The sequence below is a fragment of the Tasmannia lanceolata genome, unplaced genomic scaffold (genome assembly GCF_043159265.1).
Source record: "Tasmannia lanceolata isolate RefF3 unplaced genomic scaffold, GAP_Taslan_0.1 ptg000013l, whole genome shotgun sequence".
NCBI lineage: Eukaryota > Viridiplantae > Streptophyta > Magnoliopsida > Canellales > Winteraceae > Tasmannia > Tasmannia lanceolata.
In genome coordinates this window covers 49,925,589-49,997,677 of record NW_027518690.1, presented here as the reverse complement: position 1 = coordinate 49,997,677, position 72,089 = coordinate 49,925,589, and the positions used below count along the sequence as shown (strand labels likewise).

General features: G+C 38.7%; 3 protein-coding genes across 5 annotated transcripts in view; 2 read left to right on the top strand and 1 right to left on the bottom strand.

Annotated features, from left to right (window-relative positions):
• LOC143890473 (uncharacterized) overlaps positions 1–15,038 on the bottom strand; it is an 18,101-nt gene extending 3,063 nt beyond the window's left edge. Inside the window, exons 1-4 of the mRNA XM_077395172.1 lie at positions 13,957–15,038; positions 4,343–5,087; positions 205–1,618; positions 20–100 (exon numbers count right to left, since the gene is read on the bottom strand). Of these exons, the coding sequence (XP_077251287.1) occupies positions 20–100; positions 205–1,618; positions 4,343–5,087; positions 13,957–14,653 (2,937 nt within the window). The 5' untranslated portion in view covers positions 14,654–15,038. The remainder of the gene's footprint in view (positions 1–19; positions 101–204; positions 1,619–4,342; positions 5,088–13,956) is intronic.
• A 3,175-nt stretch (positions 15,039–18,213) lies between these two features.
• Positions 18,214–30,404, top strand: SAD1 (Small nuclear ribonucleoprotein family protein). Its single transcript, XM_077395171.1, has 5 exons — positions 18,214–18,367; positions 21,239–21,317; positions 21,914–22,037; positions 29,185–29,257; positions 30,193–30,404. The coding sequence occupies exons 2-5, from the start codon at positions 21,284–21,286 to the stop codon at positions 30,223–30,225; spliced, it is 264 nt and encodes an 87-aa protein (XP_077251286.1). The 5' UTR covers positions 18,214–18,367; positions 21,239–21,283; the 3' UTR covers positions 30,226–30,404.
• An 18,869-nt stretch (positions 30,405–49,273) lies between these two features.
• LOC143890471 (glutamate synthase [NADH], amyloplastic-like) lies at positions 49,274–67,080 on the top strand. Of its 3 annotated transcripts, none has more exons than XM_077395169.1 (22): positions 49,274–50,247; positions 50,388–50,507; positions 50,692–50,805; positions 51,431–51,583; positions 51,735–51,835; positions 51,952–52,048; positions 52,441–52,550; positions 52,655–52,758; positions 56,580–56,759; positions 56,854–57,197; positions 57,279–57,349; positions 57,429–57,898; positions 58,294–59,163; positions 60,242–60,396; positions 60,706–60,867; positions 61,094–62,671; positions 63,237–63,455; positions 63,618–63,886; positions 64,096–64,401; positions 64,964–65,231; positions 65,354–65,611; positions 66,470–67,080. In XM_077395169.1, exons 1-22 carry the CDS (start codon positions 49,867–49,869, stop codon positions 66,734–66,736), a joined length of 6,597 nt encoding a protein of 2,198 aa, XP_077251284.1. In that variant the 5' UTR covers positions 49,274–49,866; the 3' UTR covers positions 66,737–67,080. The 3 variants fall into 3 exon arrangements, with proteins under 3 accessions (XP_077251284.1, XP_077251283.1, XP_077251285.1); XM_077395168.1 differs by having other exon boundaries at positions 61,094–62,686; XM_077395170.1 differs by lacking the exons at positions 49,274–50,247; positions 50,388–50,507; positions 50,692–50,805; positions 51,431–51,583 and having other exon boundaries at positions 52,452–52,550; positions 61,094–62,686.
• The last annotated feature ends 5,009 nt before the right edge of the window (positions 67,081–72,089 follow it).

The window sequence follows — 72,089 nt, the reverse complement described above, 5'->3', positions numbered from 1 at the left end:
AAACCCGGAATAAATGTACCTGAAAAACAGCTTCTGTTGTTGCAGGGAAGAGTGAAGCCGCAAGCCTGTCATTGGAGCTCTTCCTGTCTACTTCTATCTCCTGACACACACAATGGTAGAACAAGCGGATGAATTGAAACAATCAGGAAATCTACAAACAAAAGCCCTCAAGATTCACACAAGAAATTAATGTTTTTTTTATACCTTTATATGTATGGATTTGGTAGCATGGCAATCACCAGTTGTATCTCCATCCATTTCCAATAAGCTCGTGCACTGTTTATACAACTCTGGATGGGCAAGATCTACCGAAATGTCAAGCTTAGATAGATAAAACTGACAAAACCGAGCAGTATTATCATGAGTAGGTAATTTAGACGGCTCAGGGGTCTTTTCGTGGACAATTTTTAGAGGAGCCTCAGAAGTGATTTTTTCTGTAGGGGTGATAGCATCAAATATTTTGTTTTCAATGCTTTCAGCTGGTAAAAGTTCAAGCTGGGGTCGATGGCTTGACTGTCCAGCCCAAGTTTCATCTGCTGCGGCACGTGTCAAATAGTCGTGCTTCTGTGGTGCTGGGAAATCCATATTCATGGTTCTATTTTGCCCCTTACATAAATCATTCATCTCCCACCCCCGGCTGCTCATCAAGTGTCTATTCTGATCCCAATCTGGCCTCCCAAAAACATGAGATTCATCTCCAAAGACACCACTGCTTCCATCCCATCCATGCAACTGAAATGGACGGCCATGATCAGAAAATCTGTCAGCATCATGCATGTGATAAACCCCAGAGTGATTCAATTCCATGGATGGCCTGACACCAAAAAACGGCGACGGAAACTGCTGCATGACCGAATGAAATCCACTGGGAGGTGGCCCATGTTGAAAAGGGATGAACCCATTTGCTACTGGTGGAGGCCAGTTTGGAATGCCCTTCCAAGCATTCCCCTGCCCTCTCCCCATGATGGAATCACCATTCCCTTTGTAACGATTGTTATACTTGCGGTCACCCACCTGAGCTCTGCTGTCTTCTTCTGATGAACCCAAGACTGAAGGGCTGTCAACCCCAAGCCTAAGAGGAGGTGGTGGTGGAAGAAGACTTGGTGAACTGCTGGAAAAGAGACCGGTTCTGTTAAAATTTGAAATGATGGGAGTTGATTCACCATTGAATGGTAGGGTTTGAGAAGAGTCATCTATCACAGTCTTCTCAAAAGGGAAATCCTGGCCTCTACTATCACTACTATTGTAGCCTCTAGCATCCTTACAGCCACCACTCTGTCGTCCCATTTCTTCACCATCAAAACTCCGCCTCACACCAGCTCTGTTTGAATATCTCTTGTCACCACTGGTTGATGAAGGGGATTTTTCAATTAAATGAATGGGTGACACCATGAGACGTGATTTTGGGGACCTTTCATATTGGGAAGCAGGAACAGTTTCCGCTGATAACTCCCCCACATGGGTATCATCCTTTTGTTTAGGCTTCTCCATGGAACGGGACTCGGAGACTCTCTCTGGAATGCCAAAAGCACTAGTGAGCTCTCTGGTAGATGTATTAGGCCGAAGTCTCTCCTCAGATATATCATTATATGGAGTTTCTGCTCGCTTTGACCCATGCCTGGAGACAAACAGCACAAATCATATGAATACAATGGTTACTTACAGATGTGTTCAATTTTTTGTGGTTATTGACTTAGTTACACCCAAAACTATTCATGAATGGACATTATGCCCAACTTGGACATTCTAATATCTGTAGAAAGTTTAGGGAAAATCTGTATCTTCAGGTCTCTCAAAACTTCACAATGTGAATAGTAAATACACATGCAGATGATTTCATTATTGCAACATAGGCAGCAAGTGCAGAAAACCAAAATTTGGTTAAAATATCTTCAATGCTTTGAACTCTAACAAGTAGTCTCTGCATGAAGTGGTAATAAAATATCCATACCAGATTCCCATCAAACATCAAATTTTAATGTCCATTATCTTCATGGAAATTGGGATTGACATGAAATTGTCAAACCTTGGAAAAAAAAAGTCCGTAAATAGTGTAGAGGTCAAGTGGCAGAAAATGCTGCATTTTTCTGCTACAATGATTCTATCTTATTCAATGTTTAAAAACACGGATGTGGCACGGAACGCGGCCGAAGAAAATCCTAGTCGACCAGGCACGGCGCGGTCGAGTACTCGATTGCCGCAGCTAAGAACTTGGTTGACGGGGTCATAACACGGGAGTCAAAGGAGTTTCTATTGACTCTGTAGGGCGAGACTCGGAACGCAGCGGCAAAATGCGGAATGTGGACAAGGTAAAAAGGAGTCGACTCGGGGGAGTCCACGATGATGTGGGGGAGTTTTAAAAATTAAAACTATGCTCTTATTCACTAACACTTGGTTACCAATGTTTGAAAACTCCATATCAATCCCAATTTCACTTGTGTAAAGTATTCTCGAGCCTCTAGGATAAATAGACACAAGTATGTCAAAATTTGTGAATGCTGCAAGAGAGAATGGTGGCGACCGAAACTGAAATTTAAAACCCTGCTATCTCCAAACATGTTGGAACTTCACTAGGTGTCCCTCAACACAATCCAATATCTTAACAATAGCTTCGTCAAATGTCCACAGTATGATTCCAGGTTTGGCAAAATAGAACAATATCAAAATAAAGCTTATTTTTTATGGTTGATCCTTGGGGAATTAGAGGATTGCTGGAGCCTTTAGAGATAATCAAGGTGACATTCTTTTATCGTATTCGGGCCTGACTGCCATAGCAGAATATAATGAAGTCGAGATTATAGCATGCCTTATCAGCATTCATTTATTCAAGAAGAATCTTGACAGTCAGCTATCGATGCAGGAGACTCAAAGAATGCAGATGGTTGGGAAAGAGGGGAGTACAGAAATCCGTGGAGATTTGATAATATCATTAAAGAGATTATTGATTTTGTTAGAGGCCTGGGAGTTTCCTTCAGCTATAATCCAATAGCTTCAAATGACTTGGCTGGCACCGTTGCAGAAATAGGGGCCAAAATCCTAGAGTTTCTAATGAATTAGCAAGCACTGTTGCAGAAAAGGGCCCTGCAGTCATGTAATGTATACCGCTGTAAATGGACAAGCTCCATCCTGGTTTTTGTTTTCTTTTATCAATAAATTCAGTTACTGTTTCAAAAAATTGTTACAGAAAATGGACTTGACCCAGAACTCCCTTTACATGCCCTGGGAAGTTGATTTGGCCAACTTGGAAAAGAAATTAAGAGCATAAAACAAGTCAGTGGATTTGCTTAAAAAGGAACTGTGTAAAAAAACAGGAAAATGGCTGAGCAGAGAATTGAATTTAAATGAAGCGCAGAATTAGTAGAAGAAAATCAAGGACAAATAGCCATGAGAGAGCTCTTGACAATAAAATAAAATCATATTATATTTGTTGTCTTGTGGATGACATGAACCCCCCCCCCCCCCCCCAACACCTGCGGTTCTTCTCCTGCCTCTCTTCTCTCCCCATGCCTCTAGGTTTAGCTTATAAAATCCAGGTTTTAGCCTGTAAAAATCATGATTTTACAAAATCCTGGATGATGAAATCCATGTATCCAAGCGGCCCCCCAAAGTCTTAATGGTTGACCGAGAACAATTTCTAATAAGTAATGATAGAATTTTCTGGAAATCAAAAGGAAGCCAAATCCAAATCTGACTAACCACATAGTTCTAAAAAACAAGTGCTCTACTCAAGGACAGATACCGTAAATAAATATGCCAGAAAGGAATTAAATTTCACCCCATCAAAGCAACTCTACATAAAGTCAAGAACGTTATGGGGACATGGAACCTATGAAAGTGTGCTTTCCATATGAAAATGAATATAAAAGGGAAAAAAAGGTGAGTCAACCATCAAAAATAAAATGACCATGTACTTAAAGAGGCCAAGATAATATTCCTATTGTAATCTGTTAACTTACCAACTTCTCCAAAAGCTTAAGCTTTTGGAGAAAGGCGTTATTTATCTTTTATACTTTAACACTCCCCGCACGTGTGGCCCACTTGGCAAACACGTGGCACATGTGGTCCCACTTTGGGCCGACCATCGCATGTGGATTTTTGCTATCCGGGAGGTTTGAACTTGAGACCTTTAGCTCTGATACCATGTTAACTTACCAACTTCTCCAATAGCTTAAGCTTTTGGAGAAAGGCGTTATTATCTTTTATACTTTACATAATCCATTATGAATGAAGACAGTGGGATATGATCATTAAAAATTGAATTGTGGAAATAACTGTTGGAACAATGATTTCCTACATAATAAGTTTACTTAGCATCAATTGAAAATAAAGAATAAGAAAATACCTGTAATGATCTTTGACAGCATGAGCACTGCAGCTGGAGGATCTCTTCAATCGGCTACTGCTTGGCGTAGAATCAACAGCATCTGAATGGTGATAATGTGACTCAGATCTTCCTTTGTCAGAGGCGGAATCTACTTTACTGTTGCTCACTGCATTTTTCTCCACATCAGATCGTTGTTCCTTGGTACTTCGAGACCTAATATCACTGTGACTGTCATTATCATCACATGACCTTTTCTTTCCCCTGTTATCTTTTAATCTGGCGCCCTTTTCATCGGCATAGGGACTACCATCATGATCACTATCCTGAACCTTAGTTTTCTTATGACGGCTTTCTGAAGTCTTACTTTCATCCCTAAAATTCTTATTTTCAGACCTCGTGCTGGCTCGATCTCTTGAGGGTTTTTCATCTCTGTGCTTATCATCTTCGTATCTATGATCCCTGTCAAGATCTTTTCGGTACTTACGCCTTTCATCTTTATACCTTCCATCTACTTGCCTTTCATCTTTATATCTTCCATCTACTTGCCTTTCATCTTTATATCTTCCATCTATTTGCCTTCCATCTTTATATCTTCCATTTTTCAGGCGATCATCATCAGTGGAAGATAATCGCCTATTATCACCATCTCGAACATCCTCCTTCCATTTCTCCTTATCACCAGAGTCATCTCTTCTCCTCTTAATCCGTTTATCAAGTTCTTTCTCTAATTCGTGATTACGTAAGTCGTCTTGTATTTTGCAGTCTGTACACAAGGCAGTAATTGATGAAAATTGGAAGAGATACTCGGATGAGGAAAGCAAATGGCAAAGAAAGAATTCTTTCAACGTTATTATTGAACCAAATTCATAGCAAATAATGGTAATGGATCACATGACGTATTCCTGTAGCTTGAAATAGGAGGAGTTAATACGTTAAGTTTCATGAATATTTATAGGTTTGTCACACAAAGAGAAGTCACATAGCGCACCAGGCATCGTAACCACAAGAAAAAATAGCAGAAAAGCACATAAACATATATCAACGGATGAGTATATCTCAGACCCACATTGCTGCATGCTGTGAAACAACCAGTTACTCCAAAAGCTTAAGCTGTTGGAGAAGGTGTTATTAAATCTTTTATACTTTAACTCTCCCCCTCATGTGTGGCCCCTCTTTTTAGGTTTGGCCTATAATTTAAACTTGGAATTCACAAGTTACAATTGCCTTGAAGTGACCCTTTGTTTTATAGGACAGAAATTTTGATTGATGCTCATTTGCCTAGATAAATATCATTGTATCATCTGTAAATAGGAAATGGTACATGACAGGATTTCACATTCCAAGTCAATTCTTATAATGAATACCTCCTTATGTATATCCCCTCCTGAAAGTCAATAACATCCATAACAAGAACAAAAAGAAATGAAACGAGTGTCCCCTTTTCCAATGACTCGAGGAGCAGAATGAATCCTTCCTGATCCCTATTAATGAGATTTGACAACAAGATGTACCACCATATTCACCTTCTCCATTTAAAACTTAAAATCCAACATATCAGTAACCACTCAAAATAACCCTTTTTTTAATGGTAACCTTCTCCACTCACGATAACCTTTTCTGACCATCGCTTACCTTCAACCCTTATAGCAGTGTCAAAGTACCAAGTTGGCAGTCATTGATCCATCAAGGATATACACACCATTTACAAAGATGTTATTTGTTTGCGGCCGGCCACCAAAAAAGCCCACCACTGCTAATTAGGACAAGAACTCGGCCAATGTAAAAGGAAGTCGACTCAAGTGAGCCAATGATTGATACGGCCAACTTTTCATTAACTCGGGCAAGTCAAAGGAATTTTGATAGACTTGATAGTGAAAAACTCACACATGACACATACAAGGAGTCGGCCAGTTGGCCAACGTAAAAGGGAGTTGACTCGGATGAGTCACTGATTGACTTAGAGAGTTTTTCAACGAGGTTCTCATCCCATGATGCAAATTATGTGGTATAATATCAGGCTATAACCCTTCACAAGCCACACCGCTAATGATTTGCAACTGCTCTGAACATATCCTATTAAAGCACGAACATGGCAATTTTGAGTTTGATCCAATCCTTCTACATTGCTCTATTTGATGTAGAATCAAAGAGGCGAGTTGCTTTCTATATACAATTGTTCTTCGATTTATGGTCCCAGAGATCTTAACTCACTCGTTAAATATTACAATTTTGCAAAAAAAAAAACAGGTACCTTAATGAAGGAAAACATGATCAAGATGGTCGTAAAAAGGTACAAGGAAAAAAAAAAGAAACAAGATATACAAATATTCAAGGATATTAAGGCCCTTATTCAACTATAACAAAGTCAGCCTGTTTACACCACTTCAAGCTAGAAAGTTAGCCCACAAATTAGCATCTCTACCAATACCGCAAAATTACAATTGCAAGTTATAAATGAGGTCCAAAGATCTTACCTACAATCAAGGTTTTAAGTTTCTGTTTTGGTATGCGTTTCGGTCGCGATGGAATGGAAGCATGTTAGTTTCGGATGAAAATTTCAGTGGAAATCTTGTAAAATTGCAGAAACATATGTAAACATATGCAAATGATGAACACTTAACGATGAAAGTTTAGGAAGTGCCAGATCAAGAACAAATGCACACTCAAAAAGCATCACATAAAAATCACCCATAATCGTTTAAAAATAGCGAACACCTAGTGACATGCGTTGTCATGCATGTCTGGTAATTAAGTACATACCAGATTTCGCATGTAATTCATATAAATACATATGCATTATTTTATTTTATTTGTAAATTGTAGGCAATTTTATTGAAAAAAGACGGAGATGGTTAATACAGAAAGAAAAATAAACATAAAGAAAGAAGGAAAAGATGGAAGAAAGACGAAAGCGGGAAGGGAATCGAACAACGCCAAGGCTTCTTTCGAAACTCCTTCCCGAGCTAGGCGATCGGCCACCTTATTAGCGGATCTATGAACATGCTTGAAAACCATAGAAGAAAAACCCTTTATGCCGTTTATCTCATCAAAGAAATTGTCAAATCTCCAAAGGTTTTTGAGGGGGGCCTTAAGTCAACAGATGACATTAAGAGAGTCCCCTTCCACCAACACCGAGGCTAAGATATTTTTATCCAACAACTTAAATCATCGGTGAACCGCACGCACTTCCTCTTCTGTTGCATCAACAATACCAATGGGCCCGCAAAAGCCCAAATCACCTCTCTTCTTTCATCCCTTAGAACGCCTGCCAATACCCGAGGGACTAGGATTGCCAAGGGTTGACCCAACGAAGTTAAGGCACCCCATACTTGAGAAATCTTGAGTTTCACCTCAGAGCTCGAGCACACCTCCTTCCACCCATGCCGTAAGTCATAGGAAGAGATGAATCTAAAGGGAGGCAAGAGCCTCACCCAAGAGATAGTCAAGACCACTACTTTAACGTAAAGATAAAGGGGACTTTTGGCCATGGTTTTAAATTTCGACCGAAATCCGAAATAATTTTGGTCAACATTCCGAAACCGAAATCGCCGAAATGTAACAATTTCGGTCGAAATTCCGGAAGTTTCGGCCGAAATTTAAAACTATGCTTTTGGCTACCCCATCGAAGACTAAGAGTGCATTTGGTAACGATTCTGATTCTGTTTCTTGATTTTGATATTGATTCTTGATTCTGTTTTATATTCTGATTCTGTTTCTAAAAATCAGAATCACGTTTGGAATGACATAAAAAAATCAATTCACTGAAGGTAACAGTGGATAGTGATGAGAATCAACAAACATTTGGAAGCCTCATTCTCTTAACTGGGCAGAGTAGCTAAAAACCACAGCTAATTGGTATCATAAGCATCAAGAGTTGTCAGGTTGTGCAATGTGTTGAAAAAAACTGGATGGCAGTATCCCAAATGGCTATTAAACTAAATTTTCTTAGACAAGACTTGGCAATTAAAAGGCCTCAATTATCAACAGAGAAGTCACTTCTCATGTTTAATAAGCTTTGGATGACAAGTGCCATTTTGTATGCAACTGCCTGCTTAATAGCATATATAAGTTTCAAGAGCTAAGACGCATTGATGTAACTAGAAGCAAAATGTCTTGCTAGATGAGCTTGTTTTGTTGAAGCAAAACATCATTAGCTGGAACTTGTGTCCGTTCTTAAACAAGGAGACAAATCCAAGTTGGAAGGATTCGGATGGCTGGAGTAGGGTTCAGAACCATCATAACACAAGCAAAGCACCGTACAAAACCCTATAGCAGTGAAGGCCGATTCCAACACGAATCTCGGTTATCTCCAAATCGTCTAACATTCGGAAACTCACAGGTTCAATTACTCAAGTTCAATCAAAAGAAATTACACTTCATTTCAAACCTTCGAGGTCATCAAATGCTCATTAAACACAGAGATTGGAAGGAAAAACTCGCAATCAGATGAATTTTGCAAAGGGGAAGATTTTCCCTTCTATAAAACCCCAACCTTTCTTCCCCCTTTTCAAACAATTCTCTAGTTTTCTTTTTCTTTTTTTTTATGGGTAAGCTGGGATTTGGCGGGGACCCCTACAAGTTTATGATTCTCTAGTTTTCGAGGAAGAGAAAATAGGGATTTCTTAAGGAGGAAGAAGGGTTGGTTATGGGTGTGGCTTTCAGCCCACCAAGCCTCGTTTAGGGTTCAGCGGTTCGCATCGGCCTGCTAGATAAATCCCAAGAGAGAGGAGGACTGCCCTGGAAGCTTCAGCCGTCGGGCTTTTTGGAGAAGACTGGTGGAGAAGACGATGGGTTTGGGAGAAAACATTGGCTTGATGTAGATGAAGAGAGTCTAAGAGACGGTTCTCAATATTAGAAACCCGATGCCCGAGTTTTCGATTCGTTTCATTCGGGCAACGTAAAATATTTGCTCCAATTTTATCGATTCTCGATCGAAATAGAAACCCAAAAAAACGGTTACCCTAAAATGCGCCAAACTCAATCTTTTGTTTTTTTTGTTTTAAAAATTCCAAAAAAACAGCAAAAACGTTTTTTAGAAACGTTGCCAAACACACCCTAACATTCCTTTCTTTCCAAAGGGCCCAAAATGGTAGCCAAAAATGCCATATTCCACAACATTTTCCCTTTTCTCTTCTAAGGAATCTTAGGCCAACCGAGAAATAAATCCAATACCCTTGCTGGGAACACCCAAGCAATGCCAAATCTGCATAATAATTTGCCCCCATATCTCACAGGTCATTTTACAATGGATGGAGATATGCTCCCCTGCCTCCCCTGCCTCTTAAGCATAAAGCATAGTGGTCAATGATCAAGATCTCGTGCTTTCTTAAGAAGTCAACAATCTAAATCCTCTCAAGAAGAGCTGCCCAACCAAAAGTACACACTCGCGGCGGCACTTGGATTGACCAAACTCTGGCTACTTTGGAAGATCCAGGATATATATATATATATATATATATAAAAAGGAAACTGTTGGTGAGCTAGCTTGCCCAATCACATGGGTCCCACATTTTGGGGAGTGATCAAAACCATTCATTTGCAAGGCCTTATCATAGATAGGGGGTGTGCCAAAAATCAGCTCCATAGGATCATCCTAACCCCTCCATTTGTGGAGGACAAAGATGGGGCAGATTTGTGTTTGTCCATTTTTGTCCTCCACAAATGGAGGGGTTAGGATGATCCTATGGAGCTGATTTTTGGTACACCCCCCATCTATGTAAGGGACTTTCAAATGAATGCTTTGGATCATCCTAACAAAGTGGGCCCCCATGTGATTGGGCAAGCTAGCTCACCATAAGTTTGGTAGTTTCCTCATATATATATGTGAGTTAAGTGAAGCTACACATACATGTAGCTAACTTAGCTACACCGACGGCTTAAAATACAGTGGGCCCACATTGTTTGGGTGATCCAAACCATTCATTTAATAGGCCCTCACATTGATAGGGTGTGCTCAAAAAATCAGCTCCATTGGATGATCCCAACCCTTCAAACTGTGGAGGCAAAAATGGACAGATTTGTGAAGGTTTTTACACGTCCATTTTTGCCTCCACAAATCGTAGGGTTGAGATGATCCTATGGAGCTGATTTTTTGGGCACACCCTATCTATGTGAGGGCCCATCAAATGAATGGTTTGCATCACCCAAACAATGTGGGGCCCACTGTATTTTAAGCCGTCGGTGTAGCTAAGTTAGCTACACATATGTGTAGCTACACTTTTCTCTCTCTCTCTCTCTCTCTCTCTCTCTCTCTCTCTCTCTCTCTCTCTCTCTCTCTCTCTCTCTATATATATATATATATATATATATATATATATATATATATAGGATTTGTTGGCGTCCATCACAGAAGGCATTTCGCGGATGGCATGTTGCATGTGAGGCAGCTACCTCATGAAAGAAGACAAAATCTGGGGAAAAGAAAATCTCCCACACTAATGGATTCGGGTCCATAACCATGGGTTCCAATGCACGAGATCTTGTAGCACTTACCAATAAGGCAAAGGACTTTATCTCCTGTGTTGTGGAAAGCTTTACAAAATGGATTGTGCGCTTCTAAGCAAGAACGGATCTTAGCCAGACGTTGACCGGCCGCGCGGGACTATCGTTCCTTGAATGCTTGGCACTCTGGGCATTGGTTTCTCGATCGTATATCACACTTGAAGTGACGCAATCAATTACGCCTCCTCGAAGTCTGGCATCTTTAGAACAGGGGCAGAGTCAAACAGCTCCTCGAAGCACCACTTTTGCATTGGAGCTAAAAAGCCCTTCTCACATGTAACAAGCAACAGGTCATCCACGAAATGCCTTCTGCGATGGATGCCAGCAAATCCCATATATATATATAAGAAAACGGTTTCTGCACACAAGTGTAGATGAGTTATCTACACACTAGCTTAAAACACAGTGGAGGGCATATTGTTTGGGTGATCCAAACCATTCATTTGATTGGCCCTCACATAGATAGGGTGTCCACAAAAATCAGCTCCATAGGATCATCCCAACCCTACGATTTGTGGAGGTAAAATGGACATGCATAAACCTTCATAAATCTGTCCATTTTTTGCCTCCACGGTTCGAAGGGTTAGGATGATCCTATGAAGCTGATTTTTTGGGCACATCCTATCTATGTGAGGGCCCATCAAATGAATGCTTTAGATCACCCAAACAATGTGGGCCCCCACTGTATTTTAAGCTAGCGTGTAGATAACTTATCTACACTAGTGTGTAGAAACCGCTCTCTCTCTCTCTCTCTCTCTCTCTCTCTCTCTCTCTATATATATATATATATATATATATATATATATATATATATATATACATACTAGTAAAAATCCCCGTGCGATGCACGGGCCGACAAAGAACTGTACGGACCACATCCTAGGTTGATCCAAACCGTCCATGTGATGGAACACAACATCAATAGGTTGTGCCCGTAAAATCATTTCCATTGGCTGATCCTTGCCCTCCAATCTATAGAGGTTTCCATAATTAAGAAAGCATAAAGGAGGGGGGTAGGATTGAAATTATGTGCCTTTAATGGGTGCCTTTGTTAAAAAGCATAAAGGAGGGGGTAGGATTGAAAATATGTGGGTTGAATGGGTTTAAAAAAGTCAAAAAAAGTGACGTGTAATTCTCATAGAATTTTAGGAGAAATTCAAATAATTCTCTCCTTTTCTCTTCTGCTATATATATATAAACCCGTGCGATGCACGGGCCAACAAAGAACTGTACGGACCACATCACAAGTTGATCCAAACCGTCCATGTGATGGAACACAACATAAATAGGTTGTGCCCCAAAAATCATTTCCATAGCCTGATCCTAGCCTTCCAATCTTATAGAGGTTTCCATAATATGTTGTTCCTCTTAAATCGGATGGTTAAGATCACCCCATAGATTTTTTTATTAAAAAAGCATAAAGGAGGGGGGTAGGATTGAAATTATGTGGCTTTAATGGGTGCCTTTGTTAAAAAGCATAAAGGAGGGGGTAGGATTGAAAATATGTGTGTTGAATGGGTGACTTTGTTAAAAAAAAGTAAAAAAAAGTGATGTGTAATTCCACAAAAAATTCTCTTATTTTCTCTTCTACTATATAGTATTAGATATATATAAATCACATGTCACATATAATGCATAGAAGACCCCAACTAGTTTGGGACAAAGGCTTAGTTGAGTTGAGTTGAGTTGAGTTGAGTATTAACATATAACGCATGTGTAATATAATTATGTAAGTATACAACACATACTGGTGTAGTCTACCACTAATAAGGTTTTGGTTTCGACATGTGTTTTGGCTTCAGTATGTGTTTCGGTGGGGATGAAAATGAAAACATTCAAGTCATTTCGTGTTGGATTCGATAGAAATTTAAAGTAATGCCTACAATCACACTTGCTAGTCTTTGGGTGTCTCTTGCCTAAGTTTCATCCTCATTATAGCATTCGAAGTCTCCCGCTACCATGGATCGACCAACAAACGATGATACGCGCAACTTAAACCCTTTACTTAATGCAATCACATCTGCTTCAATAGTCCTTCACACTGCTAGTCCAAATAAAATCCAACCTAACAAAACCTGATGATCCCTTACAATACCTCCAATGCATACCATTACTAGGCCCCCAATGTTTGAACCATCAAATTTCAGTTTGACGACCTAGAGAAGAGTCACGAGGAATCATTGTACTAGGAATCTCAAAGCTAGACAAATGGAAACTAAACGGCCTTTGCAAGTCGGAAATCAAAACCCAGTGGAACGACTCAACAAAAGCAGACGACAAGCTAACACTATTAAAGATTATAACTCTCAATGAGGCAAGGATTTTATTTTTTCCTTCGAAAATTCTTTTCATGTATTCTTTCCATATTGTTCGCAAAGTTGCAAGAACGCTCAATTTCCTGAGAGTTGCGCCCTTGCACTCTTCTTGTGTGGGAAATACCTTACTGTCTCAACACATGAGATGAGCCACAAATCTAATTTGCAATAATCCACAGATGGCACAACTTCAACGTCACAATAGGGTCTCAAAAATAACAATTCCAAGAAGAGCAACCAGGCTTTGTGTTCTAACTATTCCTTCAATCCATCCTTTATTGTCAACAAAACAACTACAATATTTGATAATTCTTGGATTACACGCAAATCATTTAGGGCCTGTTTTGATACCTCATGTATTGTATTTGGATTTGGAATTGAGTTTTGAATACAAATAAATAGATCCGGCAGCTCATGTTGAGGGAGAGAGAGAGGGGAGGGGGTACTTCCTATTGGCGGGGAGAGGTTGAGGAGCAAAGAGGGTGAAGGAAACTGCCAAATCTGTGGATTTCCAATTTCTTATTTGCACAGCTTATTTAGAAATCTGTTTTTTTTCACTGTCAGTTGCTGAATTGGAAATCCAAGAATTTGATCGGATCCAAATTACAATGCAAAAAGGGCTGCAAATGTGAGAAATCCAAATCAAAATCTTCTCTGGATCCAAACGGGCCCTTAATTGTATAAGATTACCAATTAGAAGGTTCATGAAAGTTATTTTGGACCACAAATAAAACATCCATAATAATTCAAAATAAACAACATGTCGATGACAAAAAGAAAACAAAAGCAAATAATTGAAGCAATCAGTTACCTTACCAGTAATTTCTACTTCCCGCTTCGCAACATGCTCTTCTTCAAGATCACCCATTTGGGTTTCTTTCTTCATATTCGATTCTCTAACTCCAGTCGCTACTGTCACAGCATCAACAGACCTTTCGCGCACGGCTTCTGGAACCTTCTTATCCCTCCCAATTTCTCTCTCCTTGTCCTTCGCATCCTTATTTTGATGTGTCGCTTTCCTACTTAAGTCCTTGACACTCCCCTTCTTAGGCTCCAAGTCCTCATCTTTCCTTTCACTCAAACTCTCATTTCTTCTACTAGACCAGCTCTTCGTTTCAACAGATGTCGAATCATTTGGCCTCGGCCCTCTCTCCGAATCAGATCCCAAAACCTCTCCTTTCGGCTCCTTTCCACCCTCAATTAGTCCATCACTACCGCCATTCCAACGATTATTAACAGATGAATCAGCGCGATCTTTCCCCTTTTTCGAAGAACCATACTCCCCAGACAAATCACCATTACACGGATCAAAAAGATCCTTCCCCTGTTGCGGATCAGACGGAGATTTCTTTTTCTCCATAGAAACCCTAATTCCTGAACTAACCACGCGTTCTTCACGAACCTTCTTATCTTTCAAGCTATGCTCTTCGTCAGAGTCCGTGTAGTCTTTCACATCCTTAGTGTTGTTCTTGTGCTGCTTGTGATAAGATTTGCGCCGAGAATTCCGCGGCATAACGAAGAATACAACGAAAGAGGGGAAAAAAAGGTTTCGAAACCCTAAATTCGAAGTTTCCAATCAGAAAATTAACAGAGCAGATCTTGATTCTAACCTTGGGGAGAGTACGAATCTAGCACGCCGGGATGATGCCGGAACGGCGATCGACCGGATTCCGATGGGATTTCCGGCGGAAATCTGATGCAGAAGCTACCGGAGAAAAAAAAGTGAAGGGATAGATCGCCCAAGAGAGAAAGAGAGAGAGAGACGAATATTGGGAATTTATAGAGAGCGAGAGAGAGATTGAATATTGAGAATTTGGAAGAGAGGGAGTTTGGGGGGGATTTGGAGGAGAAAACTTGTACGGTGTTTTTGTTTATCGAAATAAATGAGACCCGACGGCGTCCGTCGGTGAATCAGGATAATACATGACAAATTGACGAAACTACCCCTTTCATTTTTATATGCACCTGGGGTATTATGAATTATTCTGTGGCCCAAAAAACAGTTGAAAATATTTTTTCAGAGTTAGGAAGAAACCAAATTAGGGAGTAGCTCGGGAGGGCACGTAGGCTCTGTTCACTTGTTTTCCCGGGAAAGGAAAAGAAATTATTTCCCGGGATTCTGACGTGGCATTAGGAAAAGAAATCCAGGGAAACTGTGTAAGAAAAGGTTTCCCGCGCCTGTTCACGTGCGCAGGATCTATGCAGGAAAAAATTTCCCGAGAAACTGCTTGCCCACCTTTTATCACTAGTTTTCCCGGGAAAGCAAATCCGACCAAAATAATGGGATTTGGTTTCCCACACTAGTGAGAAAAGAGACATTTCCACGTCATTTTTGGCAATTCCATGTCATTATTTGACATATTCCACCCAGGCTTGTTATTTTATCAGGAAAGCAAGTGAACACCAGAATTATGTCTTGTCAAGGTCTTGTCAAGAAAAAATGAGTCTGTTTCCAGGGATTTGCTTTCCCGGGAACGCAAGTGAACAGAGCCGTAAGGAATTGTGGCCACATCTGTTATGCATTTTTTCAGCGGCTGATGTCTGCACTACCGAGTTTTGATAATAGAACTAGTAGCTTTGTTTCACACATATTTTTATTGGATGATGATATTATCTCAAATATTAAGAGATGATTAAAAGGTATTTGAAAAGTACAAAACAAAGTGAGTAGTGCCCTATTTTGATTGAAAGAATTTTGGTAAGAAAAAGAAAAACTTTTCCAAAATGTAAAGCTTCTCCATTGTTTGATTACAGGTGGAAAATGTGGCTTGAACCAATAAAGTTGAAGTTTTATTTGAAGGGACCTTTGATTTATAATGATATCCCAACAATTTGTCATTACCCTCTAAATTGTGGAAATACAAGATTTTCCTATGAAATTTTTTTCTTCTAAGTTTTTCTTGCAGTCCAAACAAGTTCTAGTTGGATTGCAAGAAAAACAATTCCCATGGGAAAAAAATTCTTGGCAAATTTTTTCCACTCTACAATTTAGAGGGAAATGATATGATTATGGTTAATTTGGAGGAATATTATCATTAATTGGATGTCCCTTTGAGTAAAAAATGATTAGGGTTGGTTCAAGTTCTTTTTTTTCGTAAGTATAAGAAAGTAAGAATAAATATTTTCCTTTCGAAGCTCTTCTATGAAATTTTTGCAATCCAAACATGACCTAAGATAAATAAAAATAAATAAGTAAATAGGGCGGTGATAAATCCCCAATACGATAAATTTTCCCTTCTACCGGTTGTGAAGCCACAAACCAATCTCTCTCCCCCTCTCCAACATGAACCATTGGCAGGCCCAACCTGTGGTTTCTTGGTCACAACTAGCTAAAGCTAAAGTTCCATTAAAGAATGTTTCCACGGGGTAAAACCTCCTCAGAGAATATAAGGTTTTCATGAGGCTGATCCTGAGCTACCATCCAAGCACGAATACCTTCATTTAAGAGAAGATTTTTGGTGTAGAAAGTCTCAAATCCAAGATCTTCCGCTGCACGGATTTCCTGGGAAACGAAGCCATAGGCACGTAGGTTCAAAGCTAAACTGACTACTCCAAGAGCACTCATCCATAAACCGGTCACTGGCACAAATCAAAGAGATGTAACCAACGGAAATAGCAAGCCCGAATCGTTGGGATAATTTGTTTAAATCTTTGAATAGGGTAGGCCTCACCCATATTTTTCAAAATGAACTATACGGCCTCCACCATGATCCGAACCATCCATTTGACATGCCACGACATAAATAGGTTGCGCCCCATAATATCATTTCCATATTCGCCGAAAATTCCTTGGGCGGATGGGAAACTCGTTTCCCCTAAAACACGTTTATGTGTTTCGGAAACGTTTCCAAAACATGATAAAAAAAATCGAAAAGATGTTTCCGGAACGCATGGGAAACATATGGCAAGCTTATGTAAATCATGCGTGAAACGTACGATAAACGTATGCAGCACTTGAAAAAAAATGTATGTGAAACGTGTAGGAAACATGTGTGGAACTTATGAAAATCATTTTGGAAATAAACACATCAAAAAATGTGGAATAGATATTAAAATAGAAAACAATAGCATATATTGTAATAAAAAAAGAAAAAAGAAAAATTCAAGTAGAAATTTGAAATTAACAAAATTTAAATATATAAAACCACATATCTTGTGTTTTCCTTGTGTTTCATGTGTGTTTTTCCATCGTTTTCTGAAATGCTTCTAATGTGTTTCCTAAGACGTTTCTCATGTGATTTTATATCGTTTGATTGTTTCTCGTACGATTCTATATCGCTCTATTGTTTCTCGTTTTCCCGGTATTTTTTTTCATGCGTTTCCCGAATTTGTTTCCCATCCTAGTAACTATGATCATTTCCATACGATGATCTAGCCATCCGATCTAAAGTGAGCTGCATACTACGGAAACCTCTATAGATTGGATGGTTGCAATCATTCTATGGAAATGATTTATGGGGCACAACCTATTGACATTGTGGCCTATCAAATGGACGGTCTGGATCATCTTACGGTGCAGGTCGTACAGTCCATTTTGAAAAATACTTTGATGGGCCCGATGAAAAGGCCTTTTTCCTCAAAATCATCTCTATACTGAAAGAGTACACCTTGTTCAGATATATTAACCATTAAATTGGTAGGTCCCCACTTAAATACCCCGTACCATGAAAATCATCTCCATTCGATGGTCCTAACTCTCATCTATATAGATATCTATATGGTGTAGTTTATCTATAGATCAAAAGCTTAGGATCATCCGATGGAGCTGATATGGGGAGAGTCTAGTAATAAGGCCCAATTGTAGGCCCCACCCATATTTTTCAAAATGAAGTGCATGTTACACACCATAGGATGATCCAAGCTGTCCAATTGATGGGCCACAATGTAACTAGGTTGCGCCCCCAAAATCATTTCTATAGGATGATCGCAACCCTCCGATCTATTGAGGTTTCCATATTATGCAGTTTATCTTTAGATTGCAGGGCTAGGATTATATGGAAATGATTTTTTTGTCACACCACCTATTTACGATGTGGCCCAACAAATGGACGGTTTAGATTTCATTTTGAAAAAGATGGGTGGAGACTACTTGCTCAAAGATTTATACAAATTAATTGGAGACTACGTCCTAACGTCGTTTCTCTCACTCGCCCAAACCCTAGCTCGACCAAACTCTATCCTTGCTGTTGCCACTGAATTTTGATTCGTCTTCCCTGTCCATCACAAGGTCTCTCTCTCTCTCTCTCTCTCTCTCTCTCTCTCTCTATTTAAATATTGAATTTCATGGAAATTTCATGTTTTCTCTGTTTTCATGTACCTAGAGATATCCTTTTTAACTGCTTCTTAGGGTTGGTTTTGGGAAAGATAGGGTTGATTTTTTCTCTGCAATTTGAAGGGAAATGCTTTGGAAAAATTGCAGGTCCGGTGTTCTAGCTATTTAAGTTAGTCCGTTTGGAGGAAATGCTTTGAAAATATTACTGATTTATTTTCTCGCTCTTTCTGTACGTAGATTCTTTGTCGTTTGCATGCTTTTGATGAGCGTTGGTTTTTTCCCATTTTGCCTCAGTTGATTTTTGGTGAAACTCAGCGAGAAGCTAATATGTAATAATTTCGAGTTTTTGGAGTCTGTATGTTTTCTGGAGGTTCTGTATTGAACATTTCTCTATTTGGCGTGAAGTATCTGTCAAACAACCAATTGCTTTAAAAGTTTAAGGCCCTGTTTGTTTAAGACCATGACAATCTACTGTGAGCGCCAAACTGATTATTGGACTCGAATTTAAATGTAATTTCAAGTCCAATAATCGGTTTGGCACTCACAATCGTCTGTCATAATCTGAAACAAACAGGCCTTAAGATTATGGCAACCGATTGTGAGTGCCAAAGCTATTATTGGACTCAACGTTAGAGATGGTGCTATTTAATCGTTTGTGCTTCAACACTCGCCGTCACATGTGGCCCTTTTTTTTTTACTCCAAAAGCTTAAGTTGTTAGTGTTGGTGTTATTTAATCGTTTGTACTTCAACAGTATCTGTTAACTCAATGCTAACAGACCTCGTTCTTGGGCCGGCTTACCCCATTCTGCACTGTGCCAGTGGGTATTGTGTCCCTTGTCTGTCTGCTACTGGCAGTCTTTTCCCCCTGCAAATAGCTGTCTGTTCACAGTATTGTCCACTCCAGTTGTTGATTCCAAAGCTGTTTTTATCAGTTTCCCTCGTTTCAGCTCTACCGATTTGGAATCTTGATGCAAACTTGCCTAAAATGCTTCTTGAACGCAAAGATATGATCCCATTGCTTGTGTGCTGCCTTTTTTCAGGCATTCTCTGCTAATCTGGCCAGGGAAGGCTTCAGGATTTTGAAGGTCCACTTGTTTTTAGGCCGTCTTTTTTTCAAAACTTTTAACTGTGATTGTTATCAAGTGTTTACACGGTTTATTGATTTTGGTTCCTGTGAGGCTTCTATAACTGGAAGATGTAATATTATTCTCCTCTTTTGCTTAGTCTGTTTATACTGTTTTTCAGTCCGAAAGTGATGCAGCTGCATTTTTTTGGCAATATGGGGCCAAGGGATTTTGTTGCTAATATACATTTATCTTTAGCATCAAATTAGATTTGAGATTCTAAGATATCTTGTTAGGAATGGTATATCGGATGTAGATGCCGTAAGCCAACGACAGGGTTATCCGCCACAATGACCAGCGAGAGTTGAGGCTTCTAGGTGATTCTACACTCTGGAAATCATGTCTTAAGGTTGAGAAGGTAACACAAGACTTGAAACCATTCAATTATTACTTAGAGAAAAAAGTTGTAGATTGGGAGTCACCACCAATATATGATGAATATTCTGACAATGGATATTTAAGAGTTGTTGAATGTTAAGAAGAATCGGGTATCATGATTGTGCAAGTGAGTAAGGTGGAAGAGGTAGCTGAAGAGATTCCAAAGTTGGTGAGGCCCCCGGTTGAGGAATTCTCTGATGTTTTCCTAGAGGACCTATTACACGGTTTACCACCAATGAGAGATTTGCTGAGCACATATCCATTCTTTAGTGTGGTTTTAGAGGAGATCCTGACATGACAGCTGCTAAAGTTGATCATTCTTCAATACTTCAAAATTCGAAATTTGTAAGGACGTTCGCTCTGCGGAAGGTTCAAATCATAGTATGGTTTTTCTTCAACCCGGAGAGTCTGATGAAGCTGCATCTTTTGGCAATTTGGAGCCAAGGGATTTTTTTGCTAATATTAACCTTTATCTTTAACAACACATTAGATTTGAGATTCTAAGATATCTTGTTAGGAATTTTATATCATTAGTAGTTTCTATAATTTAGTAGTTTGGAAAGTTTACTTTTATCAAAAGTCTATTATTATAGATTCTCCAATTTTTAGAGATTTGGTGGTTATCTTTAGAAAGCTGCTAGGATGAGGATTTATGTTTATTATAAAAGGTGTATAGGATATTTGAAAGAGGACTTTTATTGATTTTATGAAATAATACAGAGAAGGGAGAAACGTGGACATTTTCCTTATATCTTATTCTCCAATTTACACTAGTAGGTGTGATTGTCGTTCATCCTTGGTAAAACACCTTTCCATGCGTAGCTGGTCTACATCAGAAACGGATCCCTGATTTCAGATGACAAAGTTTCCGTTTTATTTAAAGCTCATCTTGCAGCAATCTGTTTTAAAGATATAGCTTTAAAGTCGCATATGAAGAGAATCTATTACCATCATCATGCTTTTTTGACTTGTAAACCTCAGCACTGAAGAAACAATGCGCAGTCTTTTATGTTTCTCTCACATGAGAATGAACAGTGGCATTCAATAAGGCATCCACTGCAACCAAAAGCATCAATATATCATACACATTAGTTTTTCTTGTTAATTTATCTGCTGAACAGAGTCTATAATTTTTCTTTGCAATTTATATCTTGAACAAACTCTATGATAGGGAATCTTATAGTTTGTGTTAGAGAATCGAACACATGCTAGTTTTTCTTTCTAATTTAATCTGCCGAACAAAGTCTGCAATAGGGGATCTCATACTTTGTGTTATAGAATTGACAATTGTTGTTTTTTCTTGCTAATTTTGCTGTTCCAAAGGAATCCAAGAGAAGAATTCCTCTGCAAGTTTCGGGTAGAAAGAAAATGTCTCACAACCCTTCTCAACTCCTCCCGTCAGGTTCTCTCTCTGTCTCTGTCTCTCTCTCTCTGTCTCTGTCTCTCTCTCTCTCTCTCTATATATATATATATATATATATATATATGAGAATTGAGTTCCTAAGGTGTCACCTCATATAGCTTATATGAGGTGGCGCTTAAAAACATAAGGGGCCCACTTTGTTTGGATGATCCAAAGCATTCATATGATAGGTCCTCACATAGATAGGGTGTGCCCAAAAAATCAACTTCATAGGATCATCCTAACCCTTCCATTTGTGGAGGTTGAAATGGATGCGTATAAACCTCCATAAATCTGCCCATTTTTAACCTCCATAAATGGAAGGGTTAGGATGATCCTATGGACCTGATTTTTTGTAGGCACCATATCCATCTAAGGGCCTTTCAAATGAGTGGTTTCGATCACCCCAAAAATGTGGGCCCCTTATGTTTTGTGAGTGCCACCTCATATAAGCTATATGAGGTGACACCTTAGGAACTCTATTCTCTCTCTCTCTCTCTCTCTCTATATATATATATATATATATATATATATATATATATTGCGCTTGCAAAGCTTACGAATGACTGGCATACTTTTTCTCTTGGTGAGGGCAGAGCTGATCGATCGATGCATAGGGTCGAAGATATGGGTGATAATGAAAGGAGATAAAGAGCTGGTTGGAACTCTAAGGGGTTTTGACGTCTATGTCAACATGGTTCTTGAAGATGTCACTGAATGGTAACCAATGCCTCTCTCTCTCTCTCTCTCTCTCTCTCTCTCTATATATATATATATATATATATATATATATATATATATATATATATTTCTTCTGTTTCTGTTGGGAAGAAAACTGAACTGTGGTTTCTCTGCATTCGATTTTTTTGGTATAACTGTTGATATTTCATCTTCCATTTATTTTCTATTGCACAGATGGTACACTAATGGTCAACCGGAATCAAAACTAGGAAGGGGCCAATATGTTGATCCGCGAGATTCCAATTCTATTTGAAATTAGAAATTATATTTCATTAAATATATTAAAATATTCTAAAAAAAAATAAAATTCCTCTACAAGTGCTCCCACTTATGCTCTCAGATAAATGTGGACACATCTGTTGCTGGAGGATGATCATCTCGTCTCCTTCATATGGACATGGAGCTGCTACTAAGTTGATTGATAGTCATGCTGTTCTAGCTCCTAAAGCACTAATAATTGTTAAATTGGCTTACAATTTAGGAGGTAAAATGATGGGGATCGAGAACTACAAGAAAGGGAGGTCGTGAGATCGTACTTAAGCATGTACTAAAGTGGGGCCCACATGGACCACCCACTTTGTCGTGAGGCAAGGCATGGAAGGATGCCAGTGGAGGTCATGTTTTTGAGAAGTCGTGACATGCTTGAATTTTGTCAATTAATTGTCTATGATTTGTGCTCGACAAAGAGTCGTACCATTCACACTTATCTTGGGAGTTTTTATTTAAGGTTATTCTGGTGTTTAAAAATGCGGATGTGGCGCAGAACGCAACCGAAGAAAATCCTAGTCGCTTTGGCACGACGCGGTTGAGTACTCGGTTGTCAAAGGAGTTTTTATTGGCTCTGTAGGGCAAAACGCGGAACGCGGCGACAAAACATGGAACTCGGCCTAGGTAAAAGGGAGTCGACTTGGGGGAGTCCACGATGATGCGGGGGAGTGTTAAAACTATGCGTTATTCATTTAATCGGAGAAGTCATCTCAGGAAGTCTATTGGGTGGGGCATATCCAGATAGTTCAAGTCTTTGCCCCCTTCACACACCTCGAGCACGCTCTGTTTGACGAATGTGCTTTAACTATCCCGTATGCATCCCCTACCTATGTTGAGGCATCCTTTCAAAATAGAATTGATTGTTGGATGAATCAGTCTGGCCACACCATTAAAAAAATGAATCAGTCTGGCGACTCTGGCCATGTACAATGGTCTTGGGAAAATCTGAATCCAGATTTAAAGAGAATTTAAGAAGCTAAACAAACTAGAATGACTTGATGGAAATATGATCATTTAGCAGATTGGGACGTAGCAGCAACAATCATAGCAGTTCCACTTGGAAAATAAAGGGTGACTTGATGGAAATAGGATCGTTTAGCAGATTGGGACGTAGGAGCAACAATCATAGCAGTTCCACTTGGAAAATAAAGGATATAAAACGTCAAGGCTGCATGAATGGAAATTGAACACAGAAATCTCAGGTTTCTATTACTTTCATGGGGTTTTGGAGATGAATATACTAATTGGTCATGAGGTTTGGAAGAAATTGGTTACAATAATAGATGGCTTAGAAAGTTAAAAAAGGGGAGATATGATGGTAAAACTATGGAGAAAAGGAATGAATTGAATGATCTAGAACAAGATTAACAAGGACTAAGTAGAGACAGATTTAGATGCCCGAATCAGTAGTTAAGGAAGGATAATTATGTTAGTTATCTACCATCGTACTAATACAACACCAAGACATCACACCAAGAGAATCGCAAGTATCACACCTACATTTTCAAGGCCTTGCACCTTGAGGAGCAGAAATCACTTCTACAATTTTTGCAATAAAAAAAACTATTTTTCATTTTTGCATGGTACAATGTCAATAGCCCTAGGCCTTGCACATATAAATCTTTCCCAACAACTTGCTAAAAAAGACTCCTTACCAAACTTAACAAGTAGACTTCTAACTAAACTTAGCAACTTCTGATTCAATTCTATTAACCTAACTAAAACATCCTCTGTAACCACAATCCTAAATGAATAACCTAACTAAAGACTCCCTACATGGACCCAGGTGGTACGACGACTCATTTTTTATCACTAGTCGTAGACATTTGTTTGACAGAAGTCAAACAAGTCATGACTTGTCAAAAAAAATGCCCTCCATCCATGTCATTTGTTTCCTTGCCTCACGACCAAGTGGGTGATCCTTGAGGGCCCCACTTTAGCACATGCTTAAGTACAATCTCCCAAACCTTTGTTTCTTGAAGTTCTTAATCTCCATCATTTCTCCCCCATTTAGAATGATTTGACCCTGTCGAGAGTGATGAATCGGATCAGCCCTTGCAATAGTCTAGGCCTCTTTGAATAGGCCCCATAAGTAGCAATTCCCATTGAATTCCTCATACGATTAAGGTAGCAACATTGAAGAATAGATGACCAGGAGTTCAGTCCTCCCAATGACAGCCGTCAACTCCATGTCGTGGTTGTTGAGATCACGTAGCAGTAGACAATACATCACCTCATTTAATTTACTCCTGGTAAAGAAATACAGTCTGATGGTGCCTGTAGTAAGGGTTGATTGTTGAAGCTTGAAAGTGCTTTGGCGAAATCTGGACCCTTACAAGTTGACTCCTCTGGACAAACCTTGACATCACACCAATCGTCCTTAAGAGCTGGTTGCCTGAAAAATAACATTTTCACAAAAAAAAAAAAAAAAAAAAAAAAAAAAACTTGACATGGCTCCTTCACTGACCTTGGAGCACGCTTGGGTTGACAAATGTGCCATACGCATCTTACCTATGTTGAAGAATCCTCTCCAAATTGGATTGATTATTGGTTGAACATAGGAATATCGTACACCTCGTTGCTCCTTCACATTCTCGATAGCATCTAGGGTTAACCAATTCAGCCCAACCTTCATGTATTCAATTCCTCTTCCTACACAGCCTAGGTACCCCAGATGATCTTCTAGGCAATCCGATTGAATGGTTATCTTCAATAATAGCTCATCCTTTGGAGCATTAGGTAACCTCCTCATAGAGATCCTGTTGCCTTGCAATGACATCCAAACCAAAGCTCCGATACCAAACTGATGTCTGACCAATAAATTCTAGAAAACTAAAATTTTGAACCTATGATTAGTCTGGTCGTTTACAATGGTCTAGGCAAAAACTAAATCAAGGTTTAACAAGGTTTTAAGAAGCTAATCAATTTGGAATGGCTCGATGCAAATATGACCGTTTACCAGATTTGGGCGTAACTGAAACAATCATAACAGTTCCGCTTTGAAAAATAAAGGATCTAAAACCTCTAGGCTTCATTAACCGTGGACATGGAGATTTAACAGAGAGATAGAAATCTCAGGTTTCTAAAATTATTTTGAGATTTTGGAGATGAATATACCAACTGATAAAGAGCGATGAATATGTTAGCAGCGCACTCACACAGCCCAAGGCATCACAGCAAGGGAACCGTAGGCATGGCACCCATGGTTTCAAGGCCTCACACCTTGAGGAGCAGAAATCAGTTCCATGATTTTGTAAAGATCGCAAAAAAATAGCATAATGGCAATGACCAGATCTCTTCCAACGTCTTGCTAAACGACTCCTTAGTAAACTTAGCGACTTCTATTGAATCTTTAACAATTCTCATAAACCATCCTGGTAATAGCCCTAAATAAATAAACAGATAATAACTTTCCTACTTGAGACTTCTAGAGACTTTTTCTAATTAAATGACTACCATTACTTAATAAAGACAAGTCTAGAGACTTTTCTAATTAAATGACTACCATAACTTAATAAAGACTCCCTACATGGGTCCATATGGCTCCACTTATTGTAGAGCACAAGTGATTGGTGATTTTTTGACTGAAGTCAAACAATTTGTAACTTGTCAAAAACATACCCTCCACCTGCGTCTGTCCTTGGCTTGTCTCGTGACAAAGAGGGTGGTCCCTGTGGGCCCTACTTTAGCACATGCTTAAGTAGCATCTCATGAGCCTCCTTTTCTTGCATTTCTTGATTCTTATCAGGTCAGTTTGCTGACACGGGAGATTCCAAGTATCCCCAAGTCTATTTGGAATCGCCTTTTTTTTAAAAATAATTATAATTCAACAGGCCGTTTTCTTTGAATCACTGGAACTAGGAGCAAACAGATTCTAGCCAATAAATCAGTTCAGCTAAGGGCTGTTTCACATTCAATCGGCCAACTCAATGTTGAATTGATCCAATTCGCCAACCATGGTTGCACGAGAAAAACAATGTCTATACTCTATAGAATAGGTGGAAATGATATTTGCAGTGCACTGCCTGCTTTTGATTCTTCCAACCTCCACTATAGGAAATATTTATCGATTGGTTATCTGCATCTCTTTTTTGGCTGCAAGAGGCGTCTAAGATGGAAGTATAAAGCTAGACCCATTGAAAGAAGGGGATTTGCTCAAAGCAAAGGAGGAAGCGAAGGCATTCACAAACTAACTGATCTGTAACAAAAATCACATCCGCGAGAGAAGAAGCAAGAGCTGCAGCCTCCCATGGGGTGCACCCAGAACATCATATCATATAATATATAAGTAAAACATAATCCTGAGCACCGGGAGTGCGCCACTTGTCACCCTCCCTTCAAAACAGGCGTATCGAAAATTGCTGAAAGCTAGAAAATTGTTGAAAGCTAAATTGGTTTTCCTATTTCGTATTGGATGGAAATCTTTCCACTACAGAAGTATTTTTGGAAACCGTATTACTAGAGGAAACCGTATTGTGAGTAGCTAGAAAATCTCCTTGATTTTCTCCAATCGCCACAATTACCTCTTATCTATGGAGAGATTTTCTCTAGCTTGCTGATTCAGTCTTTTCACATGTGTAAACTACTATATATCCTATAAAAGTCAGTTAACGAATGACAATTAGCAAGCAAAAATATCAGGCTCTTTCTTATTAGATATGCTAGAAAACAATCAGCATATACAGTAATTAATCGATGCAAGCCTGGCATGAAACTAGAAACCCCCAAAGGTTAGGATCATCCTATAGAGTATAGAGAAGGTTTTGGGGAGCAAAAAATTAAGGCTGATATTTGGCTTTTTTTTCCCAATTAGTTTTCTCCAGATTTTTGCAAATCCTTCCGGTTATCTTCCCTGATTTTCGTAAGTATTATTTTGTTCTTTCCTTTTTCCTTTTTGTTTTTGTTTCTCAAGTGACGTTAGCAAACTTGATTTGAATGAGGTTCTTAATATTGCTTCTGTGTAAAAAAAGAGTGAATCATTTTCTTCTTTAGTCGCCCCGTGCAACTGGTATGAAAAGAAAGCGAAAGCCCCGATTCCCCAATTGATTTAACAGATTGTGCCTATGAAAAAGAATTTACTACTCTATTTGGGCATACTCTCTATCTGTCTCATATCTCATACGAAAGAAAGGCTAAGTCAGGAGTTTTGATAATTTTTTTTGAATGTTGGTCAGGAATTTTGATAATTGTAACGGTTTATTAGCAGGTTAAAGAAAGCGAAAGCCTCCATTCCCCAATTGATTAACGGATTGTGCCTATGAATAAGAATTTACTACTTTATTTGGGCACACTCTTTATCTGTCTCATACGAAAGAAAGGCTAAGTCAGGAATTTTGATAATTATAACTGTTTATTAGCGGGTTGAAAGCATTCTTAAAAAAAATAATAGCAGGCTGAAAAGGCCTGAAATATAGAAAGGATTGTCATTACTAAAGCAAAGGCAGTGCGAGATAACATTTCCTTACCATAATATAATATATTGATTCTTGGGTGGGATTCATGGCTCATGACAGGTTCAGATGAAGCATAATAGAGGAAATATTAATGAAAAACAGGAAACAGTTTAACTGCCCCATATTAGGGTAGACTGATAGTGCATCTTGGAGAGGAGCGTCCTATTATTTTCCAAAAAGATTTGTGTAACCTTAGTCTTTAAAGAGCATTCATGGTCCTGTCATGCTCCTGGCATGTCCTGTTATCTTTTTTTTTAAATATCTTAACATGTCCTCTTATTATTTTGCATGTCCTCTCAGTTCACACTTTTCACTTTCGAGACTTCCATGTGAAAGAAACCTTTTGTCCTTTATGTGCAGAAGTTACAGGTGGCAAGTGTAGTAAATAGGATCATTCATCTTTTATGCTATGATTTAGCATATACTTTGAATTTTTTAGCGGACACACTAAACAAACACTCTTCCAATATTAATAGATTGATGAATGCGCTATTATTTGATTATCTCATGTTTCTTTCAGACTAATAGTTGCTTAATCCTAAGATTTATTAGTTTGTTAAATGAATGCTATAGTTATTTTGTTACAATTTATGATTATTAATCAATAATTTTATATGTGAGTAAATGTACGGGCATGTTTCTGTTTTTAGATTTTTAGGACCTTGTGTCCGTGTTGACACTCGGCCCATGTCCACAAATCATAGGAAGATCTCAGATGTTGAACTATCTACTCTGCACATGTGTGGGCTTACAGGGCTAGGGCTCATAAACCCTTTCTTTCTTTCATCAATAGGGCACTTTTCCGGACCAGGCCTTGATTTAGTGAAGGAAAGTGGAAGTCATAAAAAAGAGATGTTTCTCTTCGCACCTTAGATCAAGAGGAAAGGTAGCTTGTCATGCTGGCCTACAACACTTTTTTTCAATATTTAATAAATAGATCTTCCCCTCCACGAATCACAAGTTTTTCTCCATTCCTCTCGTATTTCTTCGTAACACCCTTAATGATAGGTTTTGCTGAACGATTGATTAAATGTCTTCTTTCTGCAATGGGTTTGGGATTTCAATTTTCTTCTTTGCCTTTTGTGGGTAGGTGTATTTTGCTCATTTTTTGGCCTTTGTATTGCACACATGAGCCTGATGGACTGTAATGATTACTGAATTCTGTTTTATAATTCATTATTGAATAGCAGAAGGCGAGCCTTGGCACAACGGTAAGCTTGCTCCATTGTGACATGGTGGCTGAAGGCTCCTAGCCCTCCCCAGACCCCGCAATGGCGGGAGCCTCGTGCACTGGGCCGCCCTTTTTTTAATTCATTATTGAATAGCACTCCTACAAATTCTGTTAATGTTGAAGGCTCTTCTCCTTTGTTCACAATGTTTGTTGTTGGTTTATGTTTATATTCCAGTGAAATCACGGCTGAAGGGCGCCGAATAACCAAGCTCGATCAAATTTTACTCAATGGAAACAACATCGCCATTGTAAGCATCAATGACTTAATATTTCTCTGTTGATCGATACTTCTCAATACACAGACCCTGATTTCTCATAGCTATGAGAACCTCTCCAGAAAACAGTACTTTTCTAATAAGGGTTTATTCTTTTTAGATGTGTCAGTGCACTATTCAAAACTTGGCGTGAGTTTTCCAAAAATTCCAGAATTGTTAAGAGTAATTTGTTTGAAATCACACGGAAGAATTTGTTATTTCTTGTACTGCTGTTTTTTACATGGGAAAATGACTAGCATCCTTCAGCCATGATTCCAAGCAAAAGTGAAATCACTGCTGAAGGTGGCGGATAACCAAGCTCGATCAAATTTCTCATGAATGGAAACGCCATTGTAAGGTCTTGTTCGTTTGAAATTATGACAACTGATTGTGAGCCCCAAACCTTTTTTTTTTTTTGACCAGTGCCCAAACCTATTATTGGGCTTAAAATTGCATTTAAATTTGAGCCCAATAACAGGTATAGGACTGACAATCGGCTGTCATAATCTGAAACGAACAGGGTCTAAGTGTCAAATGAATTAATAATGTTTCTTTATTGATCGATATTGTCTCAGTACATACCATGATTTCTCAGAAAACTACACTTTTCTAAGGCCCTGCTTGTTTTTTATTTTGAGAACCGATTGTGGGACCAAAACTGATTGTAGGACTCAAAATTACTGTTTAATTTTGAGTCCAATAGTCAGTTTTAGACTCACAATTGGTTATCAAAATCCGAAACAAACAGGGGCTAGGTATTTATTTTTCAAATGGGTCACAGTATACTGGTCAAAATTTGCAGTTTTCTCAATTTTCCAGAATTGTTAAGAATCATCTGTTTGAAATTGCTGAGAAAGTGAGAATGATTTTTATTTCATACACTGCTGTTTTATATTCTATGTCTAAGATGCTGAACCTCTTGCCTGCAGCTTGTCCCTGGTGGTTCGCCCGATCCAGAATGAATGGTTGGCACTTCCCTTTGGTTTTTTTTGAAGCAGACAAGGTTGATCTTGTTTCCCAGTTCCTGGAATATCTAATTAACTAAAAAAATCTTAATCACTCTCTTTCATTGCTGTAAATGACTAAATATCATATATTTAACTGCAAAGAAGGCGAGGAATGAACATTGGATGTTGCTCTCTGGCCTTGAATTTCTGCTGCAGGTAAAGTTCAATTCTTGATTTGGTGCTTTTGTGATGATGAAGCCTTCCTTTTTTTCTTTTTTCTTTTTTCTTTTTTTGAATGGCGATGATGATGTCTTTCTTAAATTGGAAAATTTCTGATTTTTAAGGACTTCGTAGCTCCATTTAAAAAAAAAAAGAAAAAAAAAGATGATTTTTGCCTAATTTTTTGGCTACTGATATCTGCACGGGGACAATGTTTTGATATTGGGATGAACTCACCTTGTTTTACCTTATTTAATCAGCTGGTTAAAAATGCTAAAAACAAGGTGAATTCGTTCCATTATAAAAATGGTCGTCCGTGTAATCAGACCTTTTTTTCATGGTTGCTATAAACACGTACATTGTACATTGGATCCTTCTATTTGCACTACCATGATTTTTTCTCGCATGCGAGAGGGTGCCCTTAACATCTCTTAAAAATTGGGCTTCTGAAATGATTGTGCTTTGAATGTACAGAAAATTGCAGTTTGGGTGAAACTCAAGATTTGTAGCAATTTACTTGCAAAATTCGTTGGCACTTTTTAGTTTCATCTGAAGTTCAATAGGAAAACCAAAAAACTGGGTAAATAAATGAGAAATACTAAGTTGAAATTCTCTTTTGATCCTCTTTGTTCTCCTCTTTCCCCCTTGCATAGTGTTTGAGCCGAAAGTGCTTTTTGGGATTTGCTAGCCAATTTCTCGGAAAGCCATTTCTCGCTGGCTTTTGCATGTTTTCACAGCCACACAGGTTGACCTTGTAGCAGATTTTGTCTTATTCATTTACTTCATTTGAGTTGGCTGTTCTCACATGCAAAAGCCAGCCGCGAAATTGCTTCCCACGAAATTGCCTAGCAAATCCCTTTTTTGATTTGGGTACTGTAGGATTTCTTTAACTGACACATGTGCCCCCTCCTTGCATTAATTATTCAACCAAACAAGGACCTGATTACTCAACCAATCATGGACCTTGTCCACTTCCATGTAAACAAATGGAAAAGATACTCTAATTGCAGCTAGTTGACTAAATTTCTATATAGTAAAAAAATAGAACCCAAGCTTGAAAATTGTAATTAAGTTATTAATAGCTACAAAGGAATGTATATTTGTAAGGTGGGATTTGCTAGGGTCCATCGCAAAAGGCTTTTCGCGGCTAGTCTTTCGCATGTCAGACCAACCACCTCGTGAATGGAGACAAAAGCTGTTGTCTTCATTCACCAGCTCACTTTTCAGCAGATTTTGTCTTCATTTGTGACGTGGCTGCCGTCAGATGCAACAAGCCATCTGCGATGGATGCTAGCAAATCCCCCCAAAAAAAAACAAACAAACTTGCATGTATAAGATTAAGATATTTTTCTTTTAAATGGTTACATGTATAAAATATTTAATAGCTATAAAGAAATTTGCATTTAGAAGGTATTTAGCAATTAAAGAGAACTTTTTATTTACACTTGAGTAACCTCGGGTTTGCCTGAGTTTAACCATTATAAATAGTATTGATTGATATAGATGAGTGCACCTCTCGTGATTAACGAGGAAGGCCGATGATCCGACAATATCAAATCCCTAATAAAGTTAATGAAAAAATAATCATATTAACATAAGCTCGACATAAGCTAAGATGCCAATTGCCTTTTTCATATAATATTTTATTTTTGCTTACTTTTCCTATTTTATTCAGCCCCTATGTTTAACACGAGGAGCGGAATTTTCAAATGGGTTGCCATGAGAGAAAGTGCCTCCTTTTCTCGTTATTTTAATCTTCGATAGAAGATATGAAGCAGTTATTTTTTATAAGCCGTATCCTAAATTTCGGTTTGGACCATGCCGAGCCTCATGGTTCGGTGTATTAACTAGAGGCCACAGATATAAAGCTAATGCTGGGGAGAGGAATGCTAGACTCACAGGAGCCCTTGCCAAAAAAAGGGTACAAGGGCTCTTCCATTGGTCGATTTCCATTTACGATGGCACAGAAAATTACAACCATAACTGTCATAAATGGAAATCGACCAATGGGAGAGCCCTTGTACAGTTTTTTGGCAAGGGCTCCTGTGAGTTTAGCATTCCTCTGCTGGACATTGGGAAATGTTTGGTATTATTTTTTATCAACAAAGCAATTTCTGCAATCTAAAAGGGACCCAATTGCAATATTGATTAACCCTTAGGCCCTGTTTGGAATTTGGGTTGCAGGAAAAATATTTCTTATGGAAATTATTTTTCTTAGATTTTATTTTATTCTTAGATATTTTTCATGTGTAATCAAAACTAAAGACCTGTTTGTGTTTGTTTTGGATTTTGATAACCGATTATACGTCCAAAACGTATTATTAGACTCAGATTTACATTTAATTTTAACTCAAATACTCAGTTTTGGAATCATAATTAGTTCTCAAAATCCAAAACAAACAGAGCCTAACTTAAAAAGTTTAAAGCAAAATGAGTACTGCCATTATCAAAATATGAAAGTGCGGATTTCAGTCCCAGTTCTATAAACACACTACGCTTTAACTTTTCGTTTATTTGACTACATGCACATGCTACCTTCAACTGCTTGTTTAATGTGAAAAACTTAGAACAACTTTGAATGTCACATAAGATTATTTTGAATTGAACAGAAAGCTGCCAAGTAAGTTTCGAAAAAACTATCAAGTTGCCAAGCTTTTAAAGAAACTTTCCAAAACATAATTTTTTACTCTAGAATGAATAACTCTTTTTATCTAAAACTCCAACCCAAACTCTCTCTCTCTCTCCTCTTCATGGGAATTGTGCATCTTATTCTAAGATATATCGTGTCTTCTCATAGGGTCATGTGTCTGCATTTAGGGTACTAATGGATGTGATGTCATGATAGACATCACATCCATTTGGAAAGTGTTGGAAATTTTAAAGAATTTGAAAAGCTAAAAGTGATTTTTGCCTTGTCTTTCAAATTTAGAGGAAAAGATTCAAATTTTAGTTTCCCTCTTATTTCAAAAGCTAGTGACTTTTGAGTGCTTTTTTAAAGGAAAAGATTCTTTTTAATGCCCAAAACGGTTTCCATTTTACTCCATTCATTGCTAAATGGTTATGATAATAACACCTATTAAAGTTGCAAAACCGTTTCATCTCCAACGGTCACAAATATGAATGTTGGAAGAGAAACGTTCAAGGCTCTTAATGGTGACTTTTCTCAACATTAATACCCATAAATGGTGGCTCTTTCCAACAGACACTTTGGTGTCTATAAAAAGGAGAAGAGAATATGGTTTGGGTAAGGCTAAGAGTTTTTGGGGCGGCTTTTGCCAACAGAAAAAGAAAGAGATTTACACAGAAAAAAGTTTATGTTTTCTGGTTTTGCTTCATTTCCTTCCTTCTGTTCCTTCCGTGTCTGAGCACAGTTCTAAGGTGGTTCTGGGTGGACCAGTCAGCAAGTGCACGTCGACTGGAGCCATATTTGGCTGTTGTATCTTGGAGCGTCGATTCGCGAATCCCGGTTGCACCGGTAGGGAGCGGATACGATTCTTAAGGAGAGTGACCAGTGGCACGACTCAGCCTTCTCTCTTCGAATCTGGATTTTTCCAAACGTTTTTCCATCAAAAGAGATAAGTGCAATATATTTTCCTTGTTTTATTTCAATTATGGTTTAATTTACATTACATGAATTTTTGGCTTCGACTTGCACTGTTTTGAGGTCCCATAATATGTTTTCGTTTCAAGTAATGTGTTTTGGGTTCAACTAAGCCATATATCATTCTTTCATTATTTGTTTATAAGATCTGTAGAAATATGATTAGTCTATTTTATCTAACAGTCTTAAGAATCATATTTGGGCTTCTTAAGATATGGATTCTATCCAACAATCGTATTATATCAGATTTACTACTTCTCTTATAAGGATCAAAGTTGTTACTGATCTATGATCTATGGTTTTCTAAAAAATAAAAAAAAACCCATTTTTGGTGCAAACAAAATCAAAAGATATATTTAGATTTCTCAAAAGAAAATATAACATTTTAAAGAATTTTAGTTGATCCATTTATGTTTGCACTTAAAGAACATGAAGAGTTCCATAATTAGTTTTAAATATAGTTTTGGAATTGCACATGCTTGGTTGAAATTCATATGATGATGTTTTCATCATTTGGTTAAAACTTTTTTGATGTTTGGAACTAAAATTAATGGATCACATGGATGGGGTTTGGGAAACACCTTGTTTTTAAATTGGTGTAAAAACCCATCTCTTATTTGGTTTGGCAAATTAAAAGGTTGAGTACCTTAGCATTCAATATTGTTATTGGCACCCAAACTAGTAGATTATACTTGTTTGGCTTTGATGATGGATTTCCTTATTGTATCTTTATACAATTACCTCAACATGTTAAATTTTTGTTTTAAGAAATTTTATTGGTTTGTTGATAAAAGAAAAGGGAATTCATAGTTGATCATCATATGGGCTTGATATTTGGACCGTTTGTGGTGGCTCATAAAATCAGTAGCCTATGTTCTGATATCAACACCCATTTACCTAGTTAAATGTTTTGACACTTATTTGTTTTGATAATGGTACATGGTTAGAAAATGATGCTTGTCAAGTGTTTGCTAAAACACTTTTAAGAGATAAGCTTGTCTTGTTGAATGCTTGTAAATGAATCTAATGGCAATATAAGTAATGATTCATTTTCAATGAGAAAAAATCTGCATTACTTGAATGGGAATGCTATATAGTTCATACACTATTAAAGTTTAAAGTTCTTGTTCTTGTTAAGGAACTTGGTGTATTGCCATCATGAATTAGAAATGATGTTTTATATGTACTACGGCATCGGAACTCTAAGAGCCAAATTGGGTTTGGCATTACCCTAACCGGTTCATTCCATCTAAAGAAGAATTGATGAAATTCATCAATATAATGCATGTTAAAATGTCATTCTAATTTTCTGTATTTTTTTGGAAAATAAATAGATTTGGCATATTGGAACAAAATTTAAATATTATATGCATTATGTACCAGTTACATACATATTCTGCAGATTGCAGAATGTAAGTCTATATAAATCCTTGTATAGAGATTGAACAATTGAATGTAATTGCGTATGCGTATCGTATGGACATAACTCTAAATTTTTGAATGGGAGGCTAACCATAATTTTTGGAGTATGGCGGCTTAAAATGTAAATGACATATACTCACTTATGGTTTGTTGCTCGAAAGGTATATGTGTACATCAAATTGGGATGGGTAGTACCTGGTAACTCAGAATTAAGAGGTAATTGTTCAAATTGTGGGGGCCCTGTTGTTCAAGAAGGCTAGGTTGTGCTAATGGATCTCTAATTGAGAGAATCCAGGTATACCAGTGGGTACTTATTCACCTTAAGTAGTGGAGCGATTTCATGAGAATCGGTTAAATAAATGTATTGTAAAGACCCACTATGATAGCAAGATTATAGCCTTATCCCTAGCAGAAGGTGAAGCTAAATGGCTTAAGTTATGTTTTTATGGCCGATGGGCTGTTATAGCCAAGACCGGTTCCCTCGGTAATTTTATATAGTGACTGCCAAAAAATGCTTTAACCAAGGCCAAATGTAAGACCTTAAATGGCAAAAGGGGCATGATTGCCTCAGGCATAAGTTGGTAAAGCAGATGAGGGACAATAACACTCGACTTTGTAAAGACGAAGATGAGTCTGCAGATCCTCTGGTAAAGCCACATAAAGTGGTGTATAAGGCCTCAGAAAGGAATGGGGTTAAAGCCCGAGGCATTAACCATTAGTGATGGACACCTAACCTATGTGAAAGGAGATCTCTTGAATTAGGTTCAATGGGTACTAACAAGTCACCGGATGGTTAGTTAATACTATCACCCCCTACTCCTAGATGTAAAATGTTAAAGGATAATGTTCATTGCAAATGCAGTAGGATGAATTTGAGACTCTTAATCAGTTCATAACCTGAATTGGGTGGTGTGTTACTTACAGTGCACACTTGATGACTGACCTAAGTGAATGTGGAGGTGAGGCCGCTTCCTATGAGAATTTAACGGGTAATTCTCTAAAACATTCATGAGAACCAAGAGGGGAACAAGGCCAAAATGTTCCAATACTGTGAATGAATAACTAAGGAATCGAAGGTAGGGTGTGGGTAACAGGTTAGCCAGTTACATTTACGAGGAAAGGTTGAAGGAGTCTAACTCTACCTGTACTCGGTAACGTAATCTGTTTATCCTAAATATCGGTTGAAGTCCAAAAGACACCGGTATGAATCCACTCTATTTTTCTAATGTGCTCAGATGCTTTCGTTTTCAAATTGTAACTGTATTTTGAATCTTGTGGGAGATTGTTGAAAATTTTAAAGAATTTGAAAAGCCAAAAGTGATTTTTGCCTTGTCTTTAAAATTTAGAGGAAAAGATTCAAATTTTGGTTTCCCTCTTATTTCAAAAGCTAGTAACGTTTGAGTGCTTTTTTAAATGAAAAGATTCTTTTTAATGCCCAAAACGGTTTCCATTTTACTCCATTCATTGCTAAACGGTTATGATAATAACACCTATTAAAGTTGCAAAACCGTTTCATCTCCAACGGTCACAAATATGAATGTTGGAAGAGAAACGTTCAAGGCTCTTAATGGTGACTTTTCTCAACATTAATACCCATAAATGGTGGCTCTTTCCAACAGACACTTTGGTGTCTATAAAAAGGAGAAGAGAATACGGTTTGGGTAAGGCTAAGAGTTTTTGGGGCGGCTTTTGCCAACAGAAAAAGAAAGAGATTTACACAGAAAAAAGTTTATGTTTTCTAGTTTTGCTTCATTTCCTTCCTTCTGTTCCTTCCGTGTCTGAGCACAGTTCTAAGGTGGTTCTGGGTGGACCAGTCAGCAAGTGCACGTCGACTGGAGCCATATTTGGCTGTTGTATCTTGGAGCGTCGATTCGCGGATCCCGGTTGCACCGGTAGGGAGCGGATACGATTCTTAAGGAGAGTGACCAGTGGCACGACTCAGCCTTCTCTCTTCGAATCTGGATTTTTCCAAACGTTTTTCCATCAAAAGAGATAAGTGCAAGATGTTTTCCATGTTTTATTTCAATTATGGTTTAATTTACATTACATGAATTTTTGGCTTCGACTTGCACTGTTTTGAGGTCCCATAATATGTTTTCGTTTCAAGTAATGTGTTTTGGGTTCAACTAAGCCATATATCATTCTTTCATTATTTTTTTATAAGATCTGTAGAAATATGATTCGTCTATTTTATCCAACAGTCTTAAGAATCATATTTGGGCTTCTTAAGATATGGATTCTATCCAACAATCGTATTATATCAGATTTACTACTTCTCTTATAAGGATCAAAGTTGTTACTGATCTATGATCTATGGTTTTCTAAAAAATAAAAAAAAACCCATTTTTGGTGCAAACAAAATCAAAAGATATGTTTAGATTTCTCAAAAGAAAATATAACATTTTAAAGAATTTTAGTTGATCCATTTATGTTTGCACTTAAAAAACATGAACAGTTCCATAATTAGTTTTAAATATAGTTTTGGAATTGCACATGCTTGGTTGAAATTCATATGATGATGTTTTCATCATTTGGTTAAAACTTTTTTGATGTTTGGAACTAAAATTAATGGATCACATGGATGGGGTTTGGGAAACACCTTGTTTTTAAATTGGTGTAAAAACCCATCTCTTATTTGGTTTGGCAAATTAAAAGGTTGAGTACCTTAGCATTCAATATTGTTATTGGCACCCAAACTAGTAGATTATACTTGTTTGGCTTTGATGATGGATTTCCTTATTGTATCTTTATACAATTACCTCAACATGTTAAATTTTTGTTTTAAGAAATTTTATTGGTTTGTTGATAAAAGAAAAGGGAATTCATAGTTGATCATCATATGGGCTTGATATTTGGACCGTTTGTGGTGGCTCATAAAATCAGTAGCCTATGTTCTGATATCAACACCCATTTACCTAGTTAAATGTTTTGATACTTATTTGTTTTGATAATGGTACTTGGTTAGAAAATGATGCTTGTCAAGTGTTTGCTAAAACACTTTTAAGAGATAAGCTTGTCTTGTTGAATGCTTGTAAATGAATCTAATGGCAATATAAGTAATGATTCATTTTCAATGAGAAAAAATCTGCATTACTTGAATGGGAATGCTATATAGTTCATACACTATTAAAGTTTAAAGTTCTTGTTCTTGTTAAGGAACTTGGTGTATTGCCATCATGAATTAGAAATGATGTTTTATATGTACTACGGCATGGGAACTCTAAGAGCCAAATTGGGTTTGGCATTACCCTAACCGGTTCATTCCATCTAAAGAAGAATTGATGAAATTCATCAATATAATGCATGTTAAAATGTCATTCTAATTTTCTGTATTTTTTTGGAAAATAAATAGATTTGGCATATTGGAACAAAATTTAAATATTATATGCATTATGTACCAGTTACATACATATTCTGCAGATTGCAGAATGTAAGTCTATATAAATCCTTGTATAGAGATTGAACAATTGAATGTAATTGCGTATGCGTATCGTATGGACATAACTCTAAATTTTTGAATGGGAGGCTAACCATAATTTTTGGAGTATGGCGGCTTAAAATGTAAATGACATATACTCACTTATGGTTTGTTGCTCGAAAGGTATATGTGTACATCAAATTGGGATGGGTAGTACCTGGTAACTCAGAATTAAGAGGTAATTGTTCAAATTGTGGGGGCCCTGTTGTTCAAGAAGGCTAGGTTGTGCTAATGGATCTCTAATTGAGAGAATCCAGGTATACCAGTGGGTACTTATTCACCTTAAGTAGTGGAGCGATTTCATGAGAATCGGTTAAATAAATGTATTGTAAAGACCCACTATGATAGCAAGATTATAGCCTTATCCCTAGCAGAAGGTGAAGCTAAATGGCTTAAGTTATGTTTTTATGGCAGATGGGCTGTTATAGCCAAGATCGGTTCCCTCGGTAATTTTATTTAGTGACTGCCAAAAAATGCTTTAACCAAGGCCAAATGTAAGACCTTAAATGGCAAAAGGGGCATGATTGCCTCAGGCATAAGTTGGTAAAGCAGATGAGGGACAATAACACTCGACTTTGTAAAGACGAAGAGGAGTCTGCAGATCCTCTGGTAAAGCCACATAAAGTGGTGTATAAGGCCTCAGAAAGGAATAGGGTTAAAGCCCGAGGCATTAACCATTAGTGATGGACACCTAACCTATGTGAAAGGAGATCCCTTGAATTAGGTTCAATGGGTACTAACAAGTCACCGGATGGTTAGTTAACACTATCACCCCCTACTCCTAGATGTAAAATGTTAAAGGATAATGTTCACTGCAAATGCAGTAGGATGAATTTGAGACTCTTAATCAGTTCATAACCTGAATTGGGTGGTTTGTTACTTGTAGTGCACACTTGATGACTGACTTAAGTGAATGTGGAGGTGAGGCCGCTTCCTATGAGAATTTAACGGGTAATTCTCTAGAACATTCATGAGAACCAAGAGGGGAACAAGGCCAAAATGTTCCAATACTGTGAATGAATAACTAAGGAATCGAAGGTAGGGTGTGGGTAACAGGTTAGCCAGTTACACCTACGAGGAAAGGTTGAAGGAGTCTAACTCTACCTGTACTCGGTAACGTAATCTGTTTATCCTAAATATCGGTTGAAGTCCAAAAGACACCGGTATGAATCCACTCTAATTTTCTAATGTGCTCAGATGCTTTCGTTTTCAAATTGTAACTGTATTTTGAATCTTGTGGGGGATTGTTGGAAATTTTAAAGAATTTGAAAAGCCAAAAGTGATTTTTGCCTTGTCTTTAAAATTTAGAGGAAAAGATTCAAATTTTGGTTTCCCTCTTATTTCAAAAGCTAGTAACGTTTGAGTGCTTTTTTAAATGAAAAAATTCTTTTTAATGCCCAAAACGGTTTCCATTTTACTCCATTAATTGCTAAATGGTTATGATAATAACACCTATTAAAGTTGCAAAACCGTTTCACCTCCAACGGTCACAAATATGAATGTTGGAAGAGAAACGTTCAAGGCTCTTAATGGTGGCTTTTCTCAATATTAATACCCATAAATGGTGGCTCTTTCCAACAGACACTTTGGTGTCTATAAAAAGGAGAAGAGAATACGGTTTGGGTAAGGCTAAGAGTTTTTGGGGCGGCTTTTGCCAACAGAAAAAGAAAGAGATTTACACAGAAAAAAGTTTATGTTTTCTGGTTTTGCTTCATTTCCTTCCTTCTGTTCTTTCCGTGTCTAAGCACAGTTCTAAGGTGGTTCTGGGTGGACCGGTAGGGGGCCGATACGATTTGGCTGTTTTATCTTGGAGCGTCGATTCGCGGATCCCGGTTGCAGCGGTAGGGGGCGGATACGATTCTTAAGGAGAGTGACCAGTGTCACGACTCAGCCTTCTCTCTTCGAATCTGGATTTTTCCAAACGTTTTTCCATCAAAAGAGATAAGTGCAATATGTTTTCCATGTTTTATTTCAATTATGGTTTAATTTACATTACATGAATTTTTGGCTTCGACTTGCACTGTTTTGAGGTCGAGTAACATGTTTTCGTTTCAAGTAATGTGTTTTGGATTCAACTAAGCCACATATCATTCTTTTGTTATTTGTTTATAAGATCTGTAGAAATCTGATCCATCTATTTTATCCAACAGTCTTAAGAATCATATTTGGGCTTCTTAAGTAATGGATTCTATCCAACAGAAAGTGAGATTGCGAGAAGAAAAATGAGTAAAAGAGAGTTCCCAAACTTTGAACCGAATAAAGGGTGAAAAAATGCCACCTAAGGAACTCCTTTGAATAGTATGATTTTGATTCTCCACCTAAGGAACTCCTTTGAATAGTAGAGTCATTGGTCCCTTGAATTATTGAGTTAAACAAAATTCACTTTCTAATCATGCATAGAAAATCGAAATAAATTGATTCTTCATGACATCAAATCTCTGTCATACTTTTTGTATTTTTTATATAATTAAGAACACAGCGGGTCCTACGGCGCCAACATGATTCATGCAAATATGTGCTTTATTTATTCACTAACCAACTTGTCATTGTTAAGATGTGATGTTAATGATGAAACTTGGATCCACTTAGCACACACTAAAACAAAGTAGGTTTTTACCGGCAGTTAAAGCGGCCGGTAAAAGTAAAATAATTCGCTAGGTGAATTTATATTTATGAGGTTTTAAATAACCTCGGAGCTTTTCATGGCCACCAACTTTTCCCATTATAAGCAATATACTAATCAAATACCTGTAAATGATCTGATCTTCATTTGCACCGTATAAATTGGAGCCATACTACTAATCTTCATTTGCACCCTGTTTGGATTCATGGCAAGAAAAACATTTCCGATAATTTTATTTCCTTTCCACGGTTTTGAGGGAAATGATATGATTATGGTTAATTTAGAGGGATTTGCTAGGGAATTTGGCAGAAAGGAATTTCACGGCCGACTTTTGTGTGAGATCCCTTGTTGTGGACAATTGGCAACGGGAATAGAGTTCGTTCAAGCAATCCCTCAAACTGATTTTTCTTCTCCAAAGATTCAAATAAAATTCATCAAAAACTAACTAGAGAGGGAAAATTTGGGACCAGCAGCCCATTACAACGAAAAAGACATTCCTACCCTCACCAACCAAAATTACAAGTAAGGACAGAAGAGAAATCAAAATGACTAAACTGCTCCTATTGGCTTAATGCAATGAAACAAAATAAAATCCTACACTAGAGAGTTAAGGTCGATGTAGACTTTGCTAAGGGGAGGGTCTGCATTATTAGATTGAACGCACTTTAAAATGTTAAAATTACATGCAGACACCATATAAAGACTCAGTTATAAAGATGGCTTCTTGGGAATTGTAATGGCTTAGAGAAACTCTTAAACTATCATAGAGGGAACGACTGTAATTCACAGGTATTGAGCATTTAAATCTCTTAGGCTTAGTGTTTATTGCTCAGATGTGGAGCCTTGGTTCTCCCTCTCTTGCATGTTCCGAGTTAGGGATGGTTTTGTGGCTATATTGTATCATCTTTCTCTTTGTTTAATAAACCGGTGGGGTCCTCGAGTCTCCGCCCAACCCCAGCTTACTCATCAAATATATATATATATATATATATATATATATATATATATATATATATATATATATATATAGAGAGAGAGAGAGAGAGAGAGAGAGAGAGAGAGAGAGAGAGAGGTTAACCTCATATAAGCTTATATGAGGTGGCGTTCACAAAACATAAGCCGCCCACCTTGTTTGGATGATCCAAACCATTCATTTGCAAGGCCCCATCATAGATAGGGTTTGCACCAAAAATCCACTCTATTGGATCATCCTAACCCCTCCAAAAGTGGAGGTAAAAATGGGCAGATTTGTGGACAAAAAGTGTCTATCCATTTTGCCCTCCACTTTTGGATGGGTTAGGATGATCCAATGAAGCTGATTTTTTGTACACACTCTATCTATGATGGGGCCTTTCAAATGAATGCTTTGGATCATCCTAACAATGTGGGCCCTTTATGTTTTGTGAGCGCCACCTCATATAAGCTATATGAGGTTAACTTCAGGAACCCTTTTCTCATATATATATATATATGAGAGAACATTTCCTACACACTTGTGTAGGTAAGTTACCTACACACTACCTTAAAATACAGTGGGGCCCACATTGTTTGGGTGATCCAAACCATTCATTTGAATGATCCTTACATAGATAGGGTGTCCAAAAAAAATCAGATCCATAGGATCATCCTAACCATTCAAATTATGGAGGCAAAAAATGGACTAATTTGTGAAGGTTTATACACGTCCATTTTACCTCCACAAATCGTAGGGTTGGCATGATCCTATGGATCTGATTTTTTGTGGACACCCTATCTATGTGAGGATCATTCAAATGAATGGTTTGGATCACCCAAACAATGTGGGCCCCCACTGTATTTTAAGGTAGTGTGTAGGTAACTTACCCACACAAGTGTGTAGGAAATGTTCTATATATATATGAGTGCCATTATAAAAACTAGGGTGTGCTGTTATCCATTTAATTTGAAGCTTTATGATTTCAAGAGGAGAAACTGTAGTCATCGAAAGCAGCAGAGATTTCCACACTACAAGGAAGAAAAAGAAGAGGAGAATGACAGTGAGATAGAAGCTTAAAAGTGACAGTATTATTTACTACTTTATCACAAAAAAAGGAGGTAGAAAAATAAGAGACTGGTGGGCATGCGGGTTCAGTAGGTGACAGCATATTTGTCTGGCAGTCAATTGAGAAGCTCTGATAACAAGAATGGCTTGGTGTTTCCGTGGAGACCACTCTTTGCTGAGCTTCTTGTTTCTAGTGTAACCCACGCACTGAAGCACTGTCAGGGCATGGAAGTTTCATTTTCAGTAGGACGTGGGTTTTTGAATTATATGACAGTATTTTATAGCTAACGGGTTGGATTTTTGAATGTATTGAATGCTTTGTTTTATCTTTCTTTAAGATGCACTGAACAAACCTGACGAGAGGGTTGGAGAACAGTATCGAAATTTATTGTGCTTTTCATGCTAGAAAGGTAGAAAGAAGAGTGAAGTGCGACCTGATCAAATTTCAAAATAGAAGGGGGTGTCTATTGGGGGGCTTTCACGTGAAAGCAAAGGCTCCCTCTCCTTGACGGCTAGCTTTTGAGGGTGAGTTCTACCTGGATCCCAACAGTGTCAACGGATCCACCTATGTATTTGTCATGATCCATTCAGATTCCTCATCGGAGGGTCATTTTTTTTTAAGTGCTTTTCAAATCTTACTTTTTTTTATTCTGGTTTATGATCCACTTTGAATTGAATAGTCCATTAGGGTGTCCTAGTTCCTACTTAAGTTTTTACACAATTAGGGCTTAGAGTTAGAGAAGAGAAAAGAGGAAAAAAGTTCGAAAGTCAAGCTAAAAGTTAGAAAATGTGTTTGAGAGTTCTATTACGAACAGACATTAAAAAAAAGGGCAGCACAGTGCACGAGGCTCCTGCCATTGCGGGGTCTAGAGAGGGCTAGATGCATGCAGCCTTACCTCTGCTTTGCAGAGAAGCTGTTTCCGTGACTTGAACCCGTGACCACCAAGTCACAACGGAGCAACCTTACTGACATGAATAAACATAAATGAATTAAAATATGGAGAGTATTTTAGTACATTGGAGCTCTTTATTTTAATTTTTTGCTCACATTTGGGCTATTTTATTCCAATTTTTTGCTCATATTTGGGCCGTGATCAGAAATAATTTCAAACCTTAGAATATGGATCCAATAAATATGTGGTCGGATCAAGCTTCGTTGTTTGCTCTTCACTTAACCCGATAACCTATCACCTTAATATCAAGTGTCCACCAAATTTTTCCCATTGACCAAAGGTGCAAATGGACCCAAATCGTTGGATCCAAACATTAATGAATAGGATTTGGGCACAACAATTGGGAGAGTGAAGTGCACTCAAACTACGGAGCATAGACCACCCCACTTGAGGAGATGGATCTTTGCTAGTATAAACCAGTCAACCATGTGGATTCTTTCCCTTAGATATTGTTTGTAAGGTTAGGTCTTGTCTTTGCTCTCTTGGTTTGTATCTCCATTCTTGTGATATGGTTAATGGTGTGTTCCTTTTATGCCTATAAAAAAACTGTGGATTCTTAGTGTGCAACCGATCAACGGTCCTGATCACCACATAGGAGTGTCACATGACTCACATGCACGGTGAGGTGTCATGAAGATTACTTCAATCTTATATATTCCCGAGAAGATTCCTAGTAATCGAACAATTAAATATATATTTTTTGAATAACAACAATTTAAAATTCCAACGTATCCTTTTCTCGATCTCTATCGCTCTCCACGTGCCACTACTACGTTAGTGAAATTTTGGAATATACTAGTGAATGAAATTTGGTTTGGCTTAAGAAGGCAAACTTATCTCCTTTCCTGGCTTGTCCTTTATCATTCCCTCTCTTCATTCCCGAGCCATAGAGTCATGTGTCTTGCTCACAAAACTGGCTTTAGTCTGTGTGACAATCCGAGGCAGGTAATAAGGTTTTGTTTCTTTTTGGATCTCACCGCAGCCTTTTACCTAACAGAAAACCTGACTGTGGTAGGTAGAATTGTCTCAATTCGATTTTGGTGTAACACGGAGTTTGGTGAGCTGTAGTTGAGACCAAGGTTTTAAATTTTGGTTTCGGGAGTGATTTCGGTCCTCACCAAAACCGAAACCGAAATTTCGGTATTTTTGGCTGAAATTTGGGGAAATTATTCTTTAATCAAAAAAATCTTCTTTTTACGTTAAATCCCTAAAATTTTGGCCCGGGAAATGAAATTTCGATCGAAACTTTGAAAAATTTCGGTTGAAATTTTATACCATTTTGGATAAACCTTGGTTGGGACAGATTTCCAGATTCGGAGAAAGAAGAAATGGATACCAAGCCATTGCTATCAGTATGAAGGAAAGGCAAAGCAATCCGTACTTATTTATATAAGAGGAATGATAAAATGAAGGGCGCCCTTGGCAAAAGCAGCTACAAGGGCGCTCCCATTGGCCCACCCTATCAAGGCCCATTTATAAGGGCACATAAAACTTTAAAATGGTGCAAATAAACATAGAATTAAGGGCTGTTTGAATGCCGAGAAGATTTTGATTTGGATTTCTCACATTTGCAGCCCCTTTTGTGTTGTGATTTGGATCGGGAACAAATCCTTTGATTTCCAAATCAGCGACTGAAAGTGAAAAAAAACAAATTTCTAAATATGCTGTGGAAATAAGTAATTAGAAATCGAAAGATCTAGCAGTTTCCTGCACCCTCTTTGCTCCTCAACCTCTCCCCTACAATAGGAAGTACCCCTTCCCTCTCTGTCTCTCTCAACATGAACTGGCGGATCAATTCATTTTGTATTCAAAACTCAATTCCAAATCCAAATACAAAATATGAGGTATCCAAACAGCCCTAAACGCGCTTCCTTAGTAAGGACCAATGGGGGCAGGGGTGGCGTCAGAAATTTACACTTTGGGGGCTAGACTAATAATTTACACTTTGCACACATTGGTCATTGAGGGGCCGTGTCCATATCACTTGGAATTTGTACCTGGAATTTCTACGCATATCAGTACTAATATACTTATTATTTTCTTTCATCTTCTCCGAAGAGTAAAATACGGAATGCAGGTGCAAGTTTTGAGAAATTATGGATTTTGGGTACCTTTTAAAACTAGCATCAAATACGGGTGATTCTTCAAAATTGGGTGGAAAAAAGACCCTGATACCCTTCTGACATCAACGAAAATCTCATTTTTCATTATTGCCCATTAAATTAGCGTGCTTCACAAGGCTTCATTTGGTTCGTCTGAATGTGTATTTGAGCCGACAGAACCTTGGGTTTATTTCTATCTTGGCCGTCAGAAATAACTACGGATGGATGCTTGACATGTGTTGAAAAACTTTTTGGAACGCTGGCGCTTCTATACACATCCGGTTTGGTTTGAATTTGAAATCTTTCTTTGAACCGAGAGTCCTTTGGGTTCGTTTAAATCTTGGCCGTCGCCAATATGCATAGACGGTCAGATCCAAGACACGTGGACATCAATATGGAACAGTGACGTCTTCTAATAACACCGCCTTTCTGTATGAGATTCACCCGGCCTACCCATTATTTCCGCCGGCGTACACTCTATTACCCCGGCGCACCCCTTGATAGTCCGGCGGCGTTCTCTAAAATCCCAGCCGGCGTACACTTTGTCTCCGCTTATACGCTATTACCGCCGGTGTACCTCTTGATATTCTGGCGGCGTACTCGATATTCCAGCGGTGTACTTGATATATTTGAACGATGAGTGTTTTTTGAATCCGACGACGTACTCAAGAATACGGCGGCATTCTAAGCCAAAAGAGACGTGGGAAATAATAAAATGTTCAGTAACATCGTTGTTCTAAGCCAAAAGAGATGTACGTGATTTGAAGTGAAAAGTGGGCAACTTTAACGCTTTTTGATGATATTTTCACTCCCCCTACATTGACGTTCTCATTCTTTAAAAATTTTAAAGATAATGAGTGACGATCTCATCCATCAGAAGGTTGATCATGTCAGAAGGGTACCAACGTCTTTTTACCACCCGTATTTGTTACTAGTTTTAAAAAGTACCCAAATCTGGCCGCATTCCGTACTTTTCTCTCTCCCCGAAGACCGTATGCAATACATAAATATTCAGCGATAATGCTTCCTAAAACACATAGATAAAAGTCTAAAGAAAATGAAGTATATTTTAAAGAGCTAATTTATGTGGCGAAAGGAAAATTTGCAGATAAGCGGATAATTTGCGTTAGCCAATAGATCCGAAGGCTTCAGGTAACGGAAATTTGTATCGACGGATGACGTCAACCATGACGTTTTTATTTAGATTGCGTGGTCAACTGCCCACTTAACCCGTTACTTGCAAACGACGTACGGAGAAAAGAAAAAAACAAACAGTTTAAATTAGTTTTCAGCTTTGAAAGCAACCAAAACCAAAAGTCGTTACTATTTGCAATTTTGCATGATGACAAGAAAAAGGGAGATGAAATGATAACCGCACTCCTCTCTTTATTTGACATGTTTAAATTAGTTTTTAGAGGCTCTTACTTCACAAAAAAGCTATCAACGGCTAATCCAAAATGTGTTTACTAAAGTGAGATGTGTCATTATCAAAATATGAGTGTGGATCGCATTTACCGAAGGGAAATAGTCTTGAAAATTTAGCCCCGCCGAACTGACATGGGTGGAAGTGTCTAATTTTTAAGGGTGACACTCTGCCTTAACAATCACACATTGAGAAAAGAGTTCCTACTTTCTAGAGTAGATAACTCATCTCCTCCTGAGCTTAAAATACAGTGGGGCCTCATTATTTGGGTGATCCAAAGCATTCATTTGATGGGCGTGTGAGATATGGTGTGCCTAGGAAATCAGCTCCATAGGATCATCCTAACCCTTCGAACTGTTGAGGCAAAAAATGGACAGTAAATGTTTATACTGTCCATAAATTGAAGGGTTGGAATTTTCATATGGAGATGATTTTTGGGCACATCCTATCTATCTATGTGAGGGCCCATCAAATGAATGATCCGCTTGCATCACCCAAATAATGTGACCTTACTGTATTTTAACCCTAGTGATTAGATAAGTTATCAACTCTAAGGAGTAGGAACTCTTTCCTCAACTAAAATTAACCATACAAATTGGTTTACCATTAAAAAAAACATACGAATTGGTTTGGTTGTTGGGGGCAATTTCATGGAAAGCCATTTCCTTGCGCTCCTACCAACAATTACCATTTTAGCCCCTCAAATGAACAATTTATTGACAACACTTCTAGCATAATCAAATGAGAATCTTACTTGGACAAAACAGTCATTTCCTCTGAGAGGGAAGTTAGCACAAAATCCATCACTCCTTTGTTTTCAAACGAAGGCCATTTTCGGAATAATAGGCTGAGCTGTTTTATTTATTTATTTTATTATGGGTAAGCTTGGGTTAGGCAAGAGTGCAAGACCCTTACCAGATAAATTAAGAAATAAGAGAGATTACATCATGAAGAAAGTAGAAAGAGAAACGACCCTTGTCAGTGAATGTAAACACGTGGGTATTCTAGTAATTTAACACTTACCGCAGATGGTTCTGTGCGTATCAGGTGGGGACCACCATAAGCGGTTGTCGCGTGCCGCATAGTTGAAAAGTCCACGTGTCTTAGAGAGTAAATCCGAGCTGTCGAATCAGCGAAAGAAAAAAAAAATGTGGGCCCGCCTCTCTCGTAATACGCCGACTATAAATAAGGATCACCCGGGAGAGAGAGAGAGAGAGAGTCGAAACAGAAAACAAAATCTCGTGCGAATCTGAAATCATTTTACGTATATTTTAACCTACCTGTGAAAGTCGTGATCTAAGATGATAAATGAGAGAGAGAGAGAGAGAGAGAGAGAGAGAGAGAGAGAGAGAGAGAGACGGTAGATAATCCGAGCAGAAAGCTCGATCTGCTTCCTTGAAACGTTTTAAGATCTTACCTTATGCTGGTTTATAGCTTAAGAAGTTGAGAATCGGTGAAAATGAAAAGCTTTATCTGCTCTTGAAACATGTACAGGTTCTTTGTTTTTTTAAAGCTTGTCTAAGGAGCTTTCTTGTACAAATCGATCGTCTCTCTAGAGAAAGCTGTGGATAAAGCTTTAGCTTGCTGATCCACTTGAAGATCCGTTTCAGCTTTTCTCGGATTCTGTCGATGATCTGCGTTTGGAGGCAGAAGAGTGCTTTATCTTTCTTCTGAAACGATTTTTGTTTTTCAAAACGAAATCGAGTCATATCGGTTGAGAATTGGGCAAAAAGTGTTTTTTGAGGGAGATTGGTTAGGAATTAAAGTAGTCAAAAGATCCTGCCTTTTCGCTTCCTTTAAACAGAGACTTCAAAAATGACCACGATTTCAGGTTCAGCCCTTCAATTCCCAACTGATTCAATCATTCTTCCTTCCCTTAATCATCAAAAGAGCTTCCTTGCTTTGGGCCAGTGCAGAAACAGAGCTACATGCTGCTCTGTTTTGAGGCGAACTGGCGCAGTCACGGTGGAGAATAGGTTTTTCAGGACAAGATTGCGTTTTTCAGATTCAAAACGGCAGCATTTATGGAGGTCTGATGGTCCTGGACATTCTCCAAAGCTCAGAGTCATGGTACCATCTATGGCGTTCTCACAGGTGCCAGACAAGCCACTGGGTCTGTATGATCCATCGTTCGATAAGGATTCTTGTGGAGTTGGATTTGTTGCAGAGTTATCTGGTGAATACAGCAGGAAAACTGTATGTTTAATTGTAGTTTTTGCTTTGTTTCTGCTCAGCATGTCCAGTCTTATTCCTTCATTCAAATTATATTGTTTTTTCATGCTTATAGACTCCCTTTTCTCTAGGTATGAAATTTTGTGTATGCCACTGATTTGCAGGTGGGAGATGCTATAGAGATGTTGGTGCGAATGTCCCACAGAGGTGCTTGTGGCTGCGAAACAAACACCGGTGATGGGGCTGGCATTCTCGTGGCGCTTCCCCATGACTTCTTCACTGAGGCATGTTACCTTGTTTCATCAATGTTATGTCTGGGATGTAATTAAATCTTTATGTTTTGGTTTTTTTTAATGATTTCTCTGTTTATTTGATTATTTTTATGCTCTACACAACCTGATGTTTGTTGGGCAATTTGACATCCAAAATTGTTTTCCTGATTGTCCACTGTTTGGTGCATCTGTTCAGGTTGCTAAGGATGTTGGATTTGAGCTGCCACCACTAGGTGAGTATGCAGTAGGGATGTTCTTCTTACCAACATCAGAAGTTCGCCGTGAAGAAAGCAAAACAGTATTTACCAAGGTATTTTTTGAACTCTGCACTTGTGTCTGTTTATCTGATCTGAGGTTCATCCAATGATTCTCGTGAAGTAATTCTGAGTGCAAATTTTTCTTTAGTCTCCAAAATCTCAACTTGCTTAAGTGAGTAATTTTAACTTTTTAAAAAGTCATTGTTTCTACAGTAAAAATCTGTATTTTATGTCGAGTGTTATTTGTGTTACAGGTTCAGTTTTCCATTGGTTTTGTTCTGAACTGAAACTGCTGCAGTGTCAAAGTGCTGAACTCTTCAATTACAGTTTTTAAAAAAATTATGAAACTTTCTTTAGAGATAAATGATTTTTTTTCTCTGTCTTGTTTATGGTAATGGATTTATTTAAAACTTATAATGCTTGTATAGAATCAATCTATCCCTTAATACATGTCGTTCCTGTTAAATTAATTCTAGGAATATTGATTCTTGTCTGTTGTAATTGGTGATTAATTACTAATGGCTAATCAATGTAATGCTTTTGTTTTTACCAACCTTAATGTAAAATTTCATCTTAATCCGTATGTGACTTGATCACTTAATTTTTATAGGATATAAGAGCACTGTAAGGTTTTGTTTCGAAGAAATGCTTTCTCTAAGTTCTCGATTCTACATGTAGGTTGCGGAGTCACTGGGGCATGTTGTACTTGGGTGGCGCTCTGTCCCAACTGATAATACAGGCTTGGGCAAGTCTGCTCTTCAGACAGAACCTGTTATTGAACAACTGTTCCTTACTCCAACTCCAAGGTCAAACGCTGATTTTGAGCAGCAGGTGATGATCTCTCTCTCTCTCTCTCTCTCTCTATATATATATATATATATATATATATATATATATATATATCCTTGTAATTGGTAGATTCTTTTACATGAAAGAATTTTTCAGATATGGTTCATCATATCATATTTTATCTTCTTTGCAGATGTACATATTACGGAGGGTTTCGATGGTGGCTATTCGAGCTGCACTAAATCTGCAACATGGTGGAGTGAAGGACTTCTATATATGCTCTCTTTCTTCAAGGTGTATTTCATATATTTTTTCTTCTGGATTTTGCAAGTTCTCAAGTGAAGGCTCTTGAGTTGACTACATCTGATGACTACATCTGGATAGCTTATATTTTTCCTTTGATTTGGTAGGACTGTTGTTTACAAAGGTCAACTAAAACCTGATCAACTGAGAGACTACTATTATGCAGATCTTGGCCATAGTAGGTTTACGAGCTTCATGGCCCTGGTAAATATATTCCCTACTTGCATTACTTCTTTATCCCTGAACTCCACATTTCGACAGTGAGTACCATGGTTTTAAATTTCGGCCGAAAACGAAACGAAATGCACATAGTTTCGGAAAAGTACAAATTTCGGCCGAAAAGTTTCGGAAATTTTGGTGAAACGTTTTGGTCAAGTAAGAAATTTCGGTGAAATTTTTACAAGATTTCGTCCGAAATTTTGTACCGAAACCGAAACGGTTTCGCTGATGACCGAAACCGAGATTTAAAACCTTGACAACGACCAGCACGGGGAATTCACTGGGAAGAATGCAGATGTAAGGCTTAGCAACGAGTTCTAAGGCATCGGGATTTCAGTGATTTCTTAAGTTCTTTTGCTTCTATTAATTTCTTGCAGGTTCATTCTAGGTTTTCAACAAATACTTTCCCTAGCTGGGACCGTGCTCAACCTATGAGAGTTTTGGGCCACAATGGTGAGATCAACACACTACGTGGAAATGTAAATTGGTATGTTTTGCAGTACTTAATGATTTCACAGTGGAGCGTACTTATATTTGTTTTTCTCAGCATGTTTGAACAATTTGCAACTGCTTGTGCTTGACTTCACTCAGGATGAAAGCACGGGAAGGTCTTTTAAAGTGCAAGGAACTTGGCTTGTCGAAGAATGAGATGAAGAAACTTCTACCCATTGTCGATCTCACTTCATCTGATTCAGGTATGGTTTTGCTAACCTAACAGTTCATGTGTCCCACACACACACACACACACACACATCCACCCAACCCCACACCCACACACACATCTATACATACATACATACTTATATATATACACGTGTCTATATATATATATATATATAGAGGAATAAGATTGTACGCTCGACCGTACCTAAAGTTAGGTACGTTAGAGTGCCAAATCACATGGGTCCCACATTTTTGGTGAGCATCTAAACCATTCATTTGCAAGGCCCCATCATAGATAGGGTGCATACCAAAAATCAGCTCCATAGGATCATCCTAACCCATCCATTTGTGGAGGCCAAAATGGACAGACAGTGTTTGTCCACAAATCTGCCCATTTTGGCCTCCAGTTTTGGAGGGGTTAGGATGATTCAATGGTACTGATTTTTGGTATGCACCCTATCTATGATGGGGCCTTGCAAATGAATGGTTTAGATGCCCACCAAAAATGGGGGACCCATGTGATTTGGCACTACCGTACCTAACTTTAGGTACGGTCGAGCGTACAATCCTTTTCCTCATATATATATATATATATATATATATATATATATATATATATATATGTTGAGAAAGTTGCCTTATTTCCCACCACTCGGTGGGAAGGCAGTGAGGTAAAATTAGAAATTGCTTTAAATTTAGGTTTGGGAAAACCTAAATATAAAAGTGGGATGACTCATACGGTAATTGTGTGGGAGGCAAGCGTGACGGCTAGAGAAAGAGAGGAAAAGAGAAGGTAAGAGAGAGAAAGGGAGGATAAGAAGAGAAGTGGGTTTCTTCCTCGGGGTTTCTTCTTGGGTTCTCTTGGGGTTTTCTCTTGGGTCACTCTCTTGTACGGTCTTGGGTTTGAGAAGCAAGGAAAGGGTTGTGGGTTTGTGATTAATCCATTGTAATCCTTGTATTTTGTTTTTCTCATAGTGGAAGATCGTGTTTCTCGCCCGTGGAGTAGGCTTGGCCGAACCACGCAAAATCTCGGTGTTAATCTTGTGGCTTGCTTGTTTATTACTTTTATCTTGTTCGTTAAATTTGTGCACGATCGAATTGGTTTGCCCGGCGGATTTTCTCAACAAGTGGTATCAGAGCCAAGTTGAGCGATCATCGAGGCCGGGTGGGGTGGTCGTGGGTGTTGTGGTTGAATCGCGGTTAGAGCGATCTTTGGGGGTAGAAAGATTGTTTAGGAAAGATTCTCGTTCGAGGTGGAGTCTGTGAAGTGCGGAGTAATCTGAGATGGCGGTAAAATCAAGTTCTACTCAGTTCAATATCGACAGATTTGACGGAAAGGGCAGTTTCACCCTATGGCAGATGAGGATGAAGGACATCCTAGTTCAGCAGGGCTTGGCTAAGGCGTTGAAGGGAAAGGATGGGAAGCCGGAGAACATGACGGACCCCGAGTGGGAAGACATTGAGTCGAAGGCGGTTAGCACGATTCGACTATGTTTGGCAGATAGCGTTATGTTTAATGTTATGGAAGAAGAAGATGCGCCGAAATTATGAGAGAAGTTGGAAAAGTTCTATATGTCAAAAAGCTTGGCCAACCAGTTGTATCTGAAACGGTAATTATATGGGCTGAAGATGCAGGTAGGCGGAGATCTTCTGAAACACATCAGGATGTTCAACAGGCTTGTGGATCAGCTCCACAAGGTTGACGAAAAGTTGAAGGAAGAAGACAAGGCCCTTTTGCTTCTTACTTCGCTTCCTGATTCGTATGACAACCTGGTGACAACTTTATTGTATGGCAATGATACAATAAAGTTGGGGGAAGTCACGGCGTCGCTTTTATCGAATGAGATGCAGAAGAAACCTGTTCTTGGTGGAAGTGAAGAGCATGGGTTGGTTGTTCATGGCGGGAATCAAAGAGGAAGGTCGTCTGACAGGGGATCAGGAAAAGGCAGGTCAAGATCCAGGGTCGGCGGAAAGGGCGTGCAGTGTTACTGTTACAAGAAATATGGCCACATCAAGCGAGATTGTCCAAAGCGAGCTGACCGGGCGGACAATGGTGCTACGAATACTGTGGTGGTGGTAACGGATGAGCAGAGGGAAGAGTTTGGAGATGTTCTTACAGTCTCCACAGTTAATCATGCTTCTCCTCATGATGAGTGGATTTTAGATTCAGGGTACTCTGTTCATGTATGCTCCAAGAGGGAATATTTTGATACGTTCCATGAGACAAGAGCGGGTGTAGTGTCCTTGGGTGACGGGTCTACTTGTGACGTCACGGGAGTTGGGACGGTGAAGATCAAGATGTTTGATGGAGTGATTCATACTTTGGGTGGTGTGGTGTATGTCTCAAAGATACGAAAGAATCTAGTATCTCTTGGCCGGTTGGACTCTAGGGGTTGCAGGTTTTCAGCTGCAGGTGGAGCCATTAAAATCACACACGGTTGTATGGTTCTGATGAAAGGAGAGAAGTGTGGCGAATTATATCGTCTGGTCGGGGACATGGTGACGAGTGTTCCTAAGACTTCGATGGCTAGTTGGAAACATAGTAGAAGTGCGTGTACGCGTATGGTCTCTTTCGCAGTTGGTGCAGAGACCTGTTTCCAGGTTGCAGACGATGGTGAGAAGATGACAGTACCTGTGTTGGAGAGGATGGATTGAGATCCCTCTCCAAGGTTGACTAGGTGAGTCAATGGGTTGGCAGCTACACATGTGCATTGGCCGTGTTGATCAAATCAGAAGGAGTCAGAACCTAGGTGATTCAAGGGTGTGTAGCTCGTACTTCGGAAGGCCAATGGTGGTTTGCGGTAATAGCGGACTGGTGGCGACATCAACGGGAAATCTTCAGGTCCACGGGAAATAAGACAAGGTGGAGATTGTTGAGAAAGTTGCCTTATTTCCCACCACTCGGTGGGAAGGCAGTGAGGTAAAATTAGAAATTGCTTTTAATTTCGCTTTTAATTTAGGTTTAGGAAAACCTAAATATAAAAGTGGGATGCCTCATACGGTAATTGTGTGGGAGGCAAGCATGACGGCTAGAGAAAAAGAGAAAAAGAGAGAAGGTAAGAGAGAGAAAGGGAGGAGAAGAAAAGAAGTGGGTTTCTTCCTCGGGGTTTCTTCTTGGGTCTTTTCTTAGGTTCTCTTGGGGTTTTCTCTTGGGTCACTCTCTTGTACGGTCTTGGGTTTGAGAAGCAAGGAAAGGGTTGCGGGTTTGTGGGTTTGTGATTAATCCATTTTAATCATTGTATTTTGTTTTTCTCATAGTGGAAGATCGTGTTTCTCGCCCGTGGAATAAGCTTGGCCGAACCACGTAAAATCTCGGTGTTCATCTTGTAGCTTGCTTGTTTATTACTTTTATCTTTTTCGTTAAATTTGTGCACGATCGAATTGGTTTGCCCGGCAGATTTTCTCAACAATATAAAAAAAAATAAATAAAAAAAAAATAAAAAAAAATAAAAATAAATAAATATATATATATATATATATATATATATATATATATATATATATATATATAAAAGAGGGGCTACCCCTTGGCACCCTCTCTCCTTTTTAAGAGTGCTAATAAAAATGTGGAGGGGTGAACCCACTGATCCTCTCGCTCGTAAAAAAACCTCTCCCTCTCTCTCTCTCTCTCTCTCTCTCTCTCTCTCTCTCTCTCTCTCTCCATGTGTGTGTGGTTTGCATAGTCACATTGTTTTGTATCCTTTGCGTGCGCTCGAACGCACACACGCACACGCACGCACGCACGCACACACACACATATATATACAATTTGTGAATTATTAATATGCCATATCATATGTTTGTATATGTATCCAGAACTCATTTTTTAACTTGGAATTATCTGATTGTTCAGGAGTTTTGGATGGTGTTCTTGAATTTCTGGTTCGAGCTGGAAGAAGTCTTCCTGAAGCTATCATGATGATGATTCCAGAAGCATGGCAAAATGATAAGAACATGGATCCTGATAGAAAGGCTTTGTATGAATACTTTTCAGCTCTTATGGAACCATGGGATGGGCCTGCTCTTATAACATGTAAAGTTTTATATTAGACCTGGGTTCATATTTATGTGGTTCTTCATGTAAAATACTGTTTTTGAACTTATATCTATTTTGTAATAATCTGCAGTTACTGATGGTCGCTATCTTGGAGCAACATTGGACCGGAATGGTCTGCGTCCAGGTCGCTTTTACATCACACATAGTGGACGTGTTATCATGGCTAGTGAAGTTGGTGTTGTAGACATTCCACCTGAAGATGTGTGTCGGAAAGGAAGACTCAACCCTGGAATGATGTTGTTGGTAGACTTTGAGAATCATATTGTTGTTGATGATGGAGCCTTGAAAAAGCAATATTCTCTTGCGAGGCCATATGGGCAGTGGCTCGAAAGACAGAAAATAGAACTCGAGGACATTGTCAATTCTGTTTCTGAAACTGACAGAATCCCACCTACTATATCTGGAACATTGCCTGTAAGTCCAACATGATGTTTGACAACTTTCTTCTTAATTCTTGAATTCTGAGTTTGAGAGCTTGACCACCCTGTCTTTCAGGCATTCGGCCATGAGGATAACACGGAAAACATGGGAATTCATGGCTTGTTGGCTCCACTGAAGGCTTTTGGGTAAGTAGAGATTTCCACTCTTTTGTTCTATCCTGCTTTTCGCTCATATATGGAAATAATTGACTCTCCTTTCGTGCAGTTATACTGTAGAAGCCTTGGAGATGCTGTTGCTACCCATGGCAAAAGATCGTACTGAGGCTCTTGGCTCAATGGGAAATGATGCTCCATTGGCTGTGATGTCAAACAGGGAGAAACTTACATTTGAGTATTTCAAACAAATGTTCGCTCAGGTCACAAACCCTCCGATTGATCCAATCCGGGAGAAAATAGTCACCTCCATGGAGTGCATGATCGGTCCAGAAGGTGACCTGACTGAAACAACGGAAGAGCAGTGCAATCGCCTCTCACTAAAGGGGTCTCTACTGTCCATTGAAGAAATGGAATCCATAAAAAGGATGAACTACAGAGGTTGGCGCAGTAAAGTTCTTGATATCACATACTCAAAAGACCGGGGTCGGAAGGGTTTGGAAGAGACATTGGATAGGATCTGTTCTGAGGCACATAATGCAATTCGCGAGGGTTATACAACATTGGTATTGTCTGACAGATGTAAGTTACTTCTCAACTTGAAAAGTGTCCCATAAATTTTTCTGGGAAACAGAAAACATTGATTCAAAATGTAGCAGCTGTATTGGACTTCTTGACCTGGGCGTCAGTATAAAACTGCAAAGTACCTTGCTCCAAGTTTTCTTGTATCATTTGCCTATTATTTGCGAGCGTTTTTACTGTTCCATTTATGTGAATACATTTTATTTGTGACATTCTTTTAGTTTTGTAACTTTATTAGTATGTCACATATCTCTTGGTCCTCATATTTGACACATTGCCTCAGCGCTCACACATGCTTGTGCCTATTTATATGATACATTTTCTACTATTTGCTTACTATTTTTTTAATTAGTTGTTTCAAATCGTTAAGTATGTTTTCTTCTGTTTCAATCCAGCATTTTCGTCAAAGCGTGTCTCTGTAAGTTCCCTGTTGGCAGTTGGTGCTGTACATCAACATTTAGTTTCAAAGCTTGAACGCACCCGGATTGGGTTGATAGTGGAATCTGCTGAGCCACGTGAAGTGCACCATTTCTGTACTCTAGTTGGATTTGGCGCAGATGCTATTTGCCCATATTTAGCTATAGAAGCTATTTGGCGTCTGCAGATGGACGGGAAAATCCCCCCTAAAGCAAATGGTGAGTTCCATTCAAAGGAGGATCTTGTCAAGACATACTTCAAAGCAAGCAACTATGGAATGATGAAAGTTCTTGCTAAGATGGGGATATCAACCTTGGCCTCTTACAAGGGTGCTCAGATTTTTGAAGCTCTGGGTCTTTCATCAGAGGTGGTCCGGAGGTGTTTCAATGGAACGCCCAGCAGAGTCGAAGGTGCAACATTTGAAATTCTTGCTCGTGATGCACTTCGTCTGCATGAGATGGCATTTCCAAGCAGGGTTTTACCTCCTGGGTGTGCAGACGCTGTAGCATTGCCTAATCCTGGGGATTATCACTGGAGAAAAGGGGGTGAAGTACATCTTAATGATCCCCTTGCCATTGCGAAGCTGCAAGAGGCAGCGAGATCAAACAGTGTGGCTGCATATAAAGAATATTCTAAGCGGATAGAGGAGCTTAACAAGACCTGCAATTTGCGGGGTATGTTAAAGTTTAAAGACGTAGAGGGGAAAGTTCCTTTGGATGAAGTGGAACCTGCCAGCGAGATTATAAAGCGTTTCTGCACAGGTGCCATGAGTTACGGATCAATATCATTAGAGGCACACACCACTTTGGCTATTGCAATGAACAAAATTGGTGGGAAATCTAATACAGGTATGAATGATATTCCTGTTCAAAATTATAATGGATTCTTTCTTTACTATTTATTCTCATGAGTATCATAAGAATGTTTAAAATTTGAACAAAAATTTATCTCTACTAAATAGCCCATCATGTGCTCTCCATTGTAATTTGTTGTCAGCTTTCATACATGGTTCTGTTGTAACTTTGTCATTGATCGTGTGCCTTAAAGCTGTTCAAATCATCTGTAAGCGATTGATTATTATGGCTAACAATTATTTGGTCATGTATTGTTACTAAGCATCTTATAATTATGTTTTTATTATGGACCATTTGCTTAGCTCTTATCTGTACTATATATTTAGTTTTGATGGAAGAACATAGCTTCATCCATGTTTTCAATAAATAAAAAAACATAGCTTCATCCATACCATTCAGAAAAAAGAAATACCTTCATCCATTTTCAAAGAAATTTGAAAACGTAACTTCCTAATTATGATTAATCAGAATAACCAAATTTAAAAGGTATCCACTCTCACGCCTCCATGTTTTCCAACTTCCACTCTCCCACCTTTCTACATAACTGTCATAAATTTTCAATGCCTTAACCATTTAAAAAATCTCTCTCTCTCTCTCTCTCTCTCTCTCTCTCTCTCTCCCCTTTGCATGTCTGATTATCGCCGCATGCCCTTTTTACTACTCATTTAAAAAAAATAAAGTGTGCACTGTGCAATATCTCTTAGGGGCCATTTGGATCTAGGGAAATGGAAAAAATAATCCATGGAAAAAAATTCCAGGGTTTAGTAGGGTTGAAATTTTCTTAGAGAATAGGAAAACATTTTGATTTTGGAAAAAAAAAAAACCATGGAAAATGGCTTAGCTAAATGCTGGGATACTCATTCTACATGGGAAAAAAATTTAGATGAAATTTTTTCCTTGCATCCAAACAGCTTCTAAATGGTTAATTTTTCCCTTTTTTCTTTCATACTTTGTTTTTCCGAATGTCAAGTTCTGCAGATATGAAATGATTTTACAGATATTTACTGCTCAGAAATGCTATCTAAAACACTGCCTTTGGCATTTATTTATTTGTTACGGAATTGTTCTGAAGGTGAGGGTGGGGAGAACCCATCTCGTATGGAGCCTCTCCAGGATGGTTCAATGAATCCAAAGAGGAGTGCAATTAAGCAGGTTGCAAGTGGGAGATTTGGAGTTTCTAGCTATTATCTTACAAATGCTGATGAACTCCAGATAAAGATGGCTCAGGTAACTGTTGGATAGTAATAATGCATACTCTAAACTACCATTTTATGGTTCATGCTTTTGCTATTGAGATTGAAATTGCATGCTTCCTATTTATCCCCTCCATTCCTATTGGAACAGAGGTTCGTCTTGTTTATGAATTTATGTTCATGGGCAGATGTTGCTGAGAATGCAAAGCACCTCAGTGTGTCTTTGCATCTTAAACTGATACATACCTTTGGCATTTGGTGAGGTTATATATAAACTAGAATTTTGTTTTTTCTTTATGAGTTGGCTTTATTTCCTGATGATGTCATGGGTCTTATTATACAGGGAGCCAAGCCTGGTGAAGGAGGTGAACTTCCAGGCCATAAGGTTATTGATGACATTGCAGTCACAAGGAATTCCACTGCTGGTGTGGGACTCATCAGCCCCCCTCCTCATCATGATATTTATTCCATTGAAGACCTTGCCCAACTTATTCATGATCTAAAGGTATGCATATCGTTTCTTTTTCAACCGCTCACCAAGTTAGGCATCTTTCTTTGTTGGAATCAAATTACCACTGTATGAATTGCCATTTCTTTGCATTTTTTTCAGTTTTTGACGATTCATTCCCATGCGCAGTTGATTGATATGAAGAATGAGACTTCTGTGCTCAGTATTTTGTCATATTGATTGAGCACTCGTCATTCTGAGACCTATTTTCCGTCTTTTGTAGAATTCTAATCCAGGGGCACGAATCAGTGTTAAGCTGGTATCTGAGGCTGGTGTTGGTGTAATTGCTAGTGGTGTTGTAAAAGGTCATGCCGACCATGTCTTGATCGCTGGTCACGATGGAGGCACAGGAGCTTCCCGATGGACAGGCATCAAGAATGCAGGGCTCCCCTGGGAACTTGGTTTGGCAGAGACCCACCAAACTCTTGTCGCAAATGATCTCCGTGGGCGGACCGTTCTTCAGACCGATGGCCAACTAAAAACAGGAAGAGATATTGCCATTGCCGCCCTCCTTGGTGCCGAGGAGTTTGGTTTCAGCACTGCCCCTCTCATTACCCTTGGGTGCATCATGATGCGAAAATGCCATAAGAACACCTGTCCAGTTGGAATTGCTACTCAAGACCCTGTTCTTCGTGAGAAATTTGCTGGAGAACCTGAACACGTCATCAACTTCTTCTTTATGCTAGCCGAAGAGGTGAGGGAAATAATGTCTAAGTTGGGATTCCGGACCATTAATGAGATGGTCGGCCGTGCAGATATGTTAGAGACAGATAAAGAAGTAGTTAAGAACAATGAGAAACTTGAAAACATAGATTTATCACTGCTACTCAGATCCGCAGCTGACATTCGCCCGGAAGCTGCTCAGCATTGCATCCAGAAACAAGATCATTCTCTGGACATGGCTTTAGATCAAGAACTGATATCTTCATCTAAAGCTGCTCTTGAAAAGGGCCTTCCTGTATACATTGAGATGCCTATTCGGAATGTTAACCGTGCAGTAGGAACCATGCTTAGTCATGAAGTCACTAAGCGCTTCCACATGAATGGCCTTCCTACAGATACCATCCATGTGAGGTTGAGTGGAAGTGCTGGTCAGAGCCTCGGGGCTTTCCTCTGCCCAGGAATCACGCTCGAGCTTGAAGGCGACAGCAATGACTATGTTGGAAAAGGATTATCGGGTGGTAAGATCGTCGTTTATCCTCCAAGGAAAAGCCAGTTCGATCCAAAGGAAAACATTGTGATTGGTAATGTTGCTCTTTATGGAGCAACTAGTGGGGAGGCATATTTCAATGGGATGGCAGCTGAGAGATTTTGTGTTCGTAACTCGGGTGCTAAAGCTGTTGTAGAAGGTGTCGGTGATCATGGTTGTGAGTACATGACTGGGGGTACTGTTGTGGTACTTGGAAAAACTGGGAGGAATTTTGCAGCTGGTATGAGTGGTGGAGTTGCTTACGTTCTTGATGTGGACGAAAAGTTCCGTTCTAGATGTAATAGTGAGCTGGTAGATCTTGATAAAGTTGAGGAGGAAGAGGATATTACAACCTTAAGGATGATGATACAACAACATCAGAGGCATACCAACAGCATGTTGGCAAGAGAAGTCCTTGCTGGTTTTGAGGGTCTTCTTCCCAAGTTTGTGAAAGTATTCCCAAGGGATTACAAGCGTGTTCTTGCAAACTTGAAGGCAGAGAAAGCTTCCCTGGAGGCTGAGGCCTTAGAAGAGGCAGATTTGATGAAGAAGGATGCCTTTGAAGAGCTTAAGAAATTGGCAATGGCATCCTTAAGTGACAAAGCGAATCTGGTAACTTATGTCCAGGTTTTAATTTCTATCTAAGTTTCTTTGCCTTACTGTGTTGATATGTTGTCATATTTTTTCCCGTTGTGAATTGGTATTCTGCTTTCATAATGTAGTTTCTCTTGTTAAGGGAGATTATATTGTTCATAAAAAACAAAAATTGTAGTTTCTCTTGTAAAGGGAGATTATATTGTTCATAAAAAACAAAAATTCAAGAATATTTGGGTCATTTTGTCAAGTAATAAGCATATTGTTTCATCTCAGGAAATTCATTCTTGAATCATTTCTCGAGAAAGCGAGGGGTGGGGGTTGATGGTTGATTGTTTTATTCTTTTGTGTCATTTAGATGCTACATCAGTTCTTGTGAAAATTGGGACATGTGACATTTTGATCAGAAATATGAATGTTATAGTTTTGGGAAAAACAGTATATTCTTTTTGCAAACTGCTTGAAAATTTTATCCTATCTGAAATCTCAAGGTGATATTATGATAAATCTCTTTCAAGTCAATTTGTGTTTCGAATGATTGTACAGTTCTGGTTATGAATCTAACACACTTAATGATTTACAGGAAGTGAGAGAGAAAGAGCCACCGAAGAGGCCAACCCAAGTTGCAGATGCTGTCAAGCATCGGGGTTTCCTTGCTTATGAGCGGGAGAGCATTTCATACAGAGATCCCACTGTTAGGATTAATGACTGGGAGGAGGTTGCAGAGGAGTCAAAGCCTGGCCCACTGTTGAAGACCCAATCTGCCCGTTGCATGGATTGCGGAACTCCTTTTTGTCATCAGGTAACATTTAGATATGATTACATTCTTTGGGGTTTAAGGCCCGATAGTTGGTATGTAGATCAGTATAAAGTCCCTTAATCTTTTTTCATCGTATTATTCACATTGGGCTTATTTTATTTGGTTATTCTTAATCTGAACTTTGTTGTATTTGTTTCTGTTCAGGAGAATTCTGGGTGCCCTCTTGGGAATAAGATACCAGAATTCAATGAGTTGGTCTACCAAAATAGATGGCGTGAAGCATTGGACCGGCTTCTAGAGACAAACAACTTCCCAGAATTTACTGGACGAGTATGTCCTGCTCCTTGTGAAGGTTCTTGTGTTCTTGGAATAATTGAGAACCCTGTGTCTATTAAAAGCATCGAGTGCTCCATCATAGACAAGGCCTTTGAGGAAGGGTGGATGGTTCCTCGACCTCCACTCAAGAGGACTGGGTAGTTTCCTTGTGCCTTCAGCCTCCAAGTTTGCTTTTCTCATACTTTTCACGTTGCCTTCTTCTAATTTGCGTCTTGTCACTTATGGGACATCTTGGAATTTATGTCATCTCTGGATTTCTCCATCTTTATTATTACACCTGTCTTTTAATTTTTAGGTAAATGACCAAATTTTTCATGGGTCTGAAGGAAATTATTTGTGGATGCAGGAAGAAAGTTGCTATAGTAGGGAGTGGACCAGCTGGTTTGGCTGCTGCTGATCAGTTGAATAGAATGGGTCATTTGGTCACAGTGTTTGAGCGTTCTGACCGTATTGGGGGCCTGATGATGTATGGAGTTCCCAACATGAAGGCTGACAAAATTGACATTGTCCAACGGCGTGTCAATCTTATGACAGAGGAAGGCATCAATTTTGTGGTGAATGCAAATGTTGGGGCGGATCCTTTGTACTCTCTCGAACGGCTTCGTGCTGAGAATGATGCAATTGTCTTGGCTTGCGGAGCTACTAAACCAAGGTAATAGTATGAAAAATCAAGATTCTAATTTTCATTATCGTCGCATTTATTATAAATATGGTGACAATCCCTTTCTTTCAGACTCAGGCCCTGTTTGTTGGATTTTGAAAACCAATTGTGAGCCCAGAACTGATTATTGGACTCAAAATTAAGCATAAATTTGATTCCAATAATCAGTTTTGCTTTCGCAATCAGTTCTCAAAATCCAAAACAAGCAGGACCTTACTGTTTTGCTAGAATATGTTATGGGCAGCATTAAAAAACAGGGACTTAGCTCTGTAATTGTCTTCCTATTCTTAACTTTTACCTGGCCAGTGAACACGCTGAGTTGATCATCGGTTGGACCAATATCTTATAAAGCTGTATCTTAAATTTGGTATTCAGACCTTGGTCAAATTGAGTCAATTCTGCTGAGTTCTGAGCCATCAGCAATTTCTTTTGACATTTGTTTTGAGTATCATAATAATCCAGTACACTGGTTAAGGTAAAACAACTTGATAAGCCAATCATCATTGTTTTGGTGGCAAAACATAGTCAGGTCTTACAGTTTAGGATTGTACAGGGATCTTCCTGTTCCTGGGAGGGAGTTCTCCGGAATCCATTTCGCGATGGAATTTCTTCATGCAAACACCAAGAGTTTGCTAGACAGTGATCTTAAGGATGGGAAATACATATCCGCCAAGGCGAAGAAGGTGGTAGTCATAGGAGGCGGCGACACAGGAACTGATTGCATAGGGACATCTATCCGGCATGGATGCCCCAACATTATAAATCTAGAGCTTCTTCCCGAGCCACCTCGAACTAGAGCTCCAGGCAACCCATGGCCACAGGTTCAATCTTTGCTTACCAAAAATACCAAAGTAGTCTTTCTTATTCATATTCATAGTCTGAGACTGTTCCCTTTATTCCCCAAGAGGTGGCATATGATGTTACTTCTCAATTTTTTTTTCAGTGGCCTCGTATATTCCGTGTGGATTACGGCCACCAAGAAGCAACGGCCAAGTTTGGAAAGGATCCAAGATCTTACGAGGTCTTGACAAAGCGGTTTGTGGGGGATGAAAATGGGGCTGTTAAAGGGCTTGAGTTGGTTAGAGTGCACTGGGCGAAAGATGCTAGTGGGAAATTTCAGTTCAGGGAAGTTGAGGGCTCAGCGGAGATAATTGAGGCCGATTTGGTACTCTTGGCAATGGGGTTTATTGGTCCTGAATCGGTGAGTTCTCTTTGTTCTTCTCAATTACAAACCTCTTGAATGACTCTCACCACCCTAGCTGGTAGGTGTTATCACATGATCACCACCTGGACATGATTTGGTGACTGTGTATTGGGTATGCACCATTAAATTGGTATATATGCCGTACACTGGACCATCCTATTGATTAAAGGCCTCTTTGGATACCCTCTAAAACTAAGGCGGTGTTCATTTTGGATTTTGGGAATTGATTTTTAGTCCAAAACTGATTATCAGATTCAAATTTAAACTCAAAATTGAGTCCAATAATAAGATTTTGACTCAAAATCAGTTCTTAAAATCCAAAACAAGCAGGCCTTAAAAGGTTATTTTCATATTAATGTTATCTGCTTATAATCTTATGTGCAAATAATGATTATATATGTGAATCTTAGTTAATGAATTTCAAAGTAGGCTTAGTGTCTCATTTACAAATAAGATTAACTTAAAATAACCTTATCTATACGTAATTGAACGCAACTTTGAGTCCAATAATCAGTTTTGGACTCAAAATCAATTCTCATAATAAAAAACGAACAGGGCCTTAATGTTCGAGTCTTGCCAAGGATTTATATTTGCTCCCGGGCCCCTTTCTAGAAAACATATATCTATTTACTCAGGCTTTGATGGTCAGTGAGATTTGATTATTATCAGGGCAAAATCCTTGATAAGAATATGACATCTGCACTCCCTTGTTTTGACAACGGTACTTATCAAACACTTAAGTTGTAAAGTATTAAATAAAGAAATGTGGCATTCTCAAAGCATTGGACTGCTAATATCATATTCATCCCATTGTTCATATCATCTTAGAATGTTCATTTCTGTTGAATTATCCAGACTATCGCGGATCGTCTAGGTTTGGAACGGGACAACCGATCAAATTTCAAAGCCGAGTATGGCCGCTTCTCAACCAATGTGAACGGGGTTTTCGCCGCCGGAGACTGCCGCCGCGGGCAGTCGCTGGTTGTATGGGCCATTTCCGAGGGCCGACAAGCAGCTTCTCAGGTAGACAAGTATCTGACTGAAGAGGACCTCAAAATCCCCTCCATCCGTCAAGAGGATTTTGACAAGAAGCAGGATACCAAACACACTGTAATGACATAAGGGGGATCACATTTTTATTTATTTATAGGAGAATGATTTTTGCAAGCATAATACAAAGGAACACATTGATTTACAGGGTGGGCCTTGTGCAGACAAGTGGCAGCAGATGAACAGGCTCGAGAAATTAGAAGCTATTTTTGCAGTAATAATTAATAAGCCATGCTTTTGTTTCTAGTTTTTTCTCTCTTGACAGGGTGTTGTAAGTTTTTTCAGTGGTAGTGGCTCTTTTGATCTTTCTATTTAATACTTATTTTCTTTTGGGTTTGTAGAAAGATGGTCTGGTAATGTTTGAGGAATAATGTACAGTTTTATTTGCCTGAAATGATCTGGCTATTTGTGTTGTATATTTGGTCTCTTTTTTCTTGAACTTTGGGGTGGGGTTACTAATTCCAGGTCTTGAAAGTTTTGCACTTACAGGCCAAGATACATGTCCATGTATGATGCATTCAAACCCATATTTAAGTCCGGCACATAATATGATCATTTGAGTAGGTCTTTTATGCCTCTTTTTTCTTCAAATTTGTGGTTGCGTTACTAATTATAGATCTTGAAAATTCTGAGTTGTAGGCTAAAATACTCAAAAACAACTCATACGGATTGGAAGGGCAACTAGTTTTGACAAGAGTTTTTTTCTTCTTATTTTGAGCCTTTTCTTCACACTCTCCTCGATCGCCCTCTCCACCCATCTCAGGCTCTCACCATTGAGCAATCTAGTATTCTATGGAAAAAAGATTCTTGGGGCACAACGTAAATAGGTTGTGCCCCAAAAATCATTTCCATAGGATGATCCTAACCCTCCGATCTGTAGAAGATTCCATACATGATTTTGGGAAATCTCCATATTCAGATCAGCTCAGATCGGAGGGTTAGGATCATCCTATGGAAATGATTTTTGGGGCACAACCTATTTACATTGTGCCCAAACAGATGAATGGTTTGGATCATAAAAAAAAGTGGGTCATACCTACTCTTTTAGACTTCACATGTTTTCACGGCCACCCATCATATAAATTCTCCTCAAACATAGCCAAAAAGAAATCTAATAGCTATAGAGAATTCTACATTGATAAAATATTTATTAATAATTATAAAGAAATTTTCGTTATGAGGTGTTTAATACTTTAAATTTATAATGATTTAAATAACCTAGGAGGCCACCCAAGTTTTCCCATTATATAATATAGAATATAGAATAGATGTAAAAACTAGGGTTGCAACTCAGGTCGGGCGGGTAGGGATTTTCCAAAACCCTACACTATCCTACCCGTGAAATTATCTCAGGTCGGGGTCTACTAATTTTATGGGAAACCCCGGGATTCATAAACCCGACCCTAGCCGAGATAGTTACTCAGATTGGGTGGGTCAGGTCGATTTTTTTGTTTTTTTTAGCATATGATAGTGACTAATTTCGAAGATCTTTGAAAACAATAAATTTTCACACCAAAAATCTCTAAATTTATGTCATCAATGTATAAATTCAAGAAGGAAACTATTTTTTTCCTATTACAAACATGATAACCTCAATGAAAACTATTATATCAGTACATTGGAAAATAATTAGTCAAGTTATTCAAGAGATTTTTAAGAAAATGATTGTACACCTATATGAGTCGGGTATTTTTTTCTTCAAATCCGACCCTACCCAACCCAGGACTACCCAGGTTATTTTCGGGTAGGGTCGATGCAGGCCAGGTAAAACCCGACCCACGTTGCAACTTTAGTAAAAACTAATTCGTCGGGATCGCGGGCTGCACGATGGTCCACCAAATGAACGGTCCTGATCACACATACGTGCCAAGATTAATGGGAGGTAATTGTCAAGATCGTCACTCTAATATTGATTGTTAATCAAATATGCTATTTTAAGATACACTGACCACATATCAATCGCATCACTCTCTCATAGTTATTTTTTGGGAACAAATGAATGTCAAAGCATTGTGGCAAGCCAGACTATGTAATTTTCATTTGCTAATCAGAATAGATCGAACCCATCCCTACATTTGTAAATCAACGACCAATTGGGGCTATGTTCTCATTTTAAGATCTATTCGTGGGCTAATTAGATAACGTAAGATGGTTAATTCGCCAAAGTATATGGATGAGAGAGAGAGCATTATGGCATTATCTTCTTTTAAATAAAGAGGAAGGGCGATTGGTGATGAAACCTTGAGGTTTTCGGCTTCATCCCAATTGACCCACAAACTAAAGTAACAAAGAATGAGGCATCAGAATGTTGATATGCTTAGACCTGGCAAACGGGCGGGCCGGGCCGGATTTGACCAGGCCCGTACGGGTCCGGTCAAACGGGCCGGGTCAAAGTGACACGGGAAATTTTACGGGTCACGGACCTTGGACCCGCACCCGGCCCGTACGGGCCGGGTCGACCCGCGGGTCACCCGGGTTTTTTGCCTTTTTTTACACGTTTTCTGTTATTTTTTCCCTGTTCTTATGCCTACATTTTTCCTATTTTTTACACACTGTAATAGGATGATCCAAACCGTCCATGTGATGGGCAATGACATAAATAGGTTCAGCCCAAAAAATCATTTCCATAGGATGATCCTAGCCCTCTAATCTATGTAAGAAATGGTTCTCAAACTCACTTTTCTTTCCCTCTTTTTTTAATTTTATCTGCATAACTTTCAACATTTTTAGCCAAGGAGAATGATATCCTCGCTACCTTTTTTTCACACTTCCCGTCTCTTTTAACCTTCTTGAATCTTAGCCATTTTTTTGCCTCATATATTAAAACTACACTAAACTCTCTCTCTCTCTTACACACACACTTACTTTTTCGTCCAATTCTTAAGATATTACACCCATTAGTTTCCAAAATGCCTACAAACCCTCCTAAACTCACTCTCTCTCTCAATTTGTTTTCATGATAAATCGGTCTCCAAGTGGAGATGAGGGTTAAATCCCTAAAAATCAGGAAACAAAATCCCCAAAACTTGTATTTCTCAATCCGGTTTTGAATCTTGATTAGAGTTTTTTATTTCTGGATTAGAAACCATACATAAAATTGGCATTATTAAAAAATAAAAAACTAAGCTGGGACAGTGGGACACCAAGAGATCTAAGCTTCAAGTTATTTAAAAAAAAAAACTAAGCTGGGACACCATTGAGAGAGAGAGAGAGAGAGAGAGCCGTACCTGTGGAGAGGTGGCGACTGGCGACGCTTCTGGAGGTTGAAGACGAAGAGAACCAAACCCTATTTTGTAAATCTCAGAAACCCAAAAGTTATATGGGAAAAAAAAAGTTATATGGGAAAAAAAAAAACGACTTTTTTCTGTTTAGTCTTTTACGGGCACCCGCGGGTCCACCCGGACCCGCGCAGTTTTGACGGGCCGGGTTGACCCGCGGGTCACGATAGAAACGGGTCACAACATCTTGACCCGGACCCGGGAATTACGGGCGGGCCGGGTCGACCCGCGGGTCCGGGTCAATTTTTGCCAGGTCTAGATATGCTGTCCAATAAATAATAACTGCACATTGTTTTTAAAGGGAAATGATAAATTCACCTCCTATTCTTCCCCGCTCCAGCCCCGTCTAGGTAGATGGGGCTACCCCGGGGAAGAAAATTGTGCGAATTTTTCAATTCACTTTTGAAAATGCTTTGGGGCCCACATGTTTGGATCATCCAAACAATTCGCCTGTTGGGTCCCATCTTAGAGAATCAGAAAATCATCTCCGTAGAATGATTCCTAGCCTCAGATCTATTGAGGGAAGGCACATTAAAGAAACCTCAAAAGATCAGAGTGTTAGGATCATCCTATGGTGATGATTTTTTCCGTACAACCTATTTAAGTATGGCCCCAACAAATGAATGGTTTCGATCATCGAAACCAATACATCCCACTTAGAAGGACCTTCAATTTTATTTTATTTTATGATATCCCTCTAAATTAACCATAATCATATCATTTCACTCTAAACTATGGAACTCTTAAAATTTTCAAAAATGTTTTTTTCGCTATTCAAACAGGGCTTTAAGAGAAGCTAAATAGATGATTTTTTTTAATTTTTTTTTGTATATATCACTTTATCTTAGGGATGGGATATCCAATTGGGATGGAACCAAGATCATCTCCCTCACTTCACATCACGATGTAGGGCAAAATCAACGGTCTTGATTTCACATGTGCCCCCATACCCCAGTAGGATCCATAACTTGTCTTTCACCATTAATTGATGAAAATGATTATCTGTCTAGTACATTTATAAAAAAAAACGTTTAAGCGTGCAAAGAAATGAAATAATTCATACAGTACATTCATATATGCAACATACGTACATGTATGAGAGTGAATATATACCCATCCATACATACGTTCACGAGCATGCATTGAATTATGTACCCGAAGACGCATAATTAGGGGTGTAAACATATCGAATTCGAAGCTGATATGGCTATATTCGAATTCGATTACAGTACACACTATCCGAATTCAGATTCGGATTCGTATTCGACGGATATTTAATATCTATTACCGAATTCGATTCCGGCAAATATTGTTCAAATTCGGATATTATCCGTATCCGTTTATCCGGTAAATTTGAACATTTTATTGCAGCACTTTATCTTTTTTCTCCTTCTGACTCGTCGAATGAATTTTTCAAACACTAAAACCAGACCTCTACTTTATCTTCTCAAAATTAACTCTCAAACCCTAAAATATATAAGATCCTCTTCCTCCTTTTAAAACAAAGGCAGAGAGAGAGGCGGTAGGGATGGATGATGTTCGTAGTGGTCTGGATTGTTTATATATATATGATGGAATGGGTTTGGGTTATTTTGAAAAGGGAAAGTGGGAGTGCTGATGGTGGAAGATGAAGAGAAATGAGGATGGAGAAGGGGATTGGGTTAGAGACGGAGGTGACTGGCGGTGATGGAGGTGGCCGTGAGAAGGTAGAGAGGGGCGGCGGTGGATTTTGGTGGGGGTTGGGGGCACCAAGGAATGCCGGAGATGGTATCTCAGACTCCTCCTTTCTCCTCTCTCTTGCTTCTCCTTGCAAACCTTAGAAGTCATCTTTTTTAATTGCATTTTGGGTTTTTATATAACCCTAAGTTGAAAATTTGATCGAGCCGTCCATTTACCATCAATGACCTAGATGGCATTTTTGCTATAGAATTCTCTAGAAGCTATGCCATATTCATTCAATCGCCATCATCCATTTATCTCTTTCATCCTACAGCCCATATTTGTTGCTTCATAAAGAAGCCATGTCAAACTCCAAGAATGCACTTAAAATGAGAGATTACTCCATTCCCACCCAAAACACTTTTTGTTTTTGTTTTTGTTTTTTTCTAAAAAGAAAATTCACTTTTCTTTTAGAAACAAAAGATAGT

What these genes read in the sequence shown, in the direction of transcription:
- LOC143890471 (XM_077395168.1), top strand. Translation starts at nt 49,867, where the DNA reads ATGACCACGATTTCAGGTTCAGCCCTTCAATTCCCAACTGATTCAATC. An exon ending in GCTCCACTGAAGGCTTTTGG is followed by an intron (nt 57,350 to 57,428) that starts GTAAGTAGAGAT and finishes CCTTTCGTGCAG; the next exon opens with TTATACTGTAGAAGCCTTGG. An exon ending in TGGTGGGAAATCTAATACAG is followed by an intron (nt 59,164 to 60,241) that starts GTATGAATGATA and finishes ATTGTTCTGAAG; the next exon opens with GTGAGGGTGGGGAGAACCCA.
- SAD1 (XM_077395171.1), top strand. Translation starts at nt 21,284, where the DNA reads ATGTCTCACAACCCTTCTCAACTCCTCCCGTCAG. An exon ending in TTCTCAACTCCTCCCGTCAG is followed by an intron (nt 21,318 to 21,913) that starts GTTCTCTCTCTG and finishes TGGTGAGGGCAG; the next exon opens with AGCTGATCGATCGATGCATA. An exon ending in CTTGAAGATGTCACTGAATG is followed by an intron (nt 22,038 to 29,184) that starts GTAACCAATGCC and finishes TTTATATTCCAG; the next exon opens with TGAAATCACGGCTGAAGGGC.